Source organism: Xiphias gladius, chromosome 5 (genome assembly GCF_016859285.1).
Source record: "Xiphias gladius isolate SHS-SW01 ecotype Sanya breed wild chromosome 5, ASM1685928v1, whole genome shotgun sequence".
Classification (NCBI taxonomy): Eukaryota; Metazoa; Chordata; class Actinopteri; order Istiophoriformes; family Xiphiidae; genus Xiphias; species Xiphias gladius.
In genome coordinates, this window is record NC_053404.1 from 17,287,697 (window position 1) to 17,359,785 (window position 72,089).

At 40.3% G+C, this 72,089-nt stretch overlaps 2 protein-coding genes across 2 annotated transcripts; both read left to right on the forward strand.

The window, feature by feature from the left end:
- Positions 1-1,434: 1,434 nt before the first annotated feature.
- On the forward strand, positions 1,435-13,728 carry pxdc1b (PX domain containing 1b). Its single transcript, XM_040127347.1, has 5 exons — positions 1,435-2,230; positions 9,757-9,848; positions 10,026-10,143; positions 10,262-10,373; positions 10,996-13,728. Exons 1-5 carry the CDS (start codon positions 1,975-1,977, stop codon positions 11,117-11,119), a joined length of 702 nt encoding a protein of 233 aa, XP_039983281.1. The 5' UTR covers positions 1,435-1,974; the 3' UTR covers positions 11,120-13,728.
- A 1,434-nt stretch (positions 13,729-15,162) lies between these two features.
- tmx3b (thioredoxin related transmembrane protein 3b) lies at positions 15,163-48,291 on the forward strand. Its single transcript, XM_040127232.1, has 16 exons — positions 15,163-15,268; positions 15,538-15,595; positions 16,893-16,932; positions 18,791-18,914; positions 19,737-19,782; positions 22,514-22,594; positions 23,052-23,151; positions 23,414-23,491; positions 23,901-23,967; positions 29,152-29,250; positions 32,339-32,396; positions 32,614-32,667; positions 35,905-35,961; positions 39,132-39,261; positions 40,729-40,797; positions 44,939-48,291. The coding sequence occupies exons 1-16, from the start codon at positions 15,175-15,177 to the stop codon at positions 45,206-45,208; spliced, it is 1,425 nt and encodes a 474-aa protein (XP_039983166.1). The 5' UTR covers positions 15,163-15,174; the 3' UTR covers positions 45,209-48,291.
- Positions 48,292-72,089: the final 23,798 nt, after the last annotated feature.

A 72,089-nucleotide genomic window follows, 5' to 3' on the forward strand; every position in this document is an offset into this window, starting at 1 on the left:
TTCCCATTACATTATGTATCTCACTTCTATTTTTTGAACACCAGTCACCACCATAAGGAAAGGAGCATTCAAACGTGCTGGCTACTCTGCGTGATTGTCATTTTCCAAGGGGTGGATATTCCCAAAATGCAATTCCACTGTAATGTATGTAAAAAACACGGTCAGTAAGTGGTTTACATATGTAGACAATTTGTGAGTGAAACGATAGAACTGAAAATTACAGGGAAATAACATGAATTGTGAAGTGCCTTATGAAATGTTATCTGTGGATGGCAATGTGGAACTTCCAGAGAAGCAGGAATCCCTCAGGAGTCCACATTGTCAGAATATTTACTTTTCTGTATCGTAGCAGCACCTTCTCTATGTAGACAGCAGCTATGTTGGCTAAACCTAAAACTGTCAAACGTTAAGGTAATTTCTTTGGACAGATTAAATGTGGCAAATTCAAAGTTTATATTTTCCTGACTGGTTTGCGTTTCCTTATTCTGAGCACCTACTTTTGCCACAGTTTGACTGAAACACTCGCCGAGGTACAATTGCAAGCTCAAAAGGGCCACGAAGGCCGACTTTTGCACCTAACATCTGCCGTCTCATAAAATGCGATGTGCCCATCAGAGCTAGATTGCTTTATCTGATCTCAACAGTGCCATTTTCAATTCCCCTGCACAGATTTTTGTTTGCATTCATACTGCTACATACACACCAGTGCATGCATGCATTTGTGTGCGCACACAGTAGGACTTTTTTTACAGTTTGCTTTTACTTGCAGTTAACATCATATTTCCTGTACTGTATTGTTACGAATAGCTTTTACCAGAAGTGTTTGCAGACAGTCCCCCACAGTGCAGTAGTTAATTACAGTTGAATCGACATTACTTGACTTGGCTTCCTGTAAAGCTCTTTTACTGGTCTCTGGCTCTCCACTCAGTGAAACATTCATGTGCTCCTCAATGGAGCAATGCAGAATAAATCTGCTCCTTTTTTGGTCACCCTGACAGGAGACAAATATGAGATTGCAGTGCATCTTTTTGCTGTGGACAAAATTTGGCTAAAACTGTAGCATTTTTGAGAAGACGAGGGTTATATGAGGTCAGAAACTGCAAATCCGGCACAGGCAAATGTTAATGGTCCCTACATGGCATAAAAGCAGACGAGTTTCAGCTGCTGGACTTTAGATTGCATTTCTGCAGCCTCTTCTCAGATATTTTCCCCCCCGTGGTTGTTTCCAAACACCTAATTTCAAGATTAAGTGTAGCCTACTGATTTGAGGAAGGCGTGGCATCAAATGCAGGGTCACCAATAGCCAGCTGAAAAAAATAAAGGAAAAAAAAAAAGAGAGCAAAGGAACTTTTTTCAACTCCTGATTATAAATAAGGAGATGGACAGTTGGATTTTTGCAGCCCTTTGCAGTCTTTGCACGAGAATACCCCGTTGTCAAGGAGGGAGGAAGGAAGGAGGGAGGAAGGAGAGGAGAGGGGAGGAAACTGCTGAGAGCAAAGCAACTGCTTATCCAGACAGTGTGAAGTGAAATGCTCTTGATTTAGGAAACAGACTAGACAAGGGAGCAGCGCTTTAGTTTGAGAGATGTAAAAAAAAAAACAACAAAAAACAAAAGAACGACGCATCTTTTCTTCATCTTTCGGACGTTTTGGCCCATGATGACGGCCAAATAAACGACTATACAGCCAAGTACAGGGGCGTTATCTGTGACTCTAAACTCGGTCTATTTTTTTCCCAACCCGTGCCACGTTGAGATTACGCCTGTGATGGGCTGAGCAAACGCAATGATCATCCTCCTCCTGCTTCCACACACGGCCGCCGGACCGCTGCGCGGGGACTCGCCGAAAAGTTCTCCAAGTTGCCTTTCCCCGGTTCGCCAGACTTCCATTTTCACATTTCCGTGCCCTTGACTTCCTCAGCCCTCAGACCGCAGTCCCCCGTCCCGCCCCAGCATGCTGGACTGACGTCTGAGGAATGGCATCGGCTGTGTTTGAGGGGACGTCGCTGGTCAACATGTTCGTCCGGGACTGCTGGGTCAACGGGATCCGGAGGCTCATCATCAGCCAGCGGGGAGAGGAAGAGGAGTTTTTCGAGATCAGGACTGAGTGGTCTGACAGGAACATTTTATACTTGCATCGGAGTTATTCCGATCTGGGTCGGCTGTTTAAAAGACTTGTGGAGTCCTTTCCTGAGGACAGAAGAGACCTCTCCAAGTCTCCGATGATAGAAGGTTGGTATGAGGGGAAATAACCCAATGCGGCAGTAACATGGCAGGAAGTGGCGATAGAGCATTTGATACAGTAACAGTGTGATAAATAATATTTAAATTATGATCAGGGGCATAGCTACAAATTATGGAGCCGTATGTAAAGGACCCCCCCACCCCCCCCAACTGGTGATTGTTCTCATTCCTTATTTGTTTAGTTAGAAAATGTCAGAAATTGTGAAAAATGCCCTTCAAAACTTGCCATTGCATTTTTAATGTGCAATTATATAAACACAAAGAAAAAGCAGCAAGTCCTCAGATTTAGGGAGCGTTTTTTTTTCACAATAATAATAATAAAAAAAAGGTTATTGGTGATTAGGTTTCTGACGATAAACTGGTTATTTAAAAAATAGTTTCAGCTCATCACTAAAATCCTTCTCCACTTTGCTGCAACAAAAGTGCACCTCGATACCGCTGCTTCTTCATCGATCACTTTTTTTTTTTTGGACTCATCGTAAAGATTTGGCTGCGCTTTGTTTTGACAGACCATTTCCCCCGTAGTGGATTCTGGGCAGGAAAACTTTGCTTCTGCCCTGCAAAATTATATTCCTGCTTAATTTTTTTTTTTTTTTTTTTTACCTCAGACAGCGCAACAGCTGCTGTTTTGAGTTCTTGTTTTTTCCTTCACATTTTTGTGGATTACGGTCAGACTCTGTTAGCAGAACAGCTGTGAGAAGCTGAACTATAAAACATTTTTCTAAATGTAAGGTTAAGGGCACTTCTTGCCAGATACTTTAGCTTTGGGTCTTATGCAGATGGCACAATTGGGCATCACATCCTAAATAGAAATCTGAGTATCAAGATGATGTAACTTACGGTGTTTAAGCCAGATAAATGAGAAAAGGAAAACATGGTCAACATAATCGATTAGGTTTTAGGCCTAATCTGAACAAAACTGCTTCCTAGCCTAGTTTTACATGGTTTTGTTTGCATAGCTTAATAGTTAACAAAGTCCTCTTTAGGATGTCACATTAGCAGACCTATCACATATCCTGCAGACCACAAGACCGACATGCTGACAGTATGTTTCTAGTCCGTGTCAATATTAAGGGCCTAAAAGACTGTGGGGCCTGTAGGGTCTGCTTTTTGGGTCACCTCCTTGGTGCATAACATTTGGATTCCCCGTGGGAAAATGCCGAAACTTCCGACAGCGATTTCCATGTGAAAAAGTGCTCTCTGCATCTGACTCATCTTAACTCTTTAGGAGCAGCGGATGTGACCGGGCTATTTGGCAGCTATTACCTGCTGCCCAGGAACCGATGAAAGGCGACGGCAGAAAAAACACACGCAGAATAACTAATGCAGGTGCCTGGTGTGTGAGGGACACACAAGCACAGGGAAAACATACATACATACAAGACCAGGACTCCGATACACTGTGCACCCAGCTGTGACGTGACACTTTCTTTGTGCCGTCCCGGGGTCAGTTTTAAGTGTTGACTTTTAACACTGAAGCACAGTTATCAGTAACACATCACTCTGTGCTATGCCTTACTTAGATCTATCTACACGTCATTGCTATCCAACAAAAAAAATGCATCTCTTATTTTGGTGGTTTTAAACAAAAATTCTACTAGTGCCATCTGGTTGAATTCTACAGCAGAGTTTAAGGCAATGCTTTGGAGAGGGAAGTGTTTTGCCATATATAGGGTGGACCGATGGCCCTCGCAGTTTGGCCAACTGTGGTGCCCTGGCATTGCCAGTGGGTTTTGCAGTGCTCCCAGCTCGTTCTGTTTTTATGACCTCCTCACACAGTCTCCTTGGCACTGCCCCTTTGTCTCTACTCACTGAGCCTATATGAATGTTTTGGAAACATCGGTTTAGTGGCGACTGGAAAGCTTTGCTTCCTGCCCAAGCACTGAAATAGCTGACGGATTTGTTGACAGCTCGCCGCTTGGCCTCTGCCAGGACAGTGTGCAGTGCATTTTGTGGAAGAGACATTTCAGAGCTCATGACTCACTTTTCACTTCTTTTTTTACTGTCTGTCACCATCATATCCTCAGTACAGCCAAAAGATAAATTGGGCTGTGATATTTGTGCTTAAGTGGACATCAGTGCTACTTTAGCAGTGACTCAAGCTGGTTTGACTGTTTCATTGATTGATAGCAAGCCACAGGGTTAATAATGTTCCCCTGATGGCCTTTCCTTAATTCCTGCCCCTGTTCAATATTTCAGTTGCACTGCGCCTCAGATTGAAAGAGACAAAATGTAGCTGTGGCCTTTCCCAGTCCACTTTGCTCCAGTTTCTGTCTCCACTCATGTTTTCCTGTTTCTGCCGCTGCACCCAGGCAACAGGGAAGGCGTGCAGAGCTTTCAGACTTAAGTCATGATGAGAGAGAGAGAGAGAGAGAGAGAGAGGGTGACTGGGAGAGAAGTGGACTTCCCATATTTAGTCCCTCTGGTCTGCAAAGGCCTCATAACACTTACCTTACATGTGACCTCAGAGTGGCCACAGACAGGAAGGGAATGCTCCCATTCCACGTGAGCCAGATGTCATCTGGGAATGTAGATACAGACTGTGTCTGACAATCGCTCCCACTTATTCACTGCCTCCTTCACAGGACACTCTCAATGGTTTTACTCTTTAATGGTTATCAATCATCATGTTTGGCCAGTCATCATATTGCTAACTTAGACATATATTAAAGGAGAAGCATTGGATCGTGTGATTCTTTTGTTTTTTTGATTGACAACCTTTTTGGTCTCAGTGCGTTCAGTGGAACGACAGAACACGGGCACGTTACATTAGTGGAAATGGGACCTCTGGAGAGACGCAGTCACCGAGGCCAACATTAAGCTAGCTGCATGATGGTCAGTAAATACCTCCAAATTGTAGGACTGACTGCTATTAAGCCACGACCTCCTTTTTTCTGTTTTCATACGTATTAATTACAGAATATCTGATATGCGGGGGTGTGGAGGGTTTGGAGTTGTTTAAAGGCAACTCTGACAGAACTAGGCTGTGTAACAAAAGAAAAGTAACGAGTAATGTTACTATTTCATTTATTTCTTAAGTAATTAAAGCTACAGTATGTAACTTTTCTAATCTAATATTTTGAATTATGCTCCAAACCATATCTTAATATGTTTATGATGCGGATTAATTGAACAACCTGGCAGCAGTGCAGAGATATTCCCCTCTAGGGTTTTTGAGTGAGCCTTGCCCCTCTAACCAATCAGAGAAGGTCAAAGACAGGGGCGGGAGCTCGTTGGTGTCAATCAATAATTGAGAGCTTCTGAAAGAAACAAAACATCTGCCAGCACCACTAAAACTCACCAGTTCACAGTATTTATTTAATCTGAACAGAGATGGAAGTGTATACACAACATGTTATCGTTTCACACACCAGGAAGTTACTGTGCCCGTGTTAAAAACTCCAGCGTGCTGTTTTTTACACAATGGTCTTTGTATAGATTTAACAGACGTTTTCATTAGTGAGCATTAGTGAGCGTTGGTGGTGCGGGGAGGCCTATCCATGCCAAAAGTGTAAATTCCATGCTAAGCTAAGCTAACAGGCTGCTTGCTGAGGCTTTAAATTTAACAGACAGAGATGAGAGTGGTGTCAATTTTCTCCTCTAACTCTTGGCGAGAAAGTATATATTCATATTTTCCAAAATGTCTAACTATTCCTTTAAACTCTAGGTAAGGTCAGCCATAGTGAGGTTCCGTTAAAGAGCTCTGGCTAGCTGCTTTGTGAGAGCGATGAAAACTTAGACAGACAACAACAACAACCGACTATACACGTACGTGTACACACAGGTCACAGAGGTCTGATGTACTCTGCTTGTTGATCGAGGCATCCAGAAATAAAACACTGACAAAAGAGGCGTTAAGTTAGTGGTTAGAAGATTAAGTGTCATGCTGCTGACATGTGCTTATCAGATCCACGCAGAGGATAGCTGTGAAATAGCTGGTGCTTACAACATCTGATCACCGTTCTGATAATATGTTTGAGGATGACTCGGACGCAGTGCAGTTCCTGTTGTAAACCTACTTTCACTGTGTTATTTCAGCTAATACAGTAAATGGAGTGGCTTGCCAACATGGCATGCTCTCAGAGAACTAACAGATGGGTAACTTTGGTAAGTACTTACAAAAAAAACCCCCCAAAACTTCTTATTGCATTAGGTAGATAAATACAAACAATTAAGCCAGTGTTCCAAAAAGGAGAAAATAAAGACTGAAGGCTATTAAGAAAGAACCAAAAGTACTTCCTGACTAAAATAGTTTTGCTGGAGGATAATCCTCTCTGAAGCCAAACGAACTGAATGAATAACCTCAGAGACAAGACAGAAAATGTTGATTAATTATTTATAACACGAGGACCACTGTAGCCAGGAGGACAATGCGGGAAAAGACTCTTTCATAGGAATTTGGACGAAGAAACACAGTTAATTTTAGTGTCAGTTTCTATGAAGACATTTTCCAGAGAACCACCCTGTAGTTTTAACAAACAAAGGAAATCAGAGATTAGATACACACAGATGAATCTTTTGTAGTTTTTGAGATGAAACTCAGGGTGTGCAGTGCCTCAGGGGTAATATCCTACGGCACAATGTTTTTTTGTTTTTTTTGTGTTGTTGCTTCATCTCTCTGTTTTGTATTTGGGTGATTCACTATGTGCCACCGTGGGAGGGGAGGTGCAGTAGGAGGAGCGTCACCGGCAATCCAGCGGAGCACTGCAATTTTGGTGCATGGATTGATTGCATTTTGTGCCGCCCGTCCGCCCACATATTCTGTACTATTTCCCAAGCTAATTAGTGAAGGGGACTCATTTAAAGCTCTCTAAAATCACCCAAATCTTTTTTATCCCAGGTTGCTGTTCTCAGCATCTGTCATCCGCAACTGCATGCACGTAGGAGAGCCTTTCTGTTTCTGCTTATTAACATCCTTTGCATCCATGCGATGGCAGCAAGTAGGTGTTGAATCTGCAGCCTCTAATTAGAGATGTGTGCATTGTTAAACTGTGACTACACATACCATATCTACTGTGATTAACTCAAACCACAGCCTGCTAGTTTATGCAGTAAAAATAATCAGGGTTTTTACAAGCTATTATTTCTTATGCAAATTAAAAATATTGCCTTTATTGATGAATATAGACACAGACAAATCTGAATTGCAAATGTAATAATAATAACATTTAAATAAAAGGCGAAAAACACTAGGCCTGATTTCTGATTTGATTTTTTTTTTTGCTACAGTGGTATTCACACATGTAAAATTATTGTCTGGATCATCTTGATTCTAAATAAAATCCTTACACAAAGAATTGGTAACTCATGAACTTTCACTGTGTCTAGACATAAAAAGAAACACAGCTTACTGAATATTTGGCTCAATTTGCTTCAACTTTACACTCTGTTACTAAACTGTCAGTGTGTTATGGTGGAGAAAACAGCTTTTAAAGGAAATGTGAGGACTTGCCATGATTGTTACTAGCGCCAAACACACCCTCTGATTACGTATGATAATACATGTTTCCCATTTGCCACCCTGGATGCGCTGTGTGCCTGCACCCAATAGATAATGTGCACTTGTTTGCACTTGATCCATAACAGTAGCCACCTACATGGCAGGAAGAGTACTTAATCTTTACTAATCTGTTTACATCCGTAACATCTAATGAAACTGAGCATGGTTTTTCTGTGGTGAAGTTATCATCCAGGTTTTGTTTTCCATTTAAGAAGTTAAATGCGGTTGGCTGACACTGACTGGAAGCTTCTCACGGCTCCATATTTAGCACCAAATCAACACATTGATTGTGAAAATCAACCATCTAATGAAATAGCTACACCGGTATTTTGGTTACTCAGTAGTTATGGTTTTTTGGGTTTTTTTTTTTTTGTTTTTTTAAAAGTGTTATGTCTTAAAGGGACTTTGTAAGTTAAACTAAATAAGATGTTCCTAGTGATGATATAACTGCCCAATCGCTCCTCACATCCCCCTGGGTATGATCTCAGCGCCGTGGACCATTATAGATGTATGAGCTTGTGACTGTGCATAGCCTTGCTTTAGGCTCCCTTACCTACTCAGGGCTTCCTCGTAACAGTTACCGCTGTGTGACTACGTTTCGTCTGTAGCACTTACATCAGACAGAGGCTCATCGGTCTGGCTGCTGTCTTCATCATTATTCCCCTCACCACATCCCTTTGTCAGCATTGCAGTAAATCATGCTTTGCTGGCTGTTTACTCACATGGGCGGCAGCCTTGTATTGCTAAAAGTGCTGATTTTACACTCCCATTACCTCTTAAATTGCATTCCTAGTTTTATGCAGGATTAACATGTTATCACAGACACTGTTCTGTAGCTTCTCTACACACTGTTATTACTTACCTCTGCTATTACCGCTGCTACACAAATACCAGCATTTACTCTGGCAATTTGACAGTATCACTTTATACTGTGCACTGTGTTCTTGTTCTGTAGACACTGAGAAGTAGTCTAATTTTTCCTCCCTCTACTTGGGGTAAATATTAGGGGGCATTGTTTATAAAAAGGCTACTGTATTAAACAGACTACCACATTTTCTAAATGCATTCGTGGCAACCTTTCTCAGGACTGGGGATAAATTCAACCCTGCCTGGCTTTGTGTGTCCTGACATATTAATAGATAATCGTGTGATGGCAGTAAAGGTCAGAGCAGCTACCCTTTTTTATCGTCCAGTCACAGAAATACTTACACTAAATATTTTTATGTGAGAAAATTTCTTTGTACATTGGTCTCTATAGTTTATTTTTGTTCATGTGCAATTATACAGTATTTATATTTCAGGTTGTTGTTAGTGGAAGTTTTCTATTGGATTGCAATATGTTGCTGGGCGTTAGGAGTGGACAGAGCATTAAAAAATAAAAACACTTCTCAGTGTAATGCAGTCCAAAATATTTGTTCTTACCATAACAAGACTAAGTTTCTACAACCACACTAGAGGCTCTTTGAGGCTATACTTAAACACAACCGTGCTTTCTGCTAAATGCTAACATTAGCATGCTAACATGATCCTAATGACAATGCAAACATGTTTAAATTTAGCAGGTAAAATGTTAATTGTTTCCTTATCAGAGTTTAGCATTTTAGCATGCTAACATTTGCTAATTAGCACTAAAGACAAAGTACAGAGATGGGATTGTCACTAATTTTGCAAGAACTTAGTCATAAGCCAAAGTATAGAGCAAACTAAATTAATTTTGACCTGATGATGGCGCAGGATGAAGAGTTAAGGATTCAGCAAAGTTATTAAAAATCATCCTGCGGGAACCAGAATATTTGTACCAAATTTAATGGCAATCCATCCAATAATTGTTGAGACCCATCCTCTGAGCTGCTAGCACGGCTAAAAATTACACTCTCTGACAATTTAACAACAAAACCTGAATATTATAAGCTTCAAAAAGATAGGAGTAATTGCAGAACTGTTGTACTGAATTAGACACTTGTTCCAGATAAACTGATAAAATATCCATACTATATTTATTTGTCTGTTTCAGGGCTGGTAAAAATCAAAGAGGCCAATGACATTGAGGAGAAACTGAACGAGGTGGAAAGACTACTGAAGAATGCCATCAACATGCCGTGCAAGGTAGGTCATTCAGCTGTTATCCTTCAAATAATTTCTTATATCAATACCTTATTAGCATATTCACTGTGCATTAAACAATTGCCAGGACACCTCGCTCTTACATGGGGCTAAAAGGTGGACGTTGGAGAAACTTTGCAGCTATGTAGACTAAATTGCTCAAAAATCCTCGTTCTGCAGTATTCCAGGTCAGAGGTGATGTTGACATTCTTCGAGCGGTCGCCACTGGACCAGGTGCTGAGGAATGACAAAGTCCACCGAATCCAGCCGTGCTTTCAGAGTCCGATAAAGATATCAGGTACGTGTCCAGCATTCTTTTGTAACACAAAGATGGAGACATTAGAAATGTCATCATGAAATCCCTAATGTCATGATGACTCAACGGGTGATGTAGTGTTGCACTCTGTACCTTTCAGAAATCATGCGGTCGAATGGATTCTGTCTGGCCAATACAGAAACCATCGTATTTGATCACAGTATCCCTGAAGAAAAGGAGAGACCCTCATCCACTGACTCTGTGGAACATACGTAAGTATTAAGATCACACTCCAATATTTCTGTTTCTTTCCAGTTTCAGTCATTATTGCAGTATATTAGACTTTACATAAGTTACTCTGTAAGATCTGTTCCAAAGAAATATTTAAAAACCCATACCATGAGCCTGATTATAACCTGGGTTATACCCCAGAGGGAGTCAGATTTGCACTGAGCTAAAAGCTAACACAAATTCCTTGCTTGTTTTCCACATATGTAAGGATTTCCATGTTTGCTCTTGATTGTACAGTAAGTGGTTTGGTGAGTGACGAAGTCCTTGAATGTGAACCAACCCCAGGACCCTCCACCCCTCTTTATGCACCACAGGAAGTGTGTCTGTGCACTTCTTCCTTCCCTGGGTGTGTGTAGGAAACAAAAAAGGAACACATTCCTCTCGGTGCTTCACACAAAACAAGACTTTGCATCGCTTTTAAATAGCTAGAGTTTTTTACTACTGCGATTCCCTGATCTCGTACCGGCAAAAAAAAGTCTTTATGGGAGGATGTTCACAATTATTACGGGGCTTTGGATTAAAGGCATCAAACTTTTGATTCCTAGTTAGACTACGGGGGTCCATCCTGTCCTTGGACTAATATATCTGTCATTTTATTGCCAGGTATGAGGATGGAGCCGAGTTTTTGCCAATGGAAGCAGACGTGTGTGATGAGGAAACAGAAGCGTATGTCACCAACCTCTCCTACTACCATCTGGTCCCATTTGAAACTGACATCCTGGAATGAGGAATTTACACAACAGATGATTGCAAATGGACAGCTGATGTTATGATTGAGGAATATGTACTCTTAAGTGGATCCAAGCTATGCAATGCTGCACGTAGCCGCTCCAAGTTAATGCTGCTGCTTAGTGTAGCATCCTAAAGGGTTGCTTGAGGTTTTCTAGCGCATTTTGGAGGCTGGCAGGTGTATAGTATGCACCAAAATAATGAAAGAATGCAACAGCAGCACCACTTTGTTTTTGCCATTTTACGTGACATCACCAGTGTGCCTCATCCGGAGCCTTACGTGAGTGTGTCGGAACAAAATACAATAAGATAGATAAGTCTTCAGACTGACTATATATAGAAGGCTTTCAGGTGATGTAACACAACCTGCGGCAGCCACAATGGAGGGCTGAAGTCCTCAGCAATATGTGGAACATGTGGAAAGAAGTGAAATGTAATGCATCACTGTCTGCGGAGAATGACTGCGACCAAGGGGGCGAGGACTACACATTGACAGAAATTTTGAAACAAATGAACCTTATTGGACCATTCAGTGTTAATTATAATTTTGCTGAATTTACTCTCTCTTTTCAAGTTGTTTTACCTTTTTAGTGTTCAACTGTGGGCAGCCAATTCTCCGGTGGTCTTCCATAATTGTAAAAGTTTGCTAGGAGATTTGTGATGCATCTCCTTTAAAGTACTCCCTCAAGACTTATCCACAGTGGTACCACTCTGGTGTTTTGTTTGCTGTGGGAATACAGGAAGCTGTCATGAAGCTTTGTGTATGATCTTTGTTTGTGGTGCAATTTCCACAAGCATTTAGGAATTTTCAATTTTTTGCTTGTGCACCAGCTTAAAACTAAAACAAAGCTATTTTGATGCTGTGATATGCAGTAGGTTTCTTTGGCAATCCATCTGATTTTAAGAAAAAACAGAAAAAACAAATTGTTGTGACTTAAAGCTGCTGTTAAATTGAGCAATTTTTTTTATGTGCTTCTGTTTCAGTTGGTTCTTGGACCACTGTCAATTTAAAGAACATAAAAAGAAATATTAAGTGCCATTATCATTTGGTTACAACACACTCTTTCCAAAGTGAGAACTTCATGCTGCCTTTTTGGATGTTGGTGAGATTTTTTTTTATAGAGGATTTGTCTGACTAATAAATTAGAATGCAATATGTGTTAGTAGTATAGCTTGTAATGTTGCTTATTTTACGTTTAAAAACAAATAATTTCATGTATCAGAGCAGAGAATGAGTGCTTCCATTTTGTGGACAACTGAATCATCCAACTGCTGTTGTTGCCATCTGATGAGTGATAAAATAGGGCAAAGAAAGCTTTGTTTTAAGGGTCAATTGAGGTCCTATCTGACCCGTTCTGTAAGATGACGTGAGTGGGTTCCTTCAGACAGCTGACTACAGTGAACGTGGGAGTCTGCCGCTTGGCCTGCGATGGGGGAACAAGTCCCCTCTTTTTCTAAAGAAGACAAACAACCTTGCTGTACTTTTTATAGGAAAAGTTGTGTGAAATAGGCAAACACTTGATTAAAATTCATGCCTTTTCTATGCATTATGGGTCCTCCTACAACAAGGAGGGTGCTTTCACTTCTGTAACGGAAAATGGGGAACTCAGTGGAGATTTTGAATGCAACTGAAATGTAGAAAATACATTTTTGTGTGGGGATAACTGTATGGAATTTCATCTGTGTTCATTTGTTTTTGACAGTTTTGTCACTGCAGAGGTCATTGTGGCCTTACAGTGTAGGCTAACAGCTTGTATCAAGTTTTCTGTCCGTCTAAATGCTAAGGCATTCAACCCTCACAAACTTGGCACACAAGACTTCAACAGGACGGTCCTCCGCATGAGTCTATTTAGTAACACAGTCATGATCACTATTCACCCCGTGAGAAAGTACAGCTCTTTCTCAGGGTGTGAAACTATTTCATGGTCTTTATTTCGTCTTTCTATTCTCCAAGAGTGACGTCTTGAATTGATGATGATTCAATAACAAGAAACTGGAATTTGTAATTTAAATTTTCATACCAAGGTCGAATTTTCTCTGCAAAGAACTGCCAGATGTTTCCTACGAGCTAACGTTTTAAGATCAGAGATTATTAACACCCCTCCATCTACCTTAAGGCCCTCCGCATGCTTATGCAGTCAGTGCATTATAAATATTCTGACACAGTTTCCATGAAGTTATGCCCAAAATGGTACTCAGCTGATTTAGTGCAGTGACAGGGATGAGTAACAAAATGCTGGTACTCCAGTTTCAGTGAATCTTTGAAACATATCACTATGCCCATCGTTGTCAGCCAGGGGTGTGAGGATGCAGAGGAGGAGAATATGACTGATAATATGAAAATAATATTTCACATAGGTTTCTATTTATTTTGTAATCTCCAGCAACACTCTTGTGACGCTAACCATTCTATGCCTTGTAACACTTAGTATGTTCATGTTCTCATGTGTGATGTAAATGTGTCAAAAGGACTCACTGAAGATAATCTTAATTATAAACGTTGAAAATGAAATGTATGTGGCGACATGTTTGATAACTTTAAAGCTATTCAGACAGTATTAGATACAAATTATTATTCTCAAAGCTTCTCAAAACAAATAAATATGTTTTCAATAAAAGAAATGTATGTTTTTTTGTGTGGAAAGCATGATGGGAATACACTTATTGGTAAGAAGTTGCAGAACATAGCTGAGTACATTTTCAAATTCGAGGTACTAGCAGGTTACATTTTACATTTCTCTTCGTTGCAGAGGGAAGTATAGCACTTGGTTTACCTAACTACATTTATCTGACAACTATAGAGTTAATTTGGAGATTCATTTTCTAAAAACAAAAGACATTATCTCATACAGTACAATGTACTGGTATAGATTAAACTACTGAATAAGAAGTGGAATAGCCGCTTGACTAAAATGAGCTGCTGGGCCCATTTTAATTCCTGTCTCTGAGAATTTCCCTTTTGGTGTAGTAATTTGAAGCATGCAGTAATTTACTTATTATTATTAGTAGTATGGCTTCTATTACTGAAAGATCTAAATACTTCTTCCTCTACAGGTCAACAGGCAGTGAATAGTTTGGCCTGTTGCCCATTTTAATTATCTTAGAGGGCCACCTTGTGGTGAGTATCAGTAGCCATCATCAGTATCTCTCTATCTTAATTCAGTACAGTTAAATACAGGTTATTGTTTGATAAATTAACATGATTATATATATTAAAAAAAGGCACATAAATACACATTTAGGCACACTAACATGTTTCTCAGATTCATTCTTATGGTAGTCTATCTAGCTGAGGAATAATGTTCAAACAAAGTGCATATATTATTATTGTCGAAAAAGTTAAAATATTGGAAAATATGTGCCCCCATGTTTATTTTGGCTTAACAATAAAGATATGCAGTTGTTTTTTTTTTTAAGTTGTTACAGCGGGTTTATGACAGAACACAGTAACTTGAGGTAGCGGTAGTATACGAATAATAATACATCTGTAAGCACATATAAAACGTAAAAGCCAAAATAGTGTTTGTGCAGTCTTTCAATGTGTCCTGGTAGGATTTTAAGTAGGACACGAAGACAGCAAATTTTAAATGTTGATTATCTACTTTTCTTTTTAAACAGTTATTAGGGTCAAACCAAAAAATGGGACTAATGGTATAGTCCCGAGAAAGATGAGTTACAGTTTCATCGGTGTTGTGATAGAACGAACAAAGCGGCTCGACATTGAACCTATGTTTTACACTAACCAAATTACCAAGATAACATCTGTGTAAAATCTGGCATTTTTTTTCCCCAGTCAATATTAATAAAAAAAATTATTCCAAAAATAAATAAATACAGAAGCAGGTTTACTAATTGTAGCCATCTGGATTATGTCCAATATACATGTTTGAGATGTATTATTATGCTATGCTACCCATTCAAAATGTTTTTTGAAGAAAGAAAAGATTTCTTGAATACATTTTTTATTGTATTATTTTTAATTTTATTCAAAATATAATAAAAATATGCAGCCGTTGGTGCTTGAAGCGCTGAGGAGGCTGCGTAACCCCGCGCATGCGTAGACGGACCCGATTTAGCCGCTGTATTTCCTGCTTGCTGTTTCCACTCGAGGCGATGGCAGAAGTGAAAGCTTCCCTGATTTGTGGAGGTATGTTCACTTTTTATTCCGAGTACGTTGAAACCTAGACTAAGCATGTTATCACAGCATCTGTTAAAAATGGCCCTTAAAGCTTGCCGTTGTTGAAAGTGTGGAGCAAACAGACGCACAGTTAGCCGGGGACGACAGCTTTAGCTGGGGGATGCTCCAGTCATGAGGTTTCAGCCTGGAGGGTTTGGAGAATACAGACTATAAAGCTCTCGTTCACATTAACATCAACATGTACCCTGCCTGATTCCGTGTCTCTTTCCACATTACAGTTGTAGCGGCTTTCCTAAGTTCAGCGGTGCTTGCATTTGTTGAGGATCTAGATGACACGTAAGTGATGCACTCGGGAATCATCTGCTTCGGTGTTTCAGCTTCCTGATATTATTATGAAAAGATCATGTAAGGCAACTCCCGAGCGCACGAACACACTTTCAGTGGATGCGAATCAGAGTTTGGCTCAGTGGCTGCTTCCCTCCTGTCAGCCGGGAAAACATGATCATGCTGGTGTGGCTCTCTCCTAACTTCTGCATTTTGAGTTACAAAAACGGAAGCAGAACTCTTATACGACATCCTCCAAAATGATAACACAGTTTAATCAGCATCTCTCCCAAACGGTTTCCATACAAACCGAACATTATAACCTTCATGAAGATAGGATTTATTACAGGACTGTTGTCTTGGATTGCATTAGTTTCGGCCAGGTGTCCCCAATAAACTGACAACTGACTGTATGTCATATTTCTGAAATATTATTACCAATGCTTTAACAAGTAAGCACCATTTTCATGTAGAGCTGGTTGAGGTGGAGCATATGTAACTACTTCAAGAACTTCAGGGTAGTTTAATCTACGAAGATGCGTCGTATTTTGTGAGTTGATCGTATGTGTTACTAATGTAAAATCAGCAAAACGACTAGTAACTTTAGCTTTCAGATAAATGTAGCGCAGTAAAAGTGCAATATGTCCCACTGAAATCTAGTGGAGTAGAAGTACAAAGTAGCATAACATGTAGATACTCAAACTACAAGTACCTCAAAATTGTACTTACCCCAAGTACAGTACTTGAAGTGAAGTGTTCTACTGGCAAAATGGGGGGGTTGGTTTGAATTTCATCTCAGGTTTCCAGTTTCACAGTGCCCTTTACTTGGATGTCTGTGGTGGGAAGACTCAGAAGGTTATGTCTGTTTGTGTATTTGTGTTTGTGGGAACTTCTAATTGCGATTTTTTTTTTAATTTTTTAATTTTTAATTTAATTTAATTGGGTTGCTTTTTCTGCAATTTTTTAAATTTTTTTATTAATGACTAGGTACAATTGAGCTGCAGCTATTTTGATAATCATATAATCACCTTTTTAAAGTCCCCTTTGCACTCAAAAAAGAATTGTTACTTCACTTGGGTGTTTCACTGTGCAGAAGGATATATGCGCAGAGTTTGACACACATAAGTGTTATACCCGCATACCTATTCTATCCAGTGTGGCATTTTTTTTTTTTTTTTTATTTAAAATGTAGCAAGCACCTTGTAATGTGACTCCCTCAGTAAACAGTATATAGCATATAATTAACTTTGTCTAGTAAGTTATGAAAACTGTCATTTAATCTTTTTTTTTTTTTTTTTTCCACTGACAGATTTAAAGACACTAGAGTGAATGACATCTGGCTGGTTGATGTAAGTCTGACATTATGCGTACACACACATAAACACACAAAAACCAGTCTGGGTCCATTCAGCTATGCTTTACTTCGTGTCTAGTGGACTACTGTCCTGATCATCCCTTGCGGAAATGGCAGCGGTCAGGGTGGGATGTAGGAGGGCGGGGGCCACAGGGGGTGTGCAGTCGGTCCTCTGTGTTTGTGATTAGTGAATGAGAAGTCATGCATGCCTGGCAAAGCCAGGGGGCTCGGAGGGGTTTATATCAGAGTGGAGTCTGGGTCCATCTAAGCAAATCTAGCTCGAACACCCAAAGCTGCTTTCACTGCTAGTTTGGGTTGCAGGAATGAGTTCTGACTCTGGGTAGTTTCAGTACGTTAATAAGAGGTTATACAGATACAGACTATTTCACAAACACACAAATGTTAGGGTTTTTGCAATTACTTACAACTCAATTCCCAAAATGAAATTTGATCTAAACTTGATAAATCGACTAGAAGAGGAATTTGAGTTCAGATTATGAAATGAAGAAGTTTTCTGTATTTGGAATTACTGCCAGTCACTTATCAGTGTAACTTTATATTTTTAAAGCTCTGCCAATCAATATTTTAAATATTTTTTTATAATAATAATTAATCATTTAGAATATCAAAGGGGTCATTTCCAGTGATGAACTGACAGAGAATTATCAGCCAACTCAGCAGCTTTACAGTGCTTTTGTAGCCTCTTTTAGCTTGTTGTTTTGTTTTCGCAGCTCATTACGCACCTTGCTCTGAATTTCCCTGCTCTTATCAACATAATGTAGCAGCTGCAGGCAAAAAAGCTCTGATAAACCCCTTGTATACTAACTGCTTAGCACTAAATGGCAACAGACAGAGTTAGCGACTATAGGTAGTGAAGAAAGTCAACCTATTAGCAGCTAAAGAGCCATATATTTTTCTGTTTTCACCAAAACAGAGCTAAATGGAAAGTGAATGTTGGATTACATTTGTCTGGTTGCCAGAAATATGACTCTAAATGAATGCAAATTTTTCTCTGTGTCTTCTATATGTATAGATAGGCTACTTTTTGCTAACATGTTAGCTAAAGCTGCTTTATGAGGCAAAACTAAGACATAGCTGCTTATCTTTCAGCTATTTATGGATTATTTCACTCCCCAAGTGGCCAAAAAAAAAAAAGAAAAGCTTTTAGCCAAATCTCATTTGTGTACAGTAGTTATCTGTTGCTAGCTAGCAAGAGCTTAAGTTGGAAATGTTGATGGGTCTGTTTCAAACCACTGCAGCCTGTTTTAAAACTCTCAGACGCTGTTTTATGAAATAATTTTGTTATTTTTGAGATGCTAGGGATTCAGTGTTCATATTTACTGTAGGACCTCCCTAAAGTAATTGCAGTTAGAAAGTAAAATTCTTGTTTTCTTCAACCTCTATATCAAGCTCTGTAATGGAGAATGTGTGCTTAATTTTGTGGGTCACCACATTCGAGACAGGCCTAAGATTTGTCATAAGAGCTTCATCTGGTCACACAATATCAGGTAGTTGTTCATAGTTCACAAGGTCATATCATATCACAAGTTCAGACAGGAATTTATATCCATTTCAATGGATGTGCACAAAATTGAAGAACAACACTACCAAATATTTTATTGTATTATATTTTATTTTAAAACCCCTTTCGTCAAATACAGTGAAACTAAGTATAGTACAGAGATATATGTGTGGTATCGTGAACCTCATGTTGAAAACAAATACAGGGTTTTAGCATTTGGTTGTTTTATCATAAATAATGTTATATTTTGTATGATTATACGTAATATTGAAATGTTGACAGTATATTTCACATGATCTAAAGATTGCTTTCTTCTCTTGGTCATTTTCAGTTCTATGCACCGTGGTGCGGTTACTGTAAAAAACTAGAGCCGGTATGGCATGAGGTAGGAATTGAGCTGAAAAGCTCTGGGTCGCCGGTCCGTGTAGGAAAAATGGATGCCACTGCGTACGCCGGTGAGTAAATGACAAAGCATTTTAATTTCTGTTTGACCCCAGGTGATTATATCATGTGCTAGAGAAAAGGTTCAGAATAATTGACTGTGTTGCAAAACATCATGATGATATCCTGTATATAGAGGGCTTTCAGGTCTTAAAAGCACCATAAACAAGTATAAAGATGGGTTTTGATTATTATTTAAACTATGTCTATTATGAAGTTATCATGATATCTCAATATACTAGTTATTGTAATATTTTTGCCACAATAATTGCACAGTGATAAATAAGTTTTTTTGAAGGTGCCAGTAAAAATACAACAATCATATAAATCAAGTATTATTTAATGCATTGATTGACAGTCAATGACCTTATCTATATTCTATTGGACATTGAAAGAAATATTTCATCATTTGAGGAAATACTCCTATTAGATTGTAGAGGAGAGTTCATTGACGGTTAGGTTGACACCACTCTTATTTTCTCTTCGTTAGATATAGGGCTACAGCTAACAGCTGGTTAGCTTAACTTATCCTGGCAGCTAGCTTGGCTCTGTCGGAAGGTAACCAGCCCTGTTTCCAGTCTATATGCTAAGCTGAGCTAACTACTTACTGACTCCGGCTTCATATTGTCCGCAGTGACATGAGAGTGGTATCAACCTTCTCACCTATCGGCAAGAAACATTTCGAAATGTCCGACTTTTCCCTTAATCAATACTGTTTCTGGCACATTTTTATTTGAACCCTCTAAGAGGTATAAACAGGATACCTAAAACCTTCTGAAGAGAAAAATATTTGTCAGTTTCTCTATGGGATGCTGTATTTCTTTTCTGTGTTGCAGGAATGGCATCAGAGTTCGGTGTTCGTGGTTACCCCACAATAAAACTGTAAGTGTCACTCTTAAGTTTTGTACAACAGATTTCTCTCAACCTGCTTTGTTTCAAGTGGAAGTTTTTGAAACGCATAAACATAATTTTGAAGTTATACTGTTGTCCTCCTACTGGACACTTGACTTGAATTACATTTGTAATAAAACGTATAATTTTTTACAAATTGATGTAATTTTCTTAACCACTCAGTGCAACTTTAAATAGGCCTGAAGAAATCCATATGAGATTAAAAGGCTCATCAAATTTTGTACAGACCGACAGGGTCTGGTCACAGTATGATAATTAATCCAATACAATAATTTTGCAGATAACCCTATCACTGTGAAGCTTTTAATGTTCACTACTTGTTAATTATCCCAGAGAGGGTTTGATCCAAGTGTCTTTACTTACTTCGTTTGTATTGTGTTATTATCAGGATCCTTTTCCCCACAGTTGTTTTTTTTCCTTTGAGGTTTGGCCTGTTGAGATGCCCTTAGATGACTTATTAAAGAGTGATTAAGGTGTTGTCGCTGATTCCTTAAGGAATAACTATGTGACAAACTGTGTTTACACCTTCTGAACTTAAATTTTATTAGGTTTGTCACTCTTGGATGCTGTTAAGGATACATTTCCTGAGTAATAAACTGTGTTTAAGATTGGCTTTAGAAATTGAAATTTACACTCGCGTTATGTTTGACTTTTCTCAGCTATGTCCCAAAATCACTTCAATTTATGCTGTTGTTGTCTATGAATCAACAAATGTAGTTTGAGTGATTTTATTTTACCAACTGTGAACTATTTCGACTCATTATCTTCATGTAACTTATGACAAATGGTTTCTTGAAGTGGGAGTGACATTGTTTTGTATAAAATTAATGAATTTAGGTAGATGCCAGCTGGTCAATGGCAAAGCTCATGTTGACTTGAGAGAAATGATCGTCTTACAAATACAGTGTTTCCTCCATATATTTGAAACAGAATCATTTATCTCCACGCTGCCATAATGGGCTCCCCATTTAGTTTCATCAAGCTCATTCGGGAAACTGCCAAAGAATCGCGGCAGGGTTCAGAACATTAAACCAAGCAAGTGATGAAACATCCATCGAACAACACAAGATACCTCCCTCTGTGACACGGAGACTTGATTTAGAGTTCTGTTTCCCCCCCTGAGTTCATTAAGCCCTGTAGGCTGATGCAACCTTAGCAATCCTTAATGCATTCTGCTTGTTGTAGGAGCTCGACTTGAGCAGTTTCCTTGGCTTGAACTCAATTAGGGGAAAGTCATTTGTATTTTTTTTTCCTTCCATTGGAGGTGTGATGATTTAGATTAAGTTGACCTTTGTGGTGAAGGCTTTTCCCGATATATTTGCTGTTTCTTCACAACATCTTGTAAGAGACAGGTTGTCGTTGCCTTGCTCAGATGCCAAGAAAGGCAAAGACAAGTGTTGTCCTTAATGGGCTAAATTAGGGCTACAGCTAATGGTAATTTTCATTAGTGATTAATCTGTTGATTTTTTTTTTTTTTGACTTTTCATCAATTGTTTGCTTTATAAAATCTAAAAAACGTTTTGAGAGTGTCTTATTTTGTTCGACCAACAATCCAAAACCCAAAGAGAATCAGTTTACAATGATACACTCAGTGGCCACATCATTGGGTGCACCAAGTATCTGTTAAGCCAATTATGTGACAGCAGCTCAGTGCATGAGAGTATGCAAACATGGTCACGAGCATTTGTTGTAGTTTTTGTTGTAGTTTTTTCTTATTTAACACTCTCTAGAGTTGACGGAGACTGGTGTGAAAAAAAAAAAACATCCAGTGAGTGGCAGTTCTGTGGGTGATAATGCCTTGTTGATGAGAGAGATCAGAGGAGAATGGGCAGACTGGTTCAAACTGACAGGAAGGCAACAGTAACTCTCATAAGCATGTGTTACAACAATGCTATGCACAACAACATGTCGAACCTTGAAGAGGATGGACTACAGCAGCAGAAGAGCACCCTTGGTTCGACTCCTGTCAGCTCGATTTGGCTGTAGTGGGCACAGGCTCACCAAAACTGGACCGTTGAGGACTGGAAAAATGTAGCCTGGTCCAACGATTCTCGATTTTCTGCGGCAACATGCAGATGGTAGGGTCAGCATGAATCGATGGTCCCAACCTGCCCTGTGTCAATGGTTCAGACTGGGGGTGGTGTAATGGTGTGGAGAATATTTTCTTGGCATGCATTAGGCCCCATAATACCAATTGAGCATGGTTTAAATACCACAGCCTAGTACTGTTACTGACCATGTACATTGCTTTATGGCCATATGGAGGCCATTGGATTGTACTCCAATGGCCTGATCTGAATCCAATAGAACACTTTTGGGATGTGGTGGAACGGGGGATTTGCAGCATGAATGTGCAGCTGACAAATTGGCTAGAATCTCCTAAGGCATAATTCCAGCACCTTGTTGAATCGATGCTGTGATGAATTCGGGCTGTTCCGGGGGCCAGCAGGGCCCTACCCAGTATTAGGATCGTGTAATTAAGAAAATGCCCACTGGTTGTATAAAACAGACAAATAACAGGAAATGTTCACCTTTGAGGAGCTGGAAGCAGCTAATATTTGCCATTTTTGCTTAATTAAACAATTAATCAGCTGTCATTACTCTGCAGGGAATTAATAGCAGAGAACCAAGAATGGTACTGAATGGCTTCACAATGAAACGAGCCTTATACTATTGTTTTGTTTCTGTCTCTCCATCTCAGGTTAAAGGGCGATCTTGCCTATAATTACAAGGGACCAAGGACAAAAGATGATATTGTGGAGTTTGCAAACAGGGTGTCAGGGTAAGTCACCAGCCTTCAATCACCACTTTAAAAACAAATGTCAAGAAACTGATAAATTAGTGGAAACTTCCGTATTTCACAGGAACACACACTATGAGAAACGTCCAGGCAAGCTTATTGATGCAGGCCATATTTGTTTCATAGCTCAATGGATTTCTGGCTCTGATGCTCCAGTTTAGCCACTGTATCAACTGAGCCTTACAGATTTTTTCCTCCTTAAGGGAAATCAAGCTAGATCCATGACAGAGGGGTTGATCAAAAGCTTGGCTCTGATTTGAGTCCCGGGCTGCAAATTTTTGAATCCCCACTGGGTGGTGCCACCAGCATACAAATCTAGAACACAATTGGTCGACTTTACACATTAGTTGTTGCATTAGTATGCAATTTCTGTGCTGTCTAAGTTTTAATTTGAATAGTCATTAAAATAAACTAATTTCTGTGGATGTTATTTCTCCAGACCGGCCGTTCGAGCACTTCCCAGCAAGCAGATGTTTGAGCACATGATGAAACGACACGACGTGCTTTTCGTGTATGTCGGTGGGGAGTCTCCCCTCAAAGTAAGCACCATTTATGCCACCCAGACATGAATAAGATTGCTCTTTTATTGTAAGCAGCCATCCTCTTCAGAGCAGCCTCAACGTTAAAACTGTGCGTATTGTTTGAATGATAGAAGCACTTGCTCTGCTGCTGTTGTAACATATTTTATAAAAGAATAGGTTGTGTGTAATACCTTGTAATGACTCAGCCTTTACAACTGCTAAACAATGATTTATTTAAAGCTATTGTGTAAATTCTGAATAGACCCATTTGCCGTTGCAGGAGAAGTACAACGATGTAGCCTCCGAGCTCATCGTCTATACTTATTTCTTCTCGGCTTCAGAGGAAGTCTTGCCGGAGGTAACATGTGGAATATGCATCTTTTTTTTCTCTTATTTTTTTGTCTTTTGAAAGTATTATGCAATGAATTTCTGAAAAATATTCAAATACTTGTGGAGAGTTTCACATTTTTGTCATCATATGTTATTGATACTCTTGTGCAACCAGCTTCTATTCCTGCTATATTCCTAGCTTGAAGTAAAGTAAATAATTACATTCTTTTAGCATAGCTATCTTCCTATAACAGCATATATAGATCCCAAGCTTACATGCTGTCTTTGCAGTATGCAAAGATGTATTTAAAATTCACAGTTTGCGGCAATGCCATACTGCCAACAGTCTGAATTTCAAGGTGCACATACATTCAGAGAGTGAAGACGATTCATGGAACTTGGTTTTAAATTAAGTATTTTTTTTATGTTTTCACCAGTCAGTAAGTTTGCCGGAACTTCCTGCGGTTGTAGTCTTAAAGGACGGAGCCTACTTTACCTATGATGGTGAGTATTGTTACCCTGTATTCATGAGCTGTTATCTTGAGGTGACGCATAAAAATTAGTTTTAGGGGCCGGGGTGCCTAGGGTGCCATGCTGTCCACTGTTCCTTCCGTCTGTTCCCTCCGCCTTCTCTCATATAATCCCTGTAACTCGAGCAGTGTTTCTCTAGTTTTCCAGTCCCCGCTGCTGCTCTTTCATCATCCTCACCACACTGAGTTATGGTGTGCCTGGCCCATCATAAAGCACCCAGGGCTCTGCCCAATATTGTGTGTGCGGTGAGGCCAGTGATGTTTTGGTGGTTTGTCTTTGGGTGGACACACATAGCAAACCAGGGTGGATGGACTTGCTCGCGTGGGTGTGATAGAACAAAGTTTAGGCCAAAGAAACCAGTGCAGAGTTTGTGCTGTATATAGAGTCGGACAAAGCCAAGAATTGAATTACCAAAGCAGCCGTCAAGTATCAGAAATAAATCATATTTGACATAAAAGGTTTAGAGGAGCTGTTTTTTCTTTTTTCTGTGTTTCCTAATTTGAAGCTCCTCACTGCAACAACGTGAGTTCACCGTATTCCTCCATGATGTCTTGTATTTTGCGGCCGCACTGGGCCTGAGCTGGGAGGCAGAAGTGGAAGTGAAGAGCATCGAGGCACAACACTAACACAAATGGCACCCAGTAGTGGCTGTTGGGTAGGTTTGGTGCACGGTGTAGCGCCTGGAGAACAAAATCCATCTCTGCCAGCCTCTGCGATTTCACAGCTGTCTGTTCCACCTGACCATTACGGAAGGCGGGCTTCCTGCACCAGAACTGCAGCAGGAGAGGTTCGTCACAGTAGACGTTAATGACAAAAACTCCACACTCTGCGGATTCCTCCAGGACCCTGATACTGAGGATGCGGTGATTGTCTAGCATTGCCATGGCGACGACGTATTAAGCTTGACAGGCAATGAGAAGCGGAGTAGAACGGCACAATGACATAGTTGTGTCCTTCCTCATATGGTGGATTACTCCTTTCCCTTTCAAGCCTCTAGAAAATTGGAGAAGTAAAGCACTTATTATGAGGTACTGTTGGCAAAATAATTGGACTGTAGCTCATTAAGCTCTTACCTACAATGATAGCATAAGAAATTTCCCCGGTCTGCATCAGAGAAAGTAGTTTGCCCGGTCTTCCTTTTTCACCACCTGTGGTCTTCAGCATGTGGTTTCTGTCTAGCTGTGCTGTGCCATGTTTCTCAGAGGATTGGTCTCACTGAAAACCCAGCGACTGGATGTTGGGTTAGGAAATAAATAAGGCTGAGGCACCTTATGTGGTTTTCTATTACCCTCGCTTTGCATGATGTTCTGTCAGAAACTTTTTATCGAATTTAATTTGGCTGCACTTCTGAGACACATTTACATAGGCACCCAGTGACACAGTTTTATGACACACTATGACAAGTGTGTGGATATATAACACACATACTCTGTCATATTTTTTTTTTGAGCTGTATTGTTTTTATCTGCCGGCTATAGCTCTGCTATCTGGCAGTTTCCAGAATACACAAGCAGCTTTTATCATCTGCCCCCTGGTATTTGTTTTTGTTTGTATTTTGTGAAGACGTAGATTCAAAATACTTATTAGAAAGTCAGTGCATGTTTATTGTTCTTAATGTGCGGGCCTGTCTTGTTGTGTCTTTAAAGACTGGATGCCACTGAGCAAAGCCACACTGTCCAAATAAGGCCGCTCACTTTGTGTAAATTGACATTTGACATATTGTTGTTGAACTTTGATTGGTTTAGTGCATATCACAAACACCAGTGTCCCTTTTGAAGAGTGCTGTTAAAATATAGTACAGCACAGAGGCTCATACATATTTAATTCTCAAATCCTCAGTTTCATACTGCTACACAGGTCTGCGCTGTTATTGTGCTTAAAGAGCCAAGATCTTTTTGATCACTGTGTGTCTGCAGTGACACACAGTGGGGCCACATCTTAGTGCCGCGAGAAAACAGAAAAATATAATTAGGATGTATGTTAGTGTACAAAGTATGCTACTTGTCAACATTGTTGTCTTCAAACATGTATCAAGTGTTAATACACTAGTTAAGACACAGAGCTCCACATAAGCCTTTCTATTTCAGTGTTTTTTCCTTGTATGGAAAGGTACTGTACATAACGCACCTGTGAGGCCGGACTATTTTGCATTGTGTGTATTGCGAGCACCTAAATGACAGGCCGGTTAACAGTCCGTGATTGTGATGACTTGTGATGAGATCACACCTAAAAAGGTTTAAACACAAAGATGACGTTTTGTGACGTCACACATGGATAGTGTTCACTTCAGTGGGTATTTGAATCGTCAAAAATGAGTGCGTGTGAATGATGTGGGGATGCAAAGCGCAATAACTGTTGACCATATTTTCCTTTCCCTGTATCAAAATACTGGTTAGCGTTCGCCTGACGCTGCTCATTATCAAATCTCAAAAAAACATGAAATGTTCCTCTGGTAACACACATACAAAACTCGAAGAGAAAGTGAAGTGAAAAGTTTAAGACATGTTGTACAGCAAATAGCGGAGGAAAGAAAATAAATGCCACACACAAGTTTAACGTGTGGACTTTGCTCTCACATTCTAGAGGTTCTGTAAATAAGTGGCTAATTCTAAATCTTTCATATGGGAACAACCAACTGAGAGCAAGTCTTTCTGCATCATCCATATTTACAAAATCCGTTTCTGTTTTTAGCCATGCTAGAGTCTACAGGCATGCAAGTGGTCCGTGAGACTGTATTTAAGTACAGTGGCGCTTTGAGCTACATGCTAAAATCAGAATGAAAATATGCGCACAGTGGCAGTGCTGACATGCTAATGTTTAGCACATTCGCCTCATGGATGTGCTGAGGAGAACCGGATACAGTGTTCAAAGGTGGCGTCCCATTCATTCCTAGGAAAGTTGCTTTGTGGGCTCCAACAAGCGTCTGGCATGTTTCTGTGGGCTCCCTCATGCTTCTGGGTTTTTGGGCCCATAGAGAATGCGAGTCCTTTTCCAGTCAAGCCAACTGAGAGCATGTGAGTCCGTGACTTCTGGCAGACTGATATTTTAATAATTCAGCTCTTCTGGATTTTCCAAATGTTACTGGACCAAATAGATCAAATTCTGACGATAAAGAGTCATTTCACATGTTTGTGATTCTCAAAAAAAATGCATTAACCTTTTTATAGCCACTCCTTTTCCTATAATTGTGTATGGGGAAAAATGATTTTTGGGCCGTGGTTCAAATCCCGTATCCCCCACTATACAATAGCTTTTTTTTGTTTTGTTTTTTTTCTTTTTGGCAACTAGCCAAAGTATTTTAATTGTTAATCTTTAAGGTTTTCCTTCTTTGATACAGTAAGAAAGTGAGAAGCGTTCTTTTGTCATTTCACTGAGCTTTCTGTTTCTGTTAAATACATCACTCTTTTCAGCCTCTGCCCCCTTCACTGTCTTACCTTGTTTGAGTCATCTTTGATGATAGTACCCTGTCCCTGTCTTCTAAGTTTCTCCCTCCGGTTTTGTTCTTACTCTATTTGCATTGTCTTGGCGGTCTCCTGTGCCGTTAACCTTCATCCTTGAAATATTTCAGAGCCGCCTCCTCCCTCGACTCAAAACTCTGATATTGGATCATCGACACTCCACCCACTGTCTGATTTTATTCCCCCTCCTGCCCCTCATCTTTCTCTCTTGTCTCCTGCTGTGTGAACTCTTGGCCGACAGTCTCCTGTAGGGCAGTATGGAGATTGCGTGGCTGGCGCCCAGGAAAAGAGCAGCTCTAATTTGTTTCAAGGTGAAGCCGGTTCTGCCAGTGTAGAGGTTCATCAGGCTGTACAATCTCGGTATGGGGCCTTCACCTCTCTCTCGCTTCTCGGAGAAGCGTGTCGGTCAGCTGCGTGCTGTCTATCATCAACATCTGTGGAAAGAACTCTCTGGAATGTACACCAGTTTGACTGACTCAGCAGTCTTAACAACATCACTGCCCTGCCTTTGCACAGCAGCACTGAGAAATAGATTGCTTTTCATTAAGGTCATTTTGATTCTAATACTACTTCGACCTTGGGGTTTTAAAAGCATGTTCCAGGTTTTAGGTTGTCATGTTCGGTATTATGCTCACAGCTCCTTTGGGGCCCTGCAGCCTAAGCACCATGTTAAAGTCATCAGTGTTCTTATAATTACTGTAATGGTAGCAGAAAGGTCATGATAACTTATTAACATGTCATAATGAGGTCCCAGCTACATTTGACATCAATTATGAGCATCCTGTAGCGAAAACTGTTGTTTAGCAGCCTCGCTACACCGTATTTATACCCTCCAGGGAGAGAATAATGTTCCCTTTTGCATGTCGCCTCCAGATGTTAGGGTAGCAACAACATGAGGTTCACATTCAGGAAATAATCCTTTATTTTATTTCACTTTATTTTTTAGTTATTCTTTGCACTTTGTGATTTTTTTTTTTCCTTCTTATCCATCTGCTGAATTATGCATTCGCTCCAAATGTGTAAATATCTGCCAAAACTGTGTCCTGAAAATGAATGCACGTGTGGAGAGTAATTTACAAACCAAATGTGTTTTTGGTTTTTGGTTTTTTTTTTTTTTTTTTTTTTGAAGACAGAGAAACATAATGGCTGTGAAAATGAGGTCAGGTGAGCCACAATCCCAGCAAAAACAGCATCTATTGTGAATGGAAATTACCATTTTTTTAAAATGTTATATTCTTGACAACCAGCTATTTGATATATGGCAAATTAATCTTTTACAACACGATTATTGTGGACAGTCCAGCCTGAACAAAATGTTCTTTCATTTCTGTCTTTGACAACCAAACTGTTACCTTTGATTGTTTGCATCTGGCCTGATTCCCAGTCTGCTCTCTCTGGCTCACAGTCCATTGTGCCATTTCAGACCCAAAATAGCCTCCCTGGCTACTTAACCCGCAGGCAGCCCTCTGTCAAGATAATTTCTGATTGTTGTTTAGCTGATCACTGTCTATTGATGCTTAGCTTTTGTCCTGCTCTTTACTCCAGAGAGAGCACAGGTGGTAAACACTGTGATCTCCTTACAGTCCAGACATCAATAAACTGTTCTGCTTTGCTTTTAATATAGACAGGTTGTGTGCAGAATGGCAGTTGGCTGTTTTCTGCTTCTCCTCCTGAAAGATTCTTGCTCTCTGTGTTGCAGAGTATGAGGATGGTAGTTTGTCATCGTGGGTGAACAAGGAGCGCTTTCAAGGGTACCTGCAGATCGATGGCTTTACGCTCTATGAGCTCGGAGAAACAGGTGGCGTATGCATAAAATTTGTCATCCATAATATGTTCTTTTCTCCCAAATTGTATTTTCCTTTTTTGGTTGCATTTTACTTTTTACTTTGTATTTAGATGTTTAAATAGCTATGATAGAAAAGCGTGTCCCTTCCCTCTAGATAGACCATGTTGCTCTATGTGGCTGTATGATCTGAGCAGAGAAAGCTATTTTAACTCTTTATGTGCATTTCTTTTTTACATCATTGACACTCAGTGGTTGGATGTTGCTTACATTTGTTGCTGCGTACATTCAATTTTTAACCCATATGTGCCAAATTTGCTGCTTGGTATGGTGGGAAGTCCCACCACACAAAATAGTCACAAAAGCATCTTAATTGAGTCTGACTGATTAAAGACAACATAGTCTTTGCTCTTCAGTCTGTTGAAATAACTTAGTAGAGTTTCGATCAAAGTGAAATTGTGAAAACAGCTTAAGCATTGTCTCTAAAAGACATTTCAATCAAGTATCAGATTTCATACACTTGGGGCTGGTTGAGCAACACTTTAAAAGCTCAAATCCACACATTGTGAGTCATACTGACACAAAACTCAGTACCCCTGTCTAAATACCAGTGGAGGCGGAGTCAAGGATTTGTAGAGAATTGAAAGAAAAATCTTGGTTTGACTGGTGCAAAGTAGAACAATTTTGTTTTCTCTGTGGTGCACATGCTGTTCTACGAAGGCAGAGAATGGACACTATGTTTGATAGCCACAATACAAACAATGAGAGGCAACACTACATTCCTTTAACAACAACTGAGCCTAAATGATTGCTCAAACGTACAGTGAAAGAATGTCAAAACCACACCACAAACTAATGAAAAAGCTCAAAGATTCTCTCAAACTTTGACCCTTAAACCTCAGACTTGCTGCATAACGTTACTGTATTTAGACACATAAATAGCCAATCAACAAAGGTGGATAAAGGTCAGGTGGATAAACAACATAGTCCCCAAAGCAATGGATAAGAAAATTGGCTGGTTCAGTATATTTATATGATTGAGCAGATTTCAGGAAATATGACGTATGCAGGTTGTTAGAGGGATGTCTTGTAAATTTGATTACATCACTTCACAAGAGCTAATAGCTCTTTCTTTTCGCTTTTACCAGAAGAATTTGAGCCTTGAGACTTAACGGCATAAAGCTCATGAACACTCAGTGATTTAGAAATGCTTTTTGTCTTTAAACCATGAGGTAAGATCTTCACTCTGATCCTGAACCATGACCTAAAATGAATCCTAAACATCTTAACCAGAGGGTTACAGCAATCAGCTCATAGAGCTCAAGGAATTTGATCTATCCTTGCAGTTTGGAGGATGAAGCTGGAGAATAAAGGGATGGAGACTTGATTCCAGAGGGTAGCAGGCTGAGAAACCGTTTCATGTTTTCGGCAACATGCAGGAAGTCTATCTGGACAAGTATAGACTCTCGAAAGAAAGAAATTAGAAGAAATTAATAACAAAGCTACAATGCCCATGAAAATAATGTACGAAATAACAGAGACATTCCGCATGGTGATGCTGTAAGAAAGTATATGACTTTATTTAAAAAAAAAAAAAAAAAGGTTTACAAATGGTAGCTTTATTAATTGTTAATAAATGTAATTCTTTGTCGATCAGTTAATCACCCTCTACAATTTGGGGTTGCCAGGTTGTGAAAAATCTCTTTTGGCTGACGTTTATCTTCTATCGTCTTTTTAGCTCTTTAGCTCTCCAGTGGACTGTGTGAGGTTTTATCTGCTAGAGAGGGGATATAGAGCGTCTGGACAACTGCAGACTGGATAGGTTATGTAAAGAACCCCTTTAGCTATCAGCTTTGTAGAAAGTGAGTCTTTATTAACATTTTTCCTTGTACACTTGACATCTTATTAGAAATCTAAAAGGTATGAGTATTTGTGATTGGTTTATCAGCATTTATAACGTCATTGTTACCATAGAGAAGTGATCAAAGTAGGCAAAAGGAATTTGAACACCCTGACAACCCAAATGTTGTTCTTAGGAATGGCTTCGAACTGAGCTATAAAGCATGAAAAAAAGACTGATTAACCATAATTTAAGCCATTAGTGCCAGCTCATAAACCCCTTATAAAAGGTGCATTATTAGAGAGTGGTACCTTTTTTAAACCTGAAATTGTGGTGTTTCTTAAAAACATTTGCTTATACTAAATGTCCTGTAATAGCAATAGAGAAGAGTGGCTGTATTCTTTCTGACAATAATGAATATGGCTGTCCTGATTAACCAGGACTGTAGTTAATTCAGCTACGTCGACAGTGGAATCTGGGCACTTAGCTACAAGACTGTACAGAGTTAATTACGCACATTTTCACAGGTTGTATTCCCATGAGGAGGCACTGAAGAAAAAACCCCACACAGTAAACCATAAATAAACAGTTTTCACTGCATTCCCAAGGACCACATATGTATACAACCAAAGTTATTCTGGGAATGATGCATACAGTATAGAGACTGTAAATATTCCCCTATACAGTAGGATTAGAACGTAAAACAGGCATACATTTTAAAAGTGGTTTCATGGATTAACTACCTCTTCCTTTTCCACTCTTGCCACTAGAAGCATTATTTGTATGTAAAATATTTTCCCTTTTCACGATGCCAAGCTGTCCACCGTTTTCACATAACCTTAACCTTGCCATATAACTACCATGAGTGACCAGCAGGGGGCAGGCTGGCACTCTTGTCCGAGCGACAATGGGTTTCTAGCCTCAAACACTACAAGTCTGGATAACAGACCTTTTAAGTTGTGTAAGTTTTTTTTTTTTTTAAGTAGACCTATTTGTCATGTCGCGGGTTTGGGATTTGAATGGCATGGAAATAGCTCTTCTACCAGAAACTGACCACTTCTTTCCTGTTCAACCAAGCATAAACCCTAAGCTAGTTTAATGTTTGAGTGATGAATGAAGATAGCGCTCCCGTGCCTCTTCCTTTCTTATCCCCTGTTGAGAGGTGATGCGTCTCCTCCAGAGCCTTTTATCTGCCTGCCATTGTCCTCTCGTCCTGTTCTTGTGTGTGTGATTGTGATTTGTAATCCCTCTCTGCCCCCTCAGGTAAATTGGTGGCGATTGCAGTCATCGATGACAAGGACCCCACAGAGGAGAGTGGCAGGTACAAAGAACAGGGAAATTAAAAAGCGTGGCTCTATATAAATTACTCCCATACACTCCCGCACTTACCAGAATAGTTGCGCTTTTAAGTGCAGAGCTTTCAAATAAAGATAAGACTTGATGTCGTTGTTTGGATTTCCCCACAAATTGCAGGCATCGGCTAAAAAAAGGTTAGACTCCGACTTGTGGTATTTCACTATCTTCTCATTTGCTTTTAGATTAAAGAGCTTGATTCAGAGGGTGGCGAAGGAGTACAGAGAACATTTTAACAGGTAAGGCACGGATATGTGACGAGGTCAAAGAGGAATGTCCAATTTATACATTTATTCTAGGATGTGCGCTCACTGGGGAATGCCGTCTGTCTATTCACATGCAGGTTTATGCCTTTGTCAGGGCATGTCTGGTTTCACTGAGGTTCTGTAGAAAGGTAATTATGCAAAATGTCAGCTTCCAAATATAGGTGTTCTTTTCAGCTGTCAGTCAAAAACTCAGTGTTACTTGTATTAATGCATAATTTTATGTTTTCTCCAGTCGCAGTTGTGCAGTAACAACTGGAGATGAGATGTTTATGTTAAGAACTGCCTCGTTTGACCCGTTCTTTTACGGATTGGAAAATTGCACCAACTACAGAAAGGAAACGCATTTAAAATGACCACGTTGCTTCATCAGATAGATTTCTGTATCTCAAACGGCCATGATCAAAGTTTTTCTTCCTCTCCAGACATTCCCATTAGGACTGATTGAATTACACAGATCCCTATCATCCATTAGACTACTATCCGCCACACTACCCAGTACTGTTTTTTTTTTTTTTTGAAGACTTTCGAGTTTGAGATCCCCACTGAGACGAGAGCTGCCTGAAGTGTTCTGACACACCTAAACGGTACTCATAATTAGAAGTCGCAGGCTCGACTGTCGCCCCCGGTGGTGGATGGAGGCAACAGATCAACAGATCATAGGTGGTGACTGACATTTGAATGAGCTGACACCATTTGATGCATTAATAAATGTCGTGGTATTCAGCTCACCCACCATTTGTAGCGTTTTGACAGAACAGTGAATGCAAATCTCAGATCTGAGAGGGAACCAGTCTGTGTGGTCTTTTTTATTGGGGGGGGGGCAGGCATGTGCCCACATGTGCGCAAATTGTACTTGTGAGAGAGTCTGATTTTGTCAATTGGTGGGTGTGAATTGAGTTGAAATTCTGCACTAGCCATTATTTTCTTGGCGTTTTTGCACAAGCTGATGCACGGAAGGTTGGTGCAACATAGAGAGACATGAATCTTTATCATGGGTAAAGCCTGTGAGGTGCATTGTCACAAACTGAAACCTTTGACCCATGACTTTCTGTCCATAAATTATTCTGGACTCAAAGCTTCGATCCTAAGAACAACATTTTTAACGTTTCAAACAGTAGATAAAGTGACAAACAGTAGATAAAGTTAGCTGGTGAACATACTGAACAATTAGCAGCTAAAGGGCCAAATATTTCTCCCAGGAGTTAGTTCAAAACGTAACTAAACGGAGGGTGATTATTAGACTTACATATTCTAGGGTGCCAGAAACACAGCTCTGTGTCTGCTGGATGTGTAAATGGGCAACTGTTTCTGAACATGTTGGCTATATCAAAATTATAAGGTATAATATATCCTTGTTATAATATATATTGGCACCAAGTGGCCAAAATTTATAAACTAATGCTGGTGTAAGAATATGTTGAAGCCACTGTGAATTTAAAATTATTGACTTTGGTAGCCTCCAGTGGTAGTATGAAAAAAGACACAGTGACAGCATTGAAAGCCAGTACGCAACCCCCCTGGCCACTGATAAATAGGCTAAAAGCATTAAACGTATATACTGCGCCAATTCTAATTGGGATGGTCTCATTCTTCTAATAAAAAAACACATGCCATGCTATAATCACATAACACTTGAAAATACAGTGGCTTTATGTTTGGTAGAATTTAAAAATTTCTTGTGCTGATCAATGGTTTAAATCCGTAAACACTTACAGTTCCAGCATCGCTTTTGTCTGACAAGCCTGCTGGTTGCAAAGGTCACACAATCTTTCTGTGGAATATTCTTGGCTGTTATAAACCACCTCCTGTAATTTGGCAATGGTTAAAATGCTGTTCAGACCGATTAGTTTATCTACCGAGGAGCAAAATATTTGAACGCCCACTTTCCCGGGAATATTAATTCTGTTAGAATGTGGTTTACAAAAAAAAAACAAAAAAAAAACACTATCTACTCCTCGAGAGCCATAAGACATGACCAATAAGGTCAATAAATATCTATCTACATTTATAAATAATTTATAAGTTGAATGGATAAGTAAGGCACTTACTCATTTCCAGGGGGAACATTTAAGTACATAGTGGAAATCCCCGCTGACAGCATTTGCAAGAAAGTTTTATTGCACTTTCTTGCCTTCAGAGTGCTCCATGCCTCCTCACACACGTACAAGTTTCTCAGTCGGCTACTCACCCTTTTTGGCCAGTCTATTCAGCGGACTGGCCAAGAAGTGTCCTCGGAAGGAGGATGGACATATAGTGCTTGGGAACCAGACCTGTAAATATTAAAGTTAATGATTGGTTAAAGTATTATTAATTAATTTAATTAATAAATTTGATTTTTTATTAAAGTAAAAAAACAAAAAAAACAAAACAACAACAAACGGAATTTTGTTTTTACATCATATTTTGTGTACCTCAATCTCATATCCCCAAATTCCCCCTATCATTGTTGGACATGTTGATTATTTTTCAACTATTTCTGATCCGTAACTCGCAGGGCTGCAACCTTAAGAGCAAAAGTTAGAAGCTGCCTTTTTGATGAGCTTTATTCCCAGTCTGGCCCCCTATTGTCAGCAAGATTATCACTAACACAGAATGATTTTATATTGCATCCACTGGCATTATTATATAGTTCAGACTCTTCATAATCATGTCATTGATATAAGCACAGGCAGTATTGTCTAGCACCCAGGGGGAAAATGCGCTAGATGTAGCTGTGATTCAATATGAATGTAATATATATGTAGAGGCCCCTATAATCAGTCATTCAGTGGAAGTCACTGGCTTCCCCGGACTTGTGCAACCCCCTTCCCTAGCCTACTCACAATACACTCTGCTCAGACATAGTGCAGTACAATGAGATACAAATTGAATTCCTCCTCCCGCCTTATCGTTTAGATAAATCACCTGAGTCTTTTCTGTGGTGGAAAAGATGAGGAGAAACAGGAGACGGCATATGATGGAGCTTTGGGGATATTTTTCCCCTTCTGCAGTAACAAAAGTGATCCCGGGTTTGCACAGCGAAGACATTCGATTGCATTTAATGTGGTTTCATATTTGTGTTCTATTGTGAAGGAGAGTTTGTGTCCCAGTTTGTTCTAGGTTATGCAGTCCATGGAGACGGGGAAAAAAGTGCTCATTTTGCTCTAGTGTCTGTTGTTTTTGATGCCCTGTTTCGCTTTCTCATGCCACTGATTTGTCTTGTATCTCCAGAGACTTCCAGTTTGGCCACATGGATGGGAATGACTACATTAACAGCCTCATTATGGGGTGAGTGTCTCATATCCAGCCTCCCTCTCTCTTCTCATGTCATCCTCCTCTTTCTCTACCTCATGTTACCTTCTGTCAGCTACTTATCCAGATCTGCACTGACTTGTAAAGGCAGCCTCTGCCATTAAAGATGCTCTCTTGTGGAGAAGTCAATTAATGGGTGGACTGTCGTTTCTTTTTTAGTGCTCTTGGCAATTTAACCCCCCCGAGTCACACACACGCAAATGAAAAAACACACAAAGATGCAAAAGCTCTTGCAAATCTGCCTGTGTGAGAGTAGGATAGTGAGGAGTATATGAGGAATTTACGGATAAGGCTATGCCTGGATTAAATCTATAGTGGTTGTGTCTTTTAATAGCTTGCAAGCGCTAATGATGCAGCAAGACCCTGCTGCAGTAGCCCCGCGCCCAGGCTGAGGCTGACTGTTGGGGTGTCATGCTCGGAGAGGCCCTGCTACTGACATTCCACACTTTTAATTAGACAGAACCCCACTAGTGTTACAGGCCAGCAGGGCTGTAGCAGTTGGCGTGTCTCTTTTGTGTCTACCAACGTACAGTATCTAATTATGTGTGCCTTTTGTATAATGTTGTGTGTATGTTTGTGTGAGAATCTGTGAGTGTAATAGCCTGCTGCAGGATGTTATTTTAATTTGAGCGTGTTATTGTTTTGTATGAGGGAGATTATAGCAGACATGCTCTCCTAAGTCCTCTGTAATTAAAAGTGTGTCAGTGAGTACAGTAAAAGTTGTATTGGAAATATGACTACATTCACCCGACACACTCCAGACAGGCGGTGTTTATATTTAAGGATAAAAGAGGTGATTAGCCCTCATAATTTTGTAGGAGTACATACGATATGTATTTTGCTGGGTTTTACAGGACTGAATTTGGCCGCTGTAGCACAGGATTAATTGCCCTCCTTTGAGGAATGAAATCCTGGCCTGTCAATGTCCACTAATCCTCTCCCTTAGGAGGGCCATGGAAATAAATCTGATGGCTTTTTATCCCTCGTCCTGTCATCACAGCGATTACTGTGTTCTGGCAGCGGTCTGTCTGGCATAATGCTGCCCCTGCTTTCACCAGATGCACATACACACACTCGTGAATGCACACATATACACACAAACAACATGAGCACCACTCTATGTCCAAGCCTGTCTCTGCCTCTGTTTAAATGTAGGATTATCGCTAACCCCTCATATGGAATGCATTGTGGGCTGTGAAAAACTAAAAGCGATGTGAGGAGACTGAAAAGTCTGTGTGTGAAGGGAAGAATTGGATGACTAGAAAGATCATTATTACCATGCAAAACTAGCGGACATTAAGTATACAATGAATGCCAATTCCCTGATTCTATTGTTTTTCAGTTTTCAGTGGTTTTATCAAAGAATACCAGGGTTTTCTAAAGAACAGTTTCAACTCTTTGTCAAGATTTTGTCCCCATGCATTCAAAATGTAGGTTTTCAAAATGTGGGATAATCATTATCACAGTTTACAATTAGGTTTTTAATTAAGTTCTCTTAAGTTCTCTTAATCAATTTTTATATGTTTTTTAAAAAATGTATTATTTTTTTATTTTTTTTAAAAAGATTTCCAACATTTCGTGTTGTTGTTGAGAGTTGATGAAAAGATTGATACCGCTCACTTGTCTGTGTGTTTAGTTAGAGCTAATACTACGCGCAGTTAGCTTACAGCAGCTTAGAACAGCATGTTCGCCAAGATATTGTTTCCCCATGTAACTTCCCCTAAAACCACAATTCGTTTTTTTCGTCTTAAACCCCAAATTTCAGTTTGTGTGAACAAAAGAGATACAAGAAGTTATTTAGGGGGTTTTAGATGTTCTTACCGATTTATTTCAAGAGATGTTATCAATCTCCTTGTCTAACTCTTGGCAAGTTGTCAAATAAATGTTGAACTATTCCTTTAAAAAAAAAAAAAACCTTTTAAATGAAATTTTATGCTAATGCTAACTTTGGCTTGTATACAATTCCTGCATGGTTTTAAAGTAAAAAGAATACATTAGCCCTAATTATATGGCAGCTGTTTTTGGCTTGTTTGCCTTCTGCCAGATGTAATTCTATAGAGTATAGTATATGACCCTTCATTATGGGCGGCAAACCCCCAACAGTCTCCACTCACAGAGGTGAATAGGCTAATCCATATTTATTTTAAATGGGTGCCATCTGTTGGAGTAGGCTGGATGTCAGATGGAAATAAACATTCGTAATGTGTGTGTGTGTGTGTGTGTGTGTGTGCGCGTGTGTGTGTGTGTGTGTGTATACACGTAATTGCAAATCTCAGCTGGACAGAGTAGTGAGGTGTTGTGTATTTGCACTCCTGATCTCAGCTGGATGGTGGATTGGGACAGTGATGGATATGTGTTCGCGTGCGTGCAATTTGTTGCCTGGTTGAGTAAACCGGCGGGGATGTGAGGTGGCAGCGCCATGATGGACTGTTTATGTGCCTGTGTATGTATCTAAGAGCTCGGATACCTTATCTAAGCTACACTTTGGTGTTGTGCGAGACATGTGAAAGAGGGATTGCTTGTTCATACTACCTTGTTTGTTATGTCACTGAGTTTTGAAATTCCTCAGCTGATTTTGTCGAAATAGGTGGACTGGAGAGTGTACAGTGTGTATACTTCTGTTACGGTGTTTTCTGTTCAAATGAAGCAAGATGACTGGACCACTGGGCCTCTTTTGTATACGTTTTGTACGTGTCTCAGAATAGAGGCAGAACCGCTTTCCTCTGGACTCCACTGCAATTCACTTGTCAGCCGTAATTTGTAAAGGTCTCTTTTTAACTGTGACCGGCACAGACCCATAAAGCCCCTGAGTTGTGCACTGTTTGCATAAAAGATAGAAGAAATGGCACATTGAAATAAACAAGGCTGCATTGCCTTTCTCCTTTTTGGAAAAAAAAATTCCACTTTGAATGAATGCCCATGGGAAAAGTTAGGTTGCTCTGAGCACAAAGGGTTTGTTTATCTCACTCTTGTTTTCTCTTTGTTACAATTTGTTCTTTAAGAAACCACAATCTGTAATTTGTTCCCATGTAATGATGCACTTTGATAATGGCCTTCCAAGGTGCTGAGGATAAGAAAGATTAAAAGCTGTATTTCCTGTTTTGTTTTTTTTTGTTTTTTTGTTTTTTTTGTTTTGGGTTTCTCAGCGAGGTGACGGTGCCCTCTGTTATCATCCTCAACACATCCAACGAGCAGTACTTCCTGCCCAGTGAGCCAATTGAGACCATGGAGCAGCTGGTCCAATTCATCAGCAGTGTTCTGAACGGTTCTGCACAGGTCCATATCTTCTCCTCTTCCCTCCCTCCTCTCCCTTTCCTGCTTTCTGTTTAGACATTCAGTTCACTATAGCCCTTTCCCTTCATCCCCTGGTGTTGTACCATTGTAATCACACCAGTAGTCTCTATTAATCAAGCATGTTGACTTGCATTTTAAGTCCTATGTGGTAAATATTTGAACCAGATGATGTATTTTTGCAATCTCCTTTTACATGTTTAGATTTCATATTGCTGTCCCTTTGAACAGATTATCTACAATAATTCTGTCTTCTAAGTCAAACATTGAGATTACTACATGACTTGGTAACGTAGTGTGTACACTAATCTGGAAAAGAAATGTCACCTCTTTCCCTGCACTACACTAAAGTCACCAGATGAATGAAACCATAAGCCAAACAGCCAGAGGTCCTGTCCTTTTTTTTCCTGGAGAGGTCTGGGCTATTTTTTGCTTGCCAAAACAAACCACCTCCCACAAAATAAACAGCAACAGAAACCTCCATGTTTCTGCAGTCCAGTTCCAGGCAAAGCCTTGACAGTTTCAGCCTCTTCACGTCATGCTGGTAATGTTTGCCAAGAGGTGTCTCAAGGCTAGTGTGTGCTCCATGTAGAAATGCACAGAATAATATGTGATGAGTGCATTAATTAAATTTAAAATAATGCAGAGGGTGGGAAAAAGTAAATGTTAGATTTTCAGGGTGTTTTTTTTTGTCTTCTTTCTTTTTCTCAGGGAATGTGGAGAGCGGAATTTTTCCCCACACAAGTTGTAGAATTTTTGAGTGTCTTTTAATAAGCGGCATGAAAAGCACGAACACTAAGGCACACAGGCGACGCGTTTAGCTACACATGAAGCATGAACCAGCCAGAGGAGGACAGAGTTGACAGGCTGTGGCATCTCTCTAGCAGTTTTTAGGGGATAGTTAATTTTTTTAAAAAGTATATCCCTATCCTCTCCTCTTGTGGTGCATAGGCCGGCTTCAGTTTTTTAAGTCCCCTGTCCTTTGCTTCTTTGCAATTAAGAAAGAACTCCAACAACATGCTATAAAATGGTTCGTATAATCTTCTCAAACTATTTATGCAGTCCTCGCACAGTATAAGTCTGCTACAGCTGCTTCCACAAAAATCATCTCATGCCCACCTTCACCTCCTTCACAGAAGTCCCTGCTTAGTCAGAGCTCACTAATTGGCCATCCTGATGAATTTGCATCAGGACAGATCACTCACTGACTGCCCAGGTGCTTTTGCCCGTAAATGAGCTCAGACTGAACAGAACTGCTGGACGGTGAACAAACCACAGTCGAGCACATCAGATAATTTTGTGCAGGGAAGCGGTTAATGAAACAATATTCTAAATGTTTGGGAAGAATGGATGAAACCCTGCATATATACTACATAAGTGGTGAATATAAAATTGGCATAGTCTAGAAATAGTAGCTCCTCTATCTCCATTAAATTATCTTTCTCCCTGCAGGCATATGGAGGTGATGGCATCATTCAGAGGATCAAACGTGTGGCCTTTGATGCCAGATCCACCATTATGGTAAGTCGCTGAGGGTTCATTCCAGGCTGCTACATTTAGACATGCAGAGAATGTTTCCTAGGGGTAATGTAGCTGAAGTTCCAAATGCTCAAGTAGATTTGTGTTATGTAAATAAACCATATATATTTTAATTAGTTAGCACTATAAGTGCTTAAATGTAATGCACATCAGGTTAAATTTAAGACATTTAACAATAAATAATTACAAGTTATTTGACTGAGATTCTGTCTCTCCTTTTTGCCCACTATGCACCTAAAATAAAGCTCCAAATAGATATATTTAGTTTTAGTTATTGAGGTTATTTTTACAAGTAGATATGTCACTGTGGCTTTAGTTAAACTTGCATTAATACATTTTTTTTTGGCTGCTTGGGAGCAGCACAACAAGTTGTAAAGACAACAGTTGCATTTCTGGCAACCTGACAAATTTAGGTTCCATATACACACTACTTTTAGCTTTGTTTTGTTCCCCACCAGCTCCTGAGGGAAGTAATTGGCGCCACTATGTTCACCAGCTAGTTGCTAACTTTGTCTCTCTGCTGTTTGGTTCTGAAACGGTAGCATATGGTGGCTTTAGCTTGGAAGCACTATTGATGAGAGCAGTGAGAGCAAATCAGAACAGTAAAGTTGTGGTCCGTAAAACCAAAACAACGAGCTGAACGACACTAAAACGTTTCGCAGAGGTGAGAGAAACTGTACAGTTGGGTGATAACTCCCTGTGGGTTTGTCACTACCGATCTACTACTTTACCTCTGTAATTAAACCATTCATGCTTCATTGCATTCCTCACCTTGAGTGTATTTGTCATTTAGGGTACATACCGTATACTGCACTGTATATGCAACCTGCTCCAAGTTCTGTGACAGTGTAGAACAAATGTCCAAACGCCCTGCACCTTCCCTCTGGGTGAAAAACAGCATTTAGGGGACATGACTGAGTGTAAGAGTGAGCATATGCAAGGCAGGCAGCAAACACAGTATGGGGACAAATAAACAGCAGTAGGAGTAGGAAAAGGTGGAGTGATGAGGGAGGAGGAAATGGTCAGGAGGCTGAGCTTGCTTTTCCTCTCATTTTTACTCTAAGTAGTCGGTTCTTTTGGGAGAACTGGTGTTTATTTTGCACTGGGTGTGATGGGAATGTAAATACAGCTGTGTTGTAATGCTCCCCAGTTGGAACAGTTGTACTGTAACCATGGGTAAAGTTTAACCCTGCCCTTAACAATGTCCTTAAAGGGATATAGAGAACTCCCAAAAGAAACTAGTACATTTTATTGAGAAATAAGATGACATTGAAGGTGAAATGACTCCTGGAACTTAATCCCAGAGCACAAAAAAAATGCTTTTAGAAATAACTTTATCAAAGATTTAATTCTGTTGCTGTCAGGTCAGGTTGGACAGTTGGGTTTTAAAATAAATCAGTTGAAGAATCACACCTGTCAGAAAAAAGGTAAAAGTTTTAATCCCATAAATAATAAATAGCTGTTTAAGAGCATAGTGAGCAGGGTTTTTATTTGTCTCTCAATTGCAACAGCAAAAAAAAATAAGAATCCATGTGTGAAGGGCTTGTCTTACACCTGCAAGAGAAAGGAAATGCTGTTTCCTCCTTGCGTTCCTAAATTTAGCGAGCTGCAAACCACACCATGGCTAGTCTTGCTCACATTGACATGATATGGTACAAAGCAGATAGGCAGCAGCCATCACCTTGCCCCCGGAGAGCTAATCTAAATGCGCGTCTGACAGGAGCATGAGCAAGCAGCCACATTAGGCCCAATGACTCAGCCAGCTGTGTTAGCATAGCATACCCATCTCTACCTCATCTAGCATCACAGAGCACCGGCAATTACCATTCCTCTTCCAGTGACAATGACTGGAGGGAGTGTGAATATTCCTCTTCTCAGCTCAGTGGCTGACAGAAGTTGTGACTGAATACTGCCTTCTAGGTACATTGTCTCTGATGTATCCTGTTACATTAAGGCCAGATGACTCATTTGTCACCGAGATCATTCAAAGAAGAACTTGCAAAGTTGTCCTTCAGTTACTCGGCTGTTGTTGTGCCTGAAGGAGATGAGGGATTGGTACATGTCATAAAAAGGTTCAATTTTATATGCGGGCTCTGGACACTGATGTGAATGAGTGAGAGGTGCTTTAATCATGACCAGGGAGCAGATCAACTCCAGAACATCTTGTTGTTTTTGTGCATTTGCTGTATTTCATTCACTTCCATTTACTTCGTTCATTCCCTTAGCGGCTTCAAAGGGTTTCACTCCAAAGCAAGTTAAATCTACAATATGTACACATAGAAAATACAAGTATTGGCAGTTTAAATGTAGTGAAGTATCAGGGATTGAGTCTCATTTACAGTATGTGCGTGCATGCGACCTTTGCACAAATGCAGGTACAGTATGCAGTCGAGTTACTGTGTGAGCATGTCGTCAAGGATGGTGAGGCCCATGATAGGAAGATAGAAAGATAGTGTGGGTACGAAGAAAATACCTTCACACAGACTAGTGTATAAAGGTGGACTTTTGCTTGTGTTTGAAGTTTGAGACTTCTTTATTTATTTCAGTTCAAACTCTACGGTCTAAAGTACAAGAGATCCAAAGGATTGCAGATAAAAGGGTAAAACTCTCCAATATGGTCATCAGCGTAAAACAAAAGAAACAAACAAGACAGCACAGTGCAAGAGAAAACACAAACTGTATAACATAATACAGAATCCTAAAATTACATGACACAAATTTAATTAATACTAAAGTATTACAGCCTGCTCATGTTTCTGCAAATGATTTGTGACCTGCCTTCTAAACACACTTGCTGAGCTTAATGGCATAATGCAAATGAATGAATAAATGAATGCATAATAATACAGTATCCACGCTAAAAACATAAAAGCCTGGCTGCGATTTTCCCACAAATATTTTTCGATCTGCCCTCTAAACAGGATTTTGAATTCCCTCCACCTAATGGGAGGCTGTTTACTATAGCAAACACTTTTATTAAATAGCCAGATATTCGCTCCAGAACGGCTCCATTACACTGAACAGGCTGAGAGGAAGGAAAGAAATTGAGATAAATTATTAGCGTGTTTTGTTGTTTTAATAAGGATTGACTTATTTGAGCTCTGGGCCCCTATTGACCCACATTTTGTCACAGTCTCAGTGAATGCAGTGCATGAACACTGTTTCCTGTAAGTTATCATCATTTACAGTGCACATGGCAGGCTACACATGCCAACTTCATTATATTATATAGCGCACCAGACATTACTATTCCTCTTAATGGTTGTTTGTGGTAATATAATAATAATAATATAATCAGACTGAATTACCTTTTATTTTTTCTTCATTGATTCAGTTAGCTGGTTATTGTTTTGTTTTGTTATTATTTATTATTGTAAAGTTATTGAAAATGGGGAAAATACGAACAATAAGTTTGTGTTTATTTGTCTGCAAACCATTTAGTTTTTGTTCAACTTTTTATACGCCAACAGAGAAGGTTGAATAAAAATGTATGGTTCCTCCATTTGGACTCTCTGGCTGATTTTGAATTCTCAGCGCAAATTTGCAGGTCCAAGTTCACCAAAGCTGAACCCTATGCTTGGTTTAATTTCACCTCCGTGATCGTATCCCCTGATTGCGGCGATGTCATTGGAATGACTTGGTTTTGCAACGAAATTTTGCCAGTTTTAAATACTGCTGTGTCCAGGCCTTTAGTCGGACCGGCAAAGCTCTGATTGGTCAGTTGTTTCTATGACCATGTGAAACAGCCCTCCATTGGCAAAACTGCGTGTGTGTACTACCAATCACATTTTCACTTTACCAAAGTAGCACACAGGGAATCCAGCGCTGAGGTCTGGGGATTTTGGGTTGCCTTATGTTTTGCAGATGAAAATGCTTCTAATTGTATGTTTATATTTACATCAAGAGCACAGTGAGAAAAGTAGAGATCATGTTCTTGTGTACTGTGAAAGAAAGCTCATATATTGTTCTCACTTCTGTCCTTTCTTGCTGTCTCATTTTCCCATTATTTCTATATTTTCCTCTTCTCTGTCAAACTTCAATACGTCGCCATACTGTCCCTCCCTCACTCGTCCCGTTTTTTTGTCTTCCTTTCATCTTCCTCTTGTGTCCTTTCCAACATCAGTCAGTGTTTCGCAGCTCTCCGCTGCTGGGCTGCTTCCTGTTCGGCCTACCGCTGGGTGTAATTAGCCTGATGTGCTATGGCATCTGCACGGCCGAGTCGGATGACGGTTCGGATGACATAGATGCGCTCAAGAGGGAGGGCCTCACCGACGAGGAGGAGGAAGAGGAGGAGGAGAGGCAACGCACCGCTGAGCTGGAGGGCCCCGAAGAAGGAGAGAATGAGGAAGAGGATGCTGGAGAGAAGGATCCTGGGGAAAAGAAAACAGATTAACAAAGGGGCTCCCGCCGGATAGAGAATGATAGGCCTAGTCAAATGCAGTGAAATGAAAATCAAAGACATTTCAGTGTATTACTGTTGTGCGTCTTTGTTTTTCATCTCACTTGCCATCAAAGCCCCTCTAGCACAGACTGTTGTCCTATCTTTGAGTTCTGTGTGTGTCAGTGTGTAAGATCAGCTGCTCAGTGAAGCCATCGAATCCTGTTTAAAACTGAAAGCCTTTTTAATGATGGAGCGTAAACACATAATAATATCTTTATTTGTAAAGCACTTTCAGTTACGAAGTGCTTCGCGGAGCAATGGAATACCGAAAGATCATAATAAACACAACGTAGGATAGAAACATTAAAATGGACATAGGATAAAAACATTAAGGCACAATAAATGTAAAGTAAAATACAGCGAGAAATGGCAGAAGCTAAAGGCAGACAGTAGATTGTGAACATAAAAAGGCCCCTATCTGTACAGGTTTGTTTTGAGAAGGGACTTGAAGGTTGACACTGACGTGGCGAGCCAGAGTTCTTCTGGCAAGGCGTCCAAAAGTCAAGGGGCCTTGACAGCGAATGCTCTGTCACCTCCAGTCACTAATCTCGATTATGTTAAGAGGAGAAGGGATGGCTGTGAACCAAACATACCACTTATTTATTATAATTCAACCAACCAGTGGTCCATTCCATGTGATGTGTGACCCTTTCTCTGACTTTGTTAGGTTGTTGTTTTGGAACCACTTTAATGCCCTTATTATATCTTCTTTTTATTGTCATATTCCAATTGCTTCTATTGTTTTTTTTTTTTTTGTGTTTAATTTTGATTTACTATAATATCCTGCAGTAGTAGAAACAGATGAATCTTGCCTTCGAACTGAATAGAACATAAATACACGGCATCATTTCGTATACCTCTACCTTTCAACCCAAAGTGTAGACTTATCATGTATAGTGATTGATGTGTGTAGAAAGCATAAGAAGTGCCCAAGAAGGAAAATCTGCCATAAATGAATTGTGCTTTTTCTATTGTCTGTTACTGCCTGGAAACATTTCTTCTTCTTTTTTTTTTAGGGGTGCAAAGTGCCGAGACAGTCATGCATTTCAACTTATTTTTCATGCCAGCCACCTGTTAGTGTCCATTTATGTAGACAGTTGATGGAAAAAAAAAAAGCAGGAGTATTTATTCGTATCAGTCGGTCTGATACCAGAATATGGCATGTGCACTTTTTTTTTTTTTTTACCCATTTCCACCCAACATGACCAACCTGCTACAATTTCTTAGTGTAGATGGGTCGTACCTATATTGCAGACTCCCATAATATGCATCAGTAGCTCCTGTGGCTCCTAACAACTCATATTCCTCAGGAAGACTGGCTCTGTCTGTTTCCATATTTCAATCTGTCCTCGACCACTGGTTTCTATATTGAATTCAGTAGGCAGGTTGAAGTTTACATCCTGATGCACTGAGACACACACTAAGCGTACAAAATATTCGGACAGTCTTCCTACCACTGAGTTTTCCTCCTTTTTTTGTTATAATCCACCATATTCAGTTAGCTAATGGCTTAGAGACCCTTCCCTGTCCTATTTTCATAACCTTGTGACTAAAGTGTATATAATGGCTGAAATCAAGTGAGGGTTCTTGCTTTCTCCTGAGTTCACCTGGACGCCTATTTCATGAAGAAAGCGTTCCTAATACCGGCTACACCGAGTCTTATACCATTTTTATGAAAAATGCAGAGTGGGCCCTGTTGGATTTTGGGTCCAGTGGTGCTTCAGTGGCAGGACTCGCAAGTCAAACCACCTGAAAACATGTTTCATTTTTCATTTTATTATCTATTGTATCAAATTAAATATTTGTGACTAAAGAAGGAAAAAAAAATAAAAAATAAAGGTAACACAACACTCAAAAACTCGGTGTGATTTTCAGATTTGATTTACATTGGCATTTCTCTTGATTGGTGCGTGGAAATACCTTACATTGCCTTTTACAGCCCCGCCCACTTCAGGCCAGTGGTTAATGACCACTACGTTTCCTCATTTGGCTGGTGTAATCATGCTGGAGCCCATGCCTCGAAGTAGGGAGGTGATGATTTAATTTGAAGCTACGTTCAACATTTTGGTAAATGAGCTTATCCACTTTCTTGCCGAGAATTACACGAGAAAGGCAATTGCACTCTCATGTCTGCACAGCAAATACAAAGCTAGTTTCCTCCTTAGTATTTGTACAGGTGAAATAAACAAGATAAAACATGTTAATTGGTGAGTTTTAGAGGGAAAACCAGGCTGAGCTAAGCTACGCGGCTGCTGGCTATAGATTCATATTTACTGTGCAGACACGAGCGCGGGATCCCAAGAAAGTGAAAAAGTACTTTCATGAATGTCGAACAATTCCTTTAAAGATGTACGGCAATTTTGTTATTTGCTCTGCATTTGCTTTACACTGGTCATTCGAACATGCATTATAATTAATGCTCAGAGCCTAAAAGGAAGTATAGTAAGTTTGGAATGAATAAAAAAGGATTCCTCTCAAGGGAACTATCAATATATGGCGATGAATAAGTGTGAAAGATCATTCTTGACCTTGGGAACAGTAGTTTAACAGAGGAATCTTAACTCAGGTCCACTTCTTAGCTTCTTTTCTGAGCTTTCAACTGCATCTCGAGTAGTGACAACTGAGCGGACCTTCAGTTAAGATATTTTCAAATGTTTTGGGCTGTTTATTCTGTTACTGGGTAAAGGTAATCCCCATTCCGTACCCCTGTTTTATAACCTTTTTACAAAGTGTAGCTGAGTAATAAGATGGCTTCAGGTTTTGTTTTTCATTGTTACTCATTTCATTGTGCTTTTTCATCTTGTGACTTGATTGACTTAGGCACCTCAACCTAAGCACACCTGTTGTTTTTTTAAATACGGAGGTCATCTGTATTATTACTGTGAAACTGCACTAAAGGAAACCATGCCCTCGTCTTGCCTTCTGGTCTTTGTAGTCGCCTACCATTCTCTGCCAAACTTCCTCTTTGGGGTTGAATTGAGAGTGTCACACTTTATTACTGGTTTGGAAGATTGAAATAAAGATTGTCCTCTTTTCTTCTCGTTGACTGTTTTTTTTTTTTTTTTGTCGTTTCTGGTGAACATATGCTCTTGTCTGCTTCTTTTCACTTAAATTATCTGCCTGTCTTCCATTTCGACATCTGTTTCTCCATCTATCTCCAATTATCACACATTTTTCCCCTACCGGTATGATTCTTGGTAGAGGTGTCTACTCAATTATGCCCGATATAATCACATTTTTGGAGATCTAGCTTTAACCGCTGCTGATTGCATTTCTTGGTGTGAAACTCATTTATTTCCTCTCTTTAGGGAATGACAGCGCTTACAAGTCAAACTCAGAAACGTGACTTTACATAATGAAAATGCACAATGTCACAGCACAGTTCGTGGAGCCTGACCCTCATACAGTTTGAGAGAGAGAGAGAAAAATGTTTTGCTGTTGGAAAGTTTAATTGGTTGTTTTCAGCTTTGATAACGGAGGACAATGTTCATTTTTCCAATGGATGTCATTTTGGGGATAAATTACCACAAAGGGGGAGATAATTTATTACTACATCAGAATAAGTGTCACTGAGTGGTGCTGATGCAAAAAGTAATTCATCGCTCAATTACCTCGCTATATATTTCTGAGAATGAGTTTCATCGTGTGGCTAATGCAGGAGGGCTGCTGTCTCTTTTCTTTCAGAGAACCAACAATCTTGTGCACTAGACAAGGGCAATTACACTTTGCGGCTTCATTCTGACATTTGTCTCATGTTGAAAAGGCAAATTAAGGCAAGATAGTAATCATCTCATCTCCGACTCACATGGGGGGATTTCAATGGTTTAGGGTCACGTGCAGGGTCAAGGCAAAGCGATGGATGGTTATTTCAGCCGGTGCTTCGAGCTCGTATTTCAAGGGTGTTCTGAGCTCAGTTTTTTGTCACTCAATACGATAAGAAATGGCTGATTAGCTCTGAGTCTTTTCAGATTCAGTTGCTTTTTTCTCTTCTTTTTTTTTTTGCATTGTGGCTCATAGATGGCTGCAGCTCTTAAAGTCGTTCTGTTTACCGCCACTAGAAAAAAAAGCAGAAAAACAACAAAAAAAACAAACTCATTGCCTAATTACAGAACTTGTTGGAACATTTGCCCTTTTGAAATATCACATCCCATCAGTAAATGACTTTTTCTGTGTGTTTTTTTCTTTAATAGTATTTTTTTCCATCACAGGCAGTTAGATCATTTCTCGTAGCCCTGTCTGGCTATTTTTGGCGCTGCGATTTCACGTCAACAGTTCAACTGGGTTTAATAGCCGCTTGTCAACTTGTCAGTCGATAAATGGTGCTTGTTGCAGTTGTTTTCCTCTGAATGGCCTGACATTTTGGAAAACTTCTCTTCGGGCCTGTGTGAAAATGACTCTGTGCGAAGATGTCTGCTGGCCTTGAAAGCTCTTACAACTTCTGCATCAAAAAATCATCAAAAAGCACACACGCCACATGCTCACATACTCCTGCAGAGAATAGTATCTGCCAGTGGAAAAGATGAGACAGTAACAAGACATTTGAATCAAACGTACACCGTGTCTGAAAAATTACAAATACTAAAGTATATGGCAAACAATAGCGATGTAATTAGCTAGCTAATTTAAGCAATAAAACTTGATTATTTTAATCAGGAAAATGGAAAAAACACACAATATAATGTGTTATCGCTTCATTTTATTGCACTTTTAATTGTAATTTGTGTTTTCATGCCATGTTTTGTTCTCCCCTGTGATTATACGCCAAGGGTTGCCACAGATATGGTTACAACACATACATTTGCAAATACCGTTTTGTCACAAAACGTACATCTATTTTAATAGCACAACCCGCAGTTACCCAGCTTTCCCTTCACTCATGGGTCTCATAGTCTACGATGATAATAGAGCAGTCTGCCATGGAAAATTGTTAGTAAATTTTGAAACAGTGGGTCTTTGATTTTGGCAGACAAAAGAAGGACTTTGCAAGCTCAAACAACAAGTGTCGCTGGCATATTTTATCAGTGGGAGTAGATAGGTAAGTAGGCAAATGTTGGTGTCGTGCTAGTTGAAAATGCCGTCTGCAACTTTTTAACGTTTCAAGCCAACGTGTTTCAAATCATAAAACAAGAACCATGTCAAAGGGTCCTAAATATTATATATAATATTATAATATTATATAAATATAATATATGTATGTAGCCATAAATCTTTATGGCTACATAAATGATATTTTATCATATATAATATGATGGTAAAAGACTGCGCTAAGCTGCATGTCCCAAGGAAATTATTAGCACCCTATGTAGTTGATGATCCATGTAGAAGACATATAAATAAAGAAACATTGTTTTTGTATGAGAGTGTAGGGCTATTAGTCCTCATATTTTAAGTGTGATAAGTAAAAATGTAAGATCAGACACTTTATTAGTCAGACTCGTTATTTTAATATACCTTGTTTGGCTGGTAAAGCAAGACAGACGTTAGATTAGCTAGATGTTAGGGGTTATTTTTGTTGTTATTAGAGTGAAAGCTTTGAGGACGTGTTTTTTTTAATACAATAAGTTTGGCTGGGGCTGCTGGAGCGTAAACTTCCCCAAATCCACTTAAGATCAAGTAAGAGTTGCTAACGTTAGCTTAAAAACTAAAAAATGTTAGCATCCAGGACCAGCCTCCAAACACTCACACAGCAAAACACTCCAGTTTGTTTTTGTTTTTTGTTTTTTTGATTGAATTGAAGCGTATCTGTTCCATTAGAGACGGGTGAAAAGGGCGGCTGAAAACCGCAGCTGAGACATATTCTGTGTAGACACGCCGTTGTCTTCATGCTAATTTTTGCAGCTTATGTTTAGGCAGACGAACCTGCTGTTTAACCACCTCCTAACGCTTCGGCTCTTACAGGTTTTGGGGCTTCGAAAAGCTGAAAAAAAAAAAAAAAAAAAGAAAAGAAGAGAAAAAACTTGATACACTGAGTATCACTCTAGCGAGAGCCAGACGCGGGGCTACGCTTCGACCGACGACTGGTGTTCAGCGGAGGGGTTTAGCAAACGGTCAATTAGACATCATAAAACTCAGGACGACTGCTGCCCAGCGCCTCATCCACAGCTCCTATCTTGGTTAGTGACAAATCTTTATTTATAGCTGAAGCACACAAATGATGCACAGCTCTGTTGAGAATAACGAGTGCGAGGCCCATATTATCCCTCTCCCCTCTAAGTGCACTGTAACCATTTCCCAGTGGAATATTTCTGCTTATCACTCTGCCAAGGAGCTGCTGCCGCGCAGCCGCCGCCTAATGATGTTGCGCGGGTCGTGATCATTTACTGAAGATACCTGTCCCCTCGGGGTGGTCAGGGTGACCTACAGTGCCTGAGACATAACTGTTTCTGTAGGAAGTGACACGCCCGCGCGCAGCTGCTGATGCTGTCACACCCACCATTGCCGCAGGCGATTTCCATCCTGCGACGTGATTATCCAAAGAGCATTAAAAAAAAACTTTAAAAAAAAATCAGCTCCCGCAGTCAAAGAACACAACAGGTTCATCAACTCATGGATGAGTGTTTGCGATATGTGCGTGTGTGTGTGTGTGTCACGGCCTTCGTAGCTTGTGAGTAATCTGATCCTTCGTCCCTTCACACAGATGTTCAGGGTCGTTACGTGACTCGCCTGCTGGGTCCGGAGCTTACTTCCAAGCCCCCTTATAGTGACTGTCGCCAGCTGGGTTTTAATGATGGCACAGTCATAACACTCAAATACAATCATGAACACTTAGATTCCGTACATACATGTTGATGTGAGCACTTTTTCCCGCTCAGCCGACAAACTCCAGAATTGGGAGGGCTTGCGGGAACTGTCCCCGAATCCCTTTAACCCCTAAAAACGGGATACATCAGGTACTACTGGGGAATGAGCTAAGTGCTATATCCTGTGAGGAAAGTGGGATTTATTAAAGTTAAGAGCTTTTGCGCAGTAATCCTTTCAGGGGCCTGTCTAGAACATTTTGAAATGATGGGGTCACAAGCTCGGAGGAGAGGGCTGTCTGGTTATACAGAGTCTACTATCCATCATACACTGATATATATACAGTACATACTGTATCTGTATTTATAAATACCTCATGGAAAAAAACAACGTTTTTAAATCACTTCCACAGTCCAGGAACACAAACTGGGCAAGATTTCACGATTGGTTTGTTGTGGAGGATCCCGATTTTCAGTACCGAGCTCAGCAAACAAACCCTTCAATGTTTTTTTTTTTAACTTGGGCGAAATAAACAACAGCAGGGTATTAAACTGGATCATTTTATTTCCTTAAAGTGATCTTATATTCATTTTGTGGTCCAGTTAAAATACCTGTAGCTGAAAGTGTGTATTTGAGGTTGAGGTTTAGTTAGGGTTTGGACCCACACCGGTGTGTCTGATATTATCCTTTTATCTTTTATAGGAATTGCAGTGTTGTATGAGTCAATGTTAGTTTCCTTATCTTGTTAGTACATGATCTGATCTGATTTGATTCTGTCCCAAGCGTACACGTGACACACTTGACCAAATACTCACAAAATAAGAAGAAAAAAACACGTCAAAACAAAAACACAGATTCGCTCCAACGTGGGACCTCCAGCCTGGGATCACTAGCCGAGCCAGCTAGCCTGGCTCTGTCTGATTGTGCTTCTTCTGCGGTAAGTGCGATTAGGATGTTTGAAAGAATCAGATGACAGGCAACGTTTGCATTAACTTGACCATCTGTTGTGTAGCACGCCGACTCAAAACCTGACAGAAGGTGTGTTCGACTGTGCGAAACTTCACAGTAAACAACAAAGAGCGTAACAGTTATGTCAACTTGAAAAACAGCAGGAGAATGTTATTGTGTCAAGTACAACAAAGACTTTGTTTTGAGGGGGCTTAGCTGTGGGGCGACAGATTCCAGGGAGGGGCAGCGCCTGTCTTGCAACCCCCCATCCCCGCACACACCCCTACATCCCCACAACACCAGAGAAAACAATAATGCATCCGGAATTTTACCAGACGCCTTTGAGGGGTTTTGTGTGAACAACGACAAGTCAAGTAGAGACGAGTGCTCCTGATGTGCCCTTTTTTTTGGAACAGCAGTGCAAAGTGCTGTTAGTGGTCATTACTGGGCCCACTTTAGCGTCCCACACCACGGAGGAATAACAACACAGCGCCTGCAGAGAGTAATAACATCTTAGTGCTCCTGTGGCCACGTTTGGCTCAGGCCAGTGGTTAACTTTGCAATCTAACAGGAAATGTTTTCTTTTCTGCTCCCCCTGATAGCTTTTTAATTGCATTCAGTGACATTGTCACCTCTCTCCCTCAATAGCCGGGATGTCGTGTTTGCTACAACAAGCAAGCTCTGTAATGTAATCATGAAATAATCATGATTAGGAAAGCATAACTGTGAGCGGTTATTTGAAATGACACAGAGGTGCAAACTAATCTCTTAAAATGCATTCTTGTTAATAGTAGATGGCTCAGGAACACTTTTAAAAACAGGTAGCAAAAACAAGCAGGCTTGAGGACTACTACGGTGTATAAGGACCACAACAACCAAGTGTACCAGACCCCTCTGGGCTGTCTGGCAATACTTCTGATAGAAACCTTCTGGGTTGTTATAATACACAGAGCTTTTTTAGGGGTGTTTTGCTCTTAATTAATGTTATCGCATTGGACTGAAAGGTGTCTTTAATATTGTCCACTGTGGGCAAAATATTAGAGGCACGAGTGGAAAAACACTAAGTAGCCTAAAATGATCAGTTACAAATGCATGAATATAATGGTCACAAGAAAGAAAAACTTTTAGGTGGCTATATGACACCTATACACACATCTAACATGAAGAGCCCTAGTGAAACGGCAACTTGGCAAACAAATGTAAAAACTCAAACTGTACTCCCTCAAAACGTCCTCAGACCCGCTCCAAAATAAAGCGAATACCAGATAAAAACCACCCCCTAATACCACTGTCAACCAGCATTGCTTTTAAGGCGGTGACATGTGCTCTCTACGGGGAAACGAGCAGTCTGGATGAGTGATGCAGAAGTTGTCAACCATCCAGATAAATCTTCTCAGAGCTCGACGCTGCTCAGACCACCCAGTAGGATCTAGCCCGGAGGTTGGTCAAGGACAGCCAGAGGTAGATTTTTGAAATGGCCCTCAGCCCTGTGTTTTCCCATGCGGTGTTGTCTTCCGTGATCCATGCGTCCCTCTCCGTGTGATGCGTGTGCCCATGTGGCGTAGCCGCATATAGGGCAGAGATTGTCTGCCGTGCATTTCCGCCTATCTGAACCTGGTTTAAACAGAGCGGAAAGTGAAAGTGCCGCTCGGCTCTGGCCCACAGTGACAGACAGGGGGGAGAAAAGATGGTGATGGTGCACCTGGAGTTAATGAAAAAAATTTAACGCTCATACGAAACATGAAGCGTCCCGCAGGATCATAGCCTGCCGCGGCCGCTTAGAGGCTATATTTGTCCCGAGCACAGAACGGGGAGCAGGCAGGAAGCATTGCCTGCAACGGAGTCCTCTTCTGCACCAGTTTGTATCAATCAGCTTGTCCTGACAGTAGCATGACACAGAAAGAGAAACAGATGGCAATTGTCCTAACCTTAAAAAAGTGCACATATATTATCGGCAGTCATCAAAGATAGGGGCCATTTTCAATCTACTTTCTTATCAAGGGTTTCTTTCTAAAATCTTATCTCTGGGAATTATTTTGATTTATAAAATATTTCAGAATCAGATTTAAAGACATGATCATTTCTTTACTTTAAATGAATGTCATAGTAACCACATTTGTAGCAGTAATCATATTGTCAGAGTCCATCACAGTTTTTTCAAATGGCAGATACGACAACTCACTGTGAGATTGAAATTGGTGATATTTTAACAGAACGATAAACCGCCACTTTTACATCTGTAACAACTTGCCTGTTCCCGGAATCTGCACTTTATACTGATATTTTATTCATCCCACAGAGAGAGACATAAAACAAAATGCAGAGCCTGGCTCTGCTGAGCTGCACATCTCTCTGTGTTATGTGGAATAAAGCATAATACAATTAAAAGGACAGTCTTCAAAATGATGAATGCTCTTGCTTTTGCTCATTGGTTTATCCATTTATCTTTCTTTGTAAATGACATATTTTTGTTCTGATTGTCTCACCCATCTCCATCAAATTGAACTCGAGGACACAAGGGCTATTTGTTCTGTTTTGTTTTTTTCTACATTGTAACTACATTGTATTTTGCCTGAGCCTTCACGCTACTGCTGATGGAAATCAGCTGGTGAGACTCAGTGCAATGCATCATATTAACATAAAAACATGTTTATTAATGCCCTTTAAAAAAAAAAAACATTCTGAGTTGATAGCAACTCGCTGACCTGCAAGTAAAGATCTCCGAAGCAGTCCATTTTGGGAGAAAGAAAAAAAGTTTTACACCGTTTAAGCACAAAATGTCTTAGCGAATTGACCGTTCGCTTAGCCCCGCTGCCCTTTGTTACTGTTGCTGCTAGAGAGTTAACTTCCCTAAACCAAATAAAGAGCATGATAGAGAAGCTATTGTCGATAGCCTACCAGCCAAGATACACAAGGATGTTTTTCTAACGCAACCTGAAACCCTACTAAATAATGTAGTTACCACATGACGTGCTCCTTGCCTTTGGAAATAAAAGCTAGGTTACTACTGTAAGCTAATTAGCCGGGCATGCTAATATTCACAGCTTGCGTATGTTAGATTGGATAAACATAGTGTGTAATCCATTCCTTACAGTTTTGCTCTTCACTTTTTTGGTTTAAAAACTAAAAAAAAAAAAAAAAAAAAGACACCAGCCTACAAACTCTTTAAATATGTAAAGTACTGACAACATGTGGAAACAGTTTTGCTATGTTTTATGTTTTATGGGTTGACTATATGGGTTGACTATTCAGCGTGGCTGCCACCGCGGATGGAAAATAGAAGGCTGCAGAGTGAATTTCTATGTCACATACCCAACCCATAACCAATACATACAATTTATGACTTCCTAAAATGAAAATTTGTTCATTTTCATGGTCTGAGCAGGTATCAAAAAGTACCCTAACTTCCCTATTCACATGGGATGAAACTACCTTGAGAAACTTAGATGTCTTTTTGGTTTATGGCAGAGGACTTGTCCACTTTATACTTCTGTGGAAACCTCTAAAAACATAATATCCCCCGTGTCTGATACATACACACACGCACACACTTTCCTGCTGCCCATGCTGAAACAACCTTGTCTTCTTTAACCTCAAAAATGCTAATCAGAAATTGTAGTTAAATTTGCCCAAACTCACTCTTGATGCACATGAGCAGACAGCTACATGTGCATGCTCACACAAACCTGCTTTTTCACCCCATAATTTATTCTCCCCTTTCACTTTTGCTTCTGTCAACACTGTCTGATATTAGAATTAATCTGAAAAGTTATTATTCTTTGCCTATTAGCATACAGGACACCATCGCTTTGCATGTGAATAAACAGTTGTTAAAATTTCACTCCGACTCTCAAGAGGATCAGAGATTAAATGGTTACACAGACTGACACTTGCTGATCCCATTTTAAGGTGGAGGAACACACATCTAAATAACCCAGTGTTTATTTTAACCTCATGACAGCAGGCACTTCAGGCTGCTGGCTGACTATTGTTTAGTGATAACCTTCAACACGATGACTGAAGTACTGCTTGTTTGAGCAAAGCACCAGCTTCAGCAGTGTTGTACAGAGTCACCCCTTTTTCATTTTCGTTGAAAAATTGTTTTTCTTCTTCATGAATCAGTAACAATTGTTAAAAATTCATAATAAAAATACAGTTTGTCTATATCACCTTCTAACTAAATTTGCGAATTTTACTTGGCTATTTCTGAAGTTTGTCAATAAATTGCTTTGGACCTGATGCTTTGTAGTCTTCTTCCATATTTCTTCCTCATTACTTGCTAAAAGGGCAAAGTGAGTGTACACAGCAGCCAAAGGCATTTTTTGCTTAATCAGGGCATGTTTTATAAATGCATTTACCAAATTGTAATGCATTAATCAACATTAATAAAGACATTAATACAAACTAGACTATTTTCTAAAGAAAATGCAGCTTCATTGCTGGAGGCTAATGGTTATATCTTGAAAAGCTGCAAATAAAGGAGCAACTGAAGCCCACTGAGCGGCAGGAATGGTGTAAATTCAGGTCACTGAAATTAAGAATACACAATGAAGACGAATAAGCTGATGTGTAAGCAGTGAGAGGAGTTGAGGTAATCCTAAATAGCATACGTGTAGAGAGCCTTGTTGAAAAAAAGTATCCAAAACTCTGGAGTCTGTCAACCAACTAACAACCAAAATATTCCTTTTAACTTCATTGGCTAAAAAAAGAGAAGAAATGTTTATTTTTTTTACAAAAAAACATTTGTGTTAAGAGCAAAAGAGTACAGCTTTAATCCCGTACACAAAAAAAATAAAAAACGTGCAAAATAATAAAAGCACATTTTATTTAAACCTGGAATAACAGAACACAACACTGACATATTATCACCTTTTAAGCTGATGTGGAAAATTTGTCAGTAAACAGTTCCCTATTTACACATTCTGTAGATACAGAGCCACATTAGCATCCATTTGGAGCCATATTTCAGGCCACGTGATGAATGTTCACTCTGTTTTTAGCTCTGTTTTACTTCCCATCAGCCCCAGAGGGAAATATTAGCTGCTGAATTATCCACTATGATTGTAGCTAACTTTGTCTGTCTGCTGTTTTAGTGCTGAGCTGGTGAAGTAGAGTAGACTGGGGTTTTTTTAGACCCTGTTTTTGCTGAAAACAGCTGCATGCTGTGGCCAGAAATGATGCTGTGACGGCAGTGAGACTGAACCAAAATGGTAAAGTTGCCGGCCAGAAAAAACAAAAACAGTGAGCTGAAAGATGCTAAATTGCAAAGAGCTGAGAGAAAGTGCAGACTCGGGCGATAATTCTCTGTGGGTTCGTCACTATGAGTGACCCTTTTCTCACACACAGAGTTGTGCAATTCATCGTTAATATTAAAATATTAATGTATATGAAAATTGTTGGCTTTAGCTTTTCATTTGAAATATAGCTTAGTAAGTGTTTCTGTTGACCTCAAGAAATACAGTGATATAGAAATTTTTAAACTGTTTTTGCGAACTGATCCTCTTAACTCAGCTGTCAAAGAGATACAGCTACTACACCTTTTGTCTGATTTTGGAGGGCGTCCTGTCAAAAACTGAGGGAATGATGACGACGGAAAGACTTGAAAGCAGCGGCCTTGGTAAACTGGCCGGCTTTTAGTCACACACAAAGAGGAGTCTGTTGTCGTGTGTCTCTTGCTCTGGATTCAGAAATTCAGACATCAGTATGCCTGTGAGAGATAAACACGATGATGACTGTTTCCCCAGTGTCAAATACTGGAGTGTCTGGGCTGTGGTCTCAGCCTGTGATAATGAGGTGTTGTTGTCTTGGCTAACAAGCGCTCTCGAACCGCCACCACCGCCGTACGCCCTGCTCTCCCACTGCAATCCTCAACAGCACATGATCACAAGGCCTCCGTGTTAGCTTGTTATGTGAATAATGTCTCATTTGGCAACAGTCGTGCCATGACACTTCTGTGATCGTGGCAGGATACTACACTCTCTCTCTCTCTCTCTGTATCGTTTATTTTCTCACGTAAACACAAACACACACATACACACACACACACACACTCTTACGAGATATTGCTATACTGTGACTTCTTTATCCACTTAGTCTGCTTCGCTAATGTTGGATTGTGCGCCTCAGCAGGAATTTTATCGGCACTACTGCACACACTGTGGCATTATTCACTGGACCAAATGAATCTATGAGCTGTGAAATCATTCAAGGGGTGTAATGATGAGCTATCACAGATCTGGTCGAGCTTTTGTAGCCATAAAACACATTGATAGAGTTAGGGCTGGGAATATGCTGACACTTTGGAAATATGAAAAGCTGCAATTGCAGAGTTAGGATGCACTGTATGTCGTCTTTTTTCTCCTCATTCATCTTAAAGCATATTTCTTCAGAGCCAGTGGACACGTTTATTAAACCCCAAAAGCACCAGAAGGATGTTTGGTCTGTAATGAATAATGTACATATTTAATTTCACATTCATACATGGCTTGACAATTTTCTATATTTATTTTGCACTGTAGTGTCTTATAGGCAGCTACAGAGAAAGGGTTCACAAGGCAGTGGTGTCATTTGATAATTTTTATCAGCAACTCATTGCACAGGGAGTAATATGCTTCGGATGCTTTTGGAGCTGAAAGATATTGCTGATTAGTCCGGGACTGTAAGGGTGGCAGAGTGGCTGAATCTTTGCCTATTTTATTATTTAGCCTTTGCTTTGCTGATTATGGTTAATGATAATAATCTTTACCTAACCTTAACCGAGCAATTTGGGTTGTCTAACCTTTACCATATGTTATTCGTACTGTAGCTGCCATACGCGAAAATCTGAGAAGTAGGTTATTCTAAAAAACGTTTTGCTTCGCAGAATTTTCCGTTATCAATGTTATGTTTTGTGAGTGGATTGTTGAAATTAAGTTCAAGCTACAAACTAAAACAACATATGGCAGAAACCTGCAGTTTCATTACAAAACCTTAAATAGAGAGTGTGTCCAACCATGGCAAATATTAAAGTTTTTGTATCTGTATGGTCCACCATACAGATATTCAGTATATATTAATCATGTACTAATTTAAGAATGGTATAGATGTTGGCATATGTTGGCATAATTCTTATAATACTTATTTGGGGAATCGACAGTGGAGAGATGTCAAGAAATGAGGGGTTTGAAAGATGCGGAACGACATGCAACAAAGGTCCCCTAGCCTGTTTTGAATCAGGGAAAATAGTCATTCCTTGGGGTTGCCTGATACGTGTATGAATACAAATAACCAAATATATATATATGTATATATATATATATATAAAGCCTACAAATTGTGCAAAGGCGACCACCACACAAGAACATATAACATGCATTTGATTTTACTAACCCAGTAAAATCAAATCCATGCCCACACAGCTCACGCCCTCATCCTCGAGAGGTCTACGTGTTAATGGACAGGATGTGCTACTCACTTGCAACAGCCTCAGTTTGAAGCTGATTGTGCCCTTGTTCCACGGGCGTTCAGTGCCACAGTTCGCAACGTGACGGGCTTTGTTCCACTGTGGAGGGGTGGTCAAAACGCCACGGGGGACTGTCAGACAACACCAAGAAAGTTAAATATAGGAATGGAGAAAGGTTTAGCTCGTGGTCACAGACCTCTTTTTTGATTTAGCATTCATATTTATTTGCTAATGTCACTGTTCTTACAGTATGGTCACCTCACATCCAGTCAGACTTGATTAGTCTCAAAAGATGGTTAAACGGGGTCAAACTTGCAACTGGCACCACTTTGGAGTTCTCATGTTATGATACGCCCCTCCTCTGGCACGGTCTCTCATACACGGCCTCTGTCTGTCTGACTTACGTGACTGATACCCCTCAGTGAATCATAAGCCTGTTGCCTAGCACTGTACCTACCTATCATTCTTTTCACATCAATCCCCCCCCTCCTTTTTTTTTTTTTTTGGGGACGGGCTCGGTGCTGTCACCAGACGCCGTCTGCGGGGAAGAATGACTGCCACACAGGTCGCTGGTATCTCAGCGCCCATCTGTCATCGCCGGTCAGCCCGGTTCCACACTGTGTCCAGGGAACTTCAGGCGTGGGCTGGCTGTACCCGCCGGGTGGGTTGATGACTTCAGTGTGCGCTCACAGTTACAGAGCTACCCAGAGATTGGATTTGTGTCAAGTCAAGCAGCAGGTTTTAGCAGATATCGGCTGTAGTCTTTGTGTGTTCGCATGGAGCCACCGCTGATGGTTTTCACAGCCTCAGCAGTTATCGTGTACTGCATGATAGGATGTGACTGAAGACCTCCATTCCCGTGACATAACTAAATGTAATGGCTGGAGGGCAGGATGACTACTGTACATTATATGTACAGTAAATCTCGAGATAATTAGGGGCTAATTCTTTTCAGGAAATACACTGACAAAATGAATCATGTCCTTTATTAAATTGAATTACGTAAAGTTTTTAAAAAAATATCAGCTCATATATTTTATGCATTGGTTGAAGGTAACTTTAACTGTATTTCTGTGTCGTTGTATCATATCAAATCATTTTATGTTATTTTAAAACTAATCTTCTGTTTGGGGTCCTGGAGACCCCAACGACCGTCAACAAAACACAGGGGTTAATGAGAATGTAAGTGATCAGTCCCAAGGTATCATGCTGCTGTACTGCCTAAATGAACCCAAATCACAAATTTTAGGACAAATGTTAGTAAGAATGCTCAGTTTACAGCAAGAGAGTGTGCGTATCCCGTTTCCCAACAGTAAGTGCTGGCCATGCGATTCTATCAAAGGCCCATTTCCAGTGGTTTCAGCATTCTAAAGTCACTCGCCAGCCCAGATTTGGTCTCCGCCGAATCCAAACCCAGGTCTGGTCTCTTGGCTAGCCACTCCACAGAACGATGAATGGGTGGTTTATCAGCTCTTGAAATGAAATGATATATGGCTCAGCTCTTTCCTTTTTTTTTTTGCCACTACGTCACAGTCGCTGCTGCCGTCACCCTTTTGACTCTTTCTTTCTCTCTTCTGGTCTCTCTTGCTTTCTGTCGCTTCTACTTTTAGAGGTCATGCGAGTGAGGTGTAACTCAAAGCTTGATGGGTAATCCTAGTTCGGGGAAGCGCTCTGTGATCTCAGTGAGCTCCTATGATGGATCGGAAGCTGGAACTATGTGACGTTTACTCTAATACAGTGCTGACACACGTCAGTGCCGGCATGTATTCATGTTGAGATGAGAAGTACACACACACACACATACACATACATATGCACAGGATATTGTCAAACTGAATAAATGGGTGAGCCGATCATTGCAAATGCAAGTTATTGCTTATTCTCTCTTCCACAGAGAATGTGCCCGATGAATAAAACATGTATGAATAAACACATATATTGATTTAAATGTAACTCTATGAATAAGCTATGGATTGCTCTTGAGATTTTGTCCCCTTCCTTTCCCTTTACCCATTATTCCGTAATCACTGACGTTAGCATATTTCCCTATCTCTCTTTTTCCATTTCACCCTTTTTCTATCTGTGAAAAATGAATTGGACTATTATCATCATGCATTCAGGAAACGCAGCCTGAAGATGTAAATTGGCCAAATGCAAACAAGTGGGCTCCGCCGATCCCAAATCTGAGTCTCGGCGTCGGGAACTTAGGGCCTTGAAATGTCTGACAGCTTAAATCACTGTCACTCTGGGCACTGATGCAGAGAGAATAAGGAAAGGAGGGAGATGGAAGGAGAAAGACAGACACAGGGGAAGAACTAATGACTTTTCCCATAGTAGTCTATCTTTAAGGCCACAAAGGCCACTGTAAAAAATGAACTGCATTTAATTTAAAGCTTGTCATCTGTGGCTCTATGCCAAATGACCAGTTTGCCTTCATGCCTTTTTCATGACCGCCTGTTGATAAAAATTTACAATACTCATCTGCATTCCCTGATCCAAAGCCCTCCTGAAATGTGCAAACAGATTGTCAGCTCGTCTGAGACAGAGATGTTTCGCAAGGAAGAGCGCGGGTAAAACCACTGCAGGACACAGGCACTCTTTCGGTATGAAAATGATACTTGAAAGGCGAGATAAAATATTCACCAGAGAGAAATATGGGGAGATAGCGCATAGCCTTGAGCAAGCAGGACTCCTGCTGTGAGGTGCGAGGGCGAGAGAAAGAGATAGAGGAGGAGAACGAGAGACTCGAAGCTGGGGACAAATTGGGAAAAATGGAGAGTGAGAGGGAATGTAAATGGGGATTTACTGAAAAGCAGATAAAGGAAGAATGGGTGAAAAGAATGACCAGTAGGCAATTAACACCTCCAAAGTGTGAATGTGACGCAGTGCCCAATAAATTTTACTTCGCCTGGAAAGGTCACATCTGTTTGCAAAATTCTTACAAATTTCAGAAAGGACGCTAAAACATCCGTAAATTTGGCAGAGCACAAGCAATTTACCCCCTGATACAGCACAACTACGATCAAAAATGACACTGATTTTCCACCTGACATTTTGTCTCCACTCTCCTCAAGAGTGTCAGAGGCAGACACATCCTAGAGATCATTAGATCATGGGAGAAACGCACGATGTATCGATTCAGGGGCATAAAAATTCTAGGTCACCATTGATTAACCGACACAGGGTTTTTGCTCTCCTCTCCGTCAGCGCCTGGCCCTGACTTTATTTTTAGGCGCGGCCTGATCAATAGGAGGTCGCTTTCTGTGAGTCTCAGTGGCATTGTGCCTCCGCGTGGAGCCCGTGTAGGTCAGGCCAAAGCCCTACGAAAAGGTTGAACCAATGATGGGAATCAATGGATGGGAAATGTCAACTAACATGGCTGTTTACAACAACGAAGGGCGCTTTTTAGATACATATTGTTTCATGTGAACGGATGTCTGGACCCCATTTATAGTTTTCATCCCTTTAAACTGCGGCCAGATATAAATCTAAGACAGGTAGCTAAGGAAAAACAAATAGCTGAATGACATTTTCAACCTAAGCAGATAAAAGTGGGCTTATTTATGTAGTCAGCTGGCTCAGATCCTGTTATACCAGCAAGTATTTGCTATTACTGCTCTGGTTTTAGTAGCTATGTATTTCCCTTTCAACCTTAATTACTTTGAATTAACATCACAATTAATTTTTGAAAAAGTCATGGAAAAAACATTGTTCCGAGGCACAATAATTGATGCAGATTATGATGGTGATCATCATGATGATTTGGTGTCATGCACATAAATATGCCCATCACACGTGAGCTTACAAGACACAACAGATGATTACGAACCAAATCCAGAATGCAGTTCATAGATTTTCAACAAAACCTGCAGATTTTCAGACTGTCGTGTCCACAGCAAAATTCGTTAACTACCATTAATTACCATTAATTAGCGAACTGTCTTAACGAGCTTTTGAGACAGTTAGCTAACCTAAAGGAAAACATCAACTTTAAACAATCATTCCAGTTTTTTTGATCATTTGGATTCACTATTTTGTTACCTACTTGAATCACATTGGGCATTAAACCTGCATTCATTGTCTTCTCGGCTACTTGGGCTAGCAGACAGCAAACAGAAGTTCCTTTTTGGCTCAGAATTTTTTTTAGCTCCGAGGGAAATATCTGACTTTTAGCCGCTTAATGCTCCACAACGTTCACCAGGTAGTTGCTAACATTGTCGGCTGGCAGGTAGCATATAGTGGGTTTATTGGAGCTTTTTTGCACACAAACAGCTGCTTGCTCTGACTGACAATGATGAGAGTGGTGAGTGTAAACCACAACATTAAAGCTGTGGGATGAAAAAAACAAAACAACGAGGTAAAAGACACCAGAAAGCACTGAGCTCAGGAGAAATAATATACATTGAGCACTTTCATACTAACCATAGTCATTTCAACTATTTTTTAATATAAAAATATTGATAAGTGCAGCTTTAATGTCTACAGGAAATTACCAATAAAGCATATGTAATAGTAACAAATGATTATATAGACCAACATGCCTTCTTTTCCAAGCTTTGAGACAGAGTTAGATGAAATACATCAAAATTGAACAACTGTTCTACTATTCCAGTCTTTATTTGCAGGTTTAGGTCAGCCATTTCATAATACAGGTTACATATGATGTTTATAGATGTGATGTGTATTAAATTCTGGCTATAATAACTAATAATACATATACATTTTTCTGATATAAACATGACTAAACTTCATTATTTTCAATAGTATGTTTGTGGCCCGAAAACTATTTTGGAACTTTCAAGCTAATTAGATTCATTGTGTCCAGATATGTCATCCACACATGTAACACGCCTAATGATCTCTGTGCTGTAATGAGTAAAGCATCTGTCCAGTGCAGTCATGAACTGATAAAACACAATATATTACACAATTAAACAAATGTTACGAGAAAAGGTGGCCTGACAGCCCAATTATCGCTCCATGGCGTTTGGAGCTTCTTGCTCTCGTTCGCTCTCATTTCCACGTGATAGTCCACTCATGCAGTGTACATCCACCCACTTATGTGAGCCGCTTGACCTGCTCGATGACTCAGCGTTAGCAGCTTTACACAGTGAAATCACAATCTGTTTTTGAGAGGCACTTAAAGATCCTTAATCCACTCTGAAACTGGCCCCAGATGCAGGCGGCTGTTTTTGTTTGTTTACGGTTTCAAACTGCGGTCAAAGTCAACATACTCAAGTCAGTAAAAGTGATGCAACTATGAGGAAAACTGTATCAACTGTATTTATTCCTTCCACATGTTTTTCCTTCATATGAAGCCTTTGGATTTTATGTGAGGAATGTCAGTAGAAAGGAACTGCATCACTACATTGTGGATTAATGTAGAGTATGGATTAACGCATTATGGATTTTGAAGACATCAATTGCAAACAACCATGATGCAAATACTCACAAAGGCAAAAATGCTGTAATGTTGAGCCAGTGTTCATATTGTAGCTTTAAAACATATTAGAAAAGGAACTCATAATAATAACGCAAATGGGACATAAGACAAAACATATTTCAGCTGTATAAATTATTTTCTTGATATTTCTCTGTGTTTTTCTCTTCAGGCCTTGAAAACTGTTCTAATCAACTGAAACAAGTCACCTCTGATACTGGTTGGTTGGCATTTGCTTCATTTTAAAGGGGTTACAAATCACACAGGTTGGCAGCCTCTGCAATATCAGCAGTATTTTATTAATGTCAAGTTTTGTTTTTTTTCTCCGACCATGTTTTGACCATTTTTTTTTAAAAATTAATATTTCAGTACCTAACTTTCATGAAATGGATCGTTGTGGAAATGTAGAGGTGTGTTGAGACTGAAAGCAAAACAAATTTTTGCTATGAGTCTGTCACACAAATTGGACCACTGGATCTCTTGTGTTTATTTTCCCAAATATACCAACCATACGGATAATAACTGGGAGCTAATTGGCAAGGAAAAAAAAAAAAAAAAAACAAGCTCAGGAAAGTAAATAACTCCCCTATATTGGAAGGTAGACTCCAAGCCTGTAGGTTGATGCTGGGTTGGGCGTGAGGCTTTTGAAATGCTTTATGAGCAACAGCAGCAGCGGTAGCTTTCAGGTGAGCCGTGTGGCTGCGGGCACGGCATCAAACGAGTGAGCAGCGCACTGATGGCTTCGGCACACAGAGATAAGAAAACAGGGTGCACGGGATGTATGTTGCAGAGTACGAGAAGAGTATGCCACGCGAGTCCGGCGGCAGACCGGGGTTGTTTTTCCCGAACTGGCTCGCAGGCTTTGCTTCGTCTAAAATCAAGCAATGAAGACTGAAAAATCATGTACAGGGAAATCCGTTCCAGACTCAAAGTTTGTGATCTCTCCTTCACTGAAAAAACCTCGACTCGACTTCAAAATATTGTTAATTATTCACACCAAATAGAAATAAAGAAATAAATATGACTTTGTTTATATATTCATTTAACTGAAACTGAGTTTTTTTTAATTCAAGGTCATTTAAATGGTTCCTTTTTAGTTTTGGCCATATATCTGAGTGCAGTGTTGTATTGTGAATTTACCACGCTTTGCCAGCTGTGGCTTCTAAATCAAGGGCTATTTGAGGATTAAGCTGGCTTTATACTCCGTCCAAACTGTTTGTCGGGTGATAGCTTCAGACCACCCCCCCCCACACACACACACACACCTTCCCAATGTCAGATAAGGAGGCTCTGTAACTTTCACTCACCCCCACTTCATGCCTGTCTCAAAAATGTACGCCGTTATCCCCATTTTCAAACATTATCACGTCTCCCCTCTCTCTATGATGTTCGCTTTTCCACTCCGTGCCGTTGAGTGTGGCCGTTATGATCAGGTATAAACACTTTTGTTGTCCTACATTGTCGGACAGCGCGTCTCACAAAATAGTTCCGGCAGAGCGTAGACCGGCCCCTTAGTGTCCTAACCGACAACTAAAAGAAGAGAAAGGGTTTTTTGCCGCTAACTTTTATTTTGTTGACTAATTGAGTCTTCGACCGGAATCGCTACGCTACCTACCCTCACTGGGGAGCATGTCAACTAATGTGAACAAAACATCACTCATCGCCCGTCCACATTTACTCTAGAACACGATGTTCAACACAATAACCCCGGAAACAATGCAAGAAGACCCATCAACTGAGAATTAGGTTGATGAGTCTGTTGGCTTGTTGCATGCTGGGATGTTTCCCTACATGCCTAACTCGGGATGCAACGATATAAACTCACATAAACTACTTGTTTTAGGTCCAATAAATTATTACGTTATTTTTATTTTTATTTGCATTTGTATCTTATTTATCACTTCAAATTCCTAGAATAGATAAATAATTTTACACTGTTGAAATTACAAAATATGTATATTGAATGAACAACACCAGTGTTGCTTGAGCGTGTAAGAAAGTATATGAAATCCGCCGTATATCAATTGTACCGAGGATAAACAGTATCAGTGGCTCAGGTGCAGGCATGAGAGAGATAACAGGTGATTACAGAAGCATCTACACCCATGGACCCGGTGTCACCCAGAAGGTCTCGGCAGTGGTGGTGTCAGCAGGGCTGTGGTCCGTGCAGGTCAGCAGCCGATCAGGCCGGGGCCAGCTGCTCCTCCGACTTACAGCTCAAGTAGCAGCATTACTTGGAGCACCGCAGGGCCCGGGGATCCTGCTCCAATTGGATGGCAGCGCCAGTCAGCGGTCTGTGGAGAAATGATAACATACCCGGTTTTCAGGCCAAGGAGCACACACAAGGGCCGGGAGGATTAGAGCGAAGCACAGTCTTGTTTGGCCAAAAAAAAGTGAATTTAACAATCCTGCGGCCAACTGGTCAACTGTAGTGTATATATTAGAGGCTGAATTGTGGATTCAGTGCCTTAGGACATGATGGCAACAGCGTCGAGGCAGCAAATGAAAACAATACCAAGCAAGTTTAACGTGCACTGGGAAAGAAAAACAACAGCTTTTTTACAGATATTTCTTTCTGCGCTTGGCGAGGATTTACCTTCCCGTGTTTATTGCAGTGTGTCACATTCACACTGAACACAGAACTTGAAATGTCAGCTATTTCAAGGCTTGCATCTACTGTGAGAGACTCAAAGAGGATTCGAAATCCTCTTTTTCCCATGCGTTCCTCTGCTGATAGACCTACAGCGCAGAGGCACAATTTGATACACATACATGAGGCAGATGAAATGTGAGATCTCTGGTTGTGGTTTTTGCATATACATTTTTTTTTTTTTTTTTGCATGTATTTACATATTTTCCAGAGGGAGAACGTTATCTACAGACAGTGCAGTTGACAGTGTGCAGATGCACGGGGGTTATGTAAGATAGAGGACTTTTCTCCCTTCTGAACACACTCGTGTATATATTACCGTCCCAGTGTTGAAGATCGACTGGTAATTTGAACAAATGTCTGTCTCGTCCTCTGATCTGGGATGATCATTGATTAATGAGAAGACCAGAGGAACAGAGAGATGTCACGCGTTCTTATTCCCAGCCTGTAACTGATAGTATGTAAACAAGCTTTTTACAGATGACATTACCCCTAATTACCCTCGGGGCCAATTAAAAGATTTTAACCATGATAGTGACAATTTAAATGTGATACTTGCTCAGGATGACAGCTTCACTGACCACATAAGAAGTACTAAAGCTGGGAGCGTCGTTTCTAAAGACAAATAGCAGCGCTGTTGCGGCGGATTTTTAATGAACGCATTTATTCCAGACAACCAACACAAGTCAGACTTTTGTGATTCGTTCAGGGATAAACACTTGCAATGACTCCTCATGCAGAAAATAAAACAGAGTACAAAAAAATAAATAAATAAAGGTTGGCAAGAACGTCGCGGGCTCTCATGTCTTGTGCATCTCAGGTGCGTGTGATCACAAAGTGTCACTAATACGCCACTCGCAATGCATGTTAAAAAGGGCTTCATTTGATCCCAGCAGCACCGCGGTGCTCCCTCAGTGCCAGCGTGAAAATATTGCAGCAAAATAGCACCGATTTTGCTCTTCTTTCCTCATAAACAAACGTCTGACGTCTTGCACATTGAACACTGCACCTTGTACTTCTGTCAAAGAGTACCTTTGACTTTCACAACTAATTCTTGTTTGAGGGCACCTGAAAGGATGATGTGAGGAAGGCGGCTGCCAAAAATAGGCGGCTTATTTATATCAATGATCAAAGCTGCAGATGTTACTCGCTTTATCTAAATATATATATATTTATATATATATATTATTTCTCCTGAGCGGTTTGCTTGAAACAAGATGTGGCGCCGTCTCGGATAATAACAGGGAATTATAGGAATGTCTGACTGTCAATCTGAAACATGTAGCCTCGTCACATCAGAGAGGATAAATGTCCTGAGGGGTAAAGCTGTAGCATACTTAAAACACTGAAAAACAATTGAGTCAGTCGAGGTGAGTATGCCTTGTCCAATTAACTCCTTGTTTCCAGAGAAAACCCTACATATTTCCTCCCACAGGAATAGGGCAGCCACAGAACAGGGACCTTGAATCTCCCAGGGTGTTTGCTGCCAAAAACGGAGTCTGTTGTTGTTGGGGGCTCTCCACTTCCATGGATTTTACTCATGAACGTCAGTTTACTCATCACGACTGTCAAAAAAGTTGTGTAAATTAACGTCTTTTATGAACCAGGAGGGTACGTTTCAAAGTCCGAAGCTAAGAACTTGCCCTCTGACGTATCACTTTTGACCTCTTGTTAAGTCCTGTCTCCTGAAACTTGAGTGATATTAAACTGCTGGAATACCCCTTTATTAACATACGGTAAATTACTAGTGTTAGTCCCTGTATAAATAGACCTAACAACCAAACTGGGTGTCACAGCAAGTACCAGTCTTGAATCTCGAATGTTGCTGTTATGATGACCTTTTTGTTCTGGAGCTTGTGCCTTTAATCACCAGGTCACCCGGCCATCCTGTTGGACCCATTCCCATTTTCCACACGTTTCCAACCCTCTCACCACGCTATGCTTCCTCAGGGAGCATACATTATAATGCGAGTGGAGAACATGTCATCCGAGCGCTTTCAGATATAAGGCTCCAATTTGATCACACTCCTCTTTGACGACACTCTGACATAATTTCATCCAGCTGTTTCTCAACCAGGGAGGCTTGCCGCGGTCTCTCTACTTAGTGTTTCTGAAATAGCATCCAACAGCACCTCCTTCAAACGACGAACCACGGAGCCGGCAGCAGGAAGAGAGGCAGGATGCACCTCAATCTTGACAAAATGACTGGAAAGATTAAAGCTCTCGTAAACTCACGTTACATCCCGTAGTTTCAGTCATTTAATGACATGTCTCATTACTGCTCCTGTGATGGCATGTTGTCCCAGACGTGCCACACACTGCCCAAATTAGCAGTCTTACACCATACTCTACCTGTTTATACAGTCAACCACACAGACTAGGCTGTGAAAGTATATCATGTCAGAGAGGAGGCAGGCATTTACAATAAACGTGACAGTAATAGTCTTTGCATCTGCACCCCCATTGCGCTGAGAGTATGTGTGAGAGGGTGGGAATTTCCTAGATATTTCATGTCAGCTTGGAAATTAGCACTCCCTCTCCTTTTATCCTCTGCTAGGAGCTATCCGCTCTCTGCCCATTGTGTGCTTTCAGAAGGAGAATATGAAGTTGGCAGGTACCGAGCAGGCCTGATTGGTGTCTTGAATCGTTAAGAATGGACCACGGCACTGGTGTCTCCGTGTCTGACATTTCAGAGCAACATGAAGCCAGGCCTGTCACACTGATAAGGTCCCTTGGGGTGAGGTTGCAACCGGAACACCAGTTTTATTTATTTATTTCTCATTAATCCCACGCAGTCAAGGTGGAAGCTGCGTACGGAGATTGTCATGTTTGGGGTATCTTTGTTGGCTCTCTTTCCTATCACAATGTTACACCTTGTATCAGAAGTGCAGCATCTGTATTCTCATGCTAGCGCCCAACTTCTGATGTAAGAAGGCTGTGGTAATGTATGCAAGTGCAGCAGTGCAAAGCCTCCTGGAGTGAAATCCTCCTCGCTGTTTCCCAGCTGGGAGCGAGGGTTGCCGGGTTGAACATAATTGATAAGAAACGGGACTGCTGGCCAGTTAGTAGGGGGACCCTAGAGTAATAGCTCATACTATGTCTCCACTGCCCCCTCTAAAAGTAGCCTACTTCTTGTTTATGGTTGTGGAGCTTGCAGTTTTAAAATTCCAATGAGGCTCGATCCAGCGCCGTCTTTATCAGGCTGGATGATTTAAGTGCACCCAGGGAGCAGGCGACTGCCATCACCACTCCCTTCACAGGGCCGGTACAGTATGCATCGGGGGGGGGGCAGTGTGCTTGATCTTCAAGCAGCTTCACTGGCCTTTGTGAGAGTGTAGTCTCCAAAGATTGAGGTCATAACAAAACTCATTCATTCATAGCTTTGATCCATAATTTCAGCTATGGAATATCATCATAACAGGCTTTTTCAAGGACTCTTACACTTTAATGGAATGACTTTCCAGAATTTGTTGTAGCTTTCCTTGGAGCTGGCGTCTAAATCCATTTCTGTCATTTCTTGATTTATTATAATTCAGTGGAGGGATATGAAATGCCCATCTGGCCATTGGCCACAACACTGCCAAAGATTTAACAGATAAGTGTCTGACTACTAATG

Bases quoted from the DNA above. Each gene is read 5' to 3' on its own strand.
- pxdc1b (XM_040127347.1), top strand. From the start codon at position 1,975: ATGGCATCGGCTGTGTTTGAGGGGACGTCGCTGGTCAACATGTTCGTC. The intron at 9,849-10,025 runs GTAGGTCATTCA...CTCGTTCTGCAG, and splicing joins CCATCAACATGCCGTGCAAG to TATTCCAGGTCAGAGGTGAT. The intron at 10,144-10,261 runs GTACGTGTCCAG...TGTACCTTTCAG, and splicing joins GAGTCCGATAAAGATATCAG to AAATCATGCGGTCGAATGGA.
- tmx3b (XM_040127232.1), top strand. From the start codon at position 15,175: ATGCGTAGACGGACCCGATTTAGCCGCTGTATTTCCTGCTTGCTGTTT. The intron at 18,915-19,736 runs GTGAGTAAATGA...TCTGTGTTGCAG, and splicing joins GGATGCCACTGCGTACGCCG to GAATGGCATCAGAGTTCGGT. The intron at 40,798-44,938 runs GTAAGTCGCTGA...TTCCAACATCAG, and splicing joins ATGCCAGATCCACCATTATG to TCAGTGTTTCGCAGCTCTCC.